The sequence below is a fragment of the Numida meleagris genome, chromosome 6, assembly GCF_002078875.1.
Source record: "Numida meleagris isolate 19003 breed g44 Domestic line chromosome 6, NumMel1.0, whole genome shotgun sequence".
Taxonomy (NCBI): Eukaryota; Metazoa; Chordata; class Aves; order Galliformes; family Numididae; genus Numida; species Numida meleagris.
The window spans coordinates 18,870,873-18,942,961 of record NC_034414.1 but is presented as its reverse complement, the minus strand read 5'-3'; the positions used below and the strand labels follow the sequence as shown (position 1 = coordinate 18,942,961).

The following is a 72,089-nucleotide window of genomic DNA, read 5'->3' as shown; positions in this document are numbered from 1 at the left end:
GGTATTAATTGACGGAGATTGAACGGAAACAACCTCAGGACAAGGGGAAGAGCACCATCTGGTGGAGAACAAGCCCAAACTGAAAGCAGTGATTCTGCTCTTCACAGTCACCGTCTTGCAAAGAATGAAGGAACACTATAGTTCTCCCACTCCAACTTCGCACACCCGAGTTATTCTTCACAGAATCAGATCTGTCTCACTTGGCATATGCTATCTGCAAGACCCATCACGTAAGGATCACACTGATGAAAATGAGTCTGGGAAGCTCAGAGGATAAGGATGGTTTGGGTTTAAATTCCCAGTCAGAATCAGGTCCAAGCGTGGCATGCCTCCAAAAATAAATCATTGAGGTTTTACCTTAATTTCAAAAATCCAAGTTAACTAGACTCAATCTGTTGCTGGTCTATACCAGCCTGTACACATGCACTGTTTCCTGTCACAAATGCATCCCCAAGACTGTCTTCATAAGGCTTTTAGCATTCTTCCTCTCCCTAGTCAGAGAAGTCCCATCTTCATTTGGGAAAGCAATGAATTTCTTGAAAAGGGGAAGTCAGGAGTATCTTCATAAGGAGCAAGACCAAGAAATCCTTGCCTGACCATATCCATAGAACCTCTGGTGTCCTTAGAACTGCTGTTTTAGCATCAAATTTAGTTAAAATTGGCTGATAGCTTCAGAATACATGAGAAGACAGGCGGGAGTGATATACATGCATTTTACATGTGCACATGCATTTGAGGAAACAAGGCTGAAAAGAAATGCCAAACGTGCATTAATTCATATGATTGCTTCACAATGAATGTATCTCAGTCCAGTGTTTGCAGAGTGCTTTTACAACAACAGCATAACAGCAGAAACAGGCCAAGCATCTGAGCTTGTGTGGTACGCAATTAATTCTTCTTAATTCTAATGAATTAAGTGTGACATTCAGAATGAACCTGATGAATTACAGCTCAGGTCCAGAGTCAATTCCAATAATTCTGTAATTTGGAATTGAGATCTCTTAGAATTTAAGAATATTAGGTCAGCAAGCATCATTTAATGTTTCTGTAGTAGGCAAGATCCAGGAGACACCTGAAGAGAAACTCCAGAATCAGCAGCTGTGGGAATGACATTAGAATTAGTCTGTGCTGAGCCTTTTTTTTTTTCCCCCCCTTAAAATGGGGTCACAAGTTCTTTTCCTCTATCTGATCTGAACAGTATTTCACTACCTTGCACTAATGGAGCATATAAGATGTCAAGCACAGAATTGTGTAATTTAGTGGGAGACAATTCAAGTTTGTGTAAAGTGGTTTCTTCCATGCAATTTTATTTTTGCTCGCCTTGCTAATGAATTAAGATACAAGTTACTCAGGGGAGACCAGGAAATAGCAATCACTCCTATAGCCCTTGCAAACCAGCTGGAAGGAGAGGATTAATACTCTTCTGGGAATAATCAAATGTCACATAGAAAATACATGGGCAAATAGAGTTTATTATGTTTGTCTTTGATGAGATGACTACTGCTGCTACCCCCGTTGAATGTGATGATAAATGTTAAGGATATCCAAGACTGGACATACAGTATCACATCTTTGTGCAAATGCAGTCATCAAAATTGCATTGACAGCTGAAATAAATAACTGCTTGGGTGAGCTATCTCACTGCCTTGCCTCTACTGTTTACCACACTGGAAACCGCTTACACAATAGCAGCAATTGCACAAGGAAACAGATGTGTGCACACCATTCAGACAACAGATATCTGCATTCTTTTAAAGTCTGCCCTTCAATCCATTGTAGGGAAGTTTCTTCTGCACTTGCGTATTCCTTCAGTACTGAATCAAAATGTTTGCTTTTTTTTTTTTTAAACTGACAGAACATGCAAATCACTTCATTGGATGGAATACTTTCCTAACTTGAGTGCTACCCAGGACACTGTTTGTCCCTGGAGACATTCAAGAACTATGTAGATGTGGCACTGAGGGACATGGTTTAGTGGTACGGTGGTGATGGGTTGATGGCTGGACTAGACGATCTTAGTTGTCTTTTCCAGTCTTAATGATTCTATGATTGTTTGCTTTAAGAAGTGTATATGCATCTCAGTATTGTCACATAGTTTTGAGCTTCACACACTTGAACCAAGCAGTTCCTTACTGTCTGATTTGATCAAGAATGTCATTTCCAGTAATATATATTCAACGTAGTAAATGTCTTCTCAAAAAATATTCAAGTTTTTTTTTAAACAAAAGGGAGATTTCTGGTGGAAAAAATGCTGCTCTGGCAGATTCCTCACCAGCGCTGCATGCAAATGCTTATCAGAAAATGCAGTGCCTAGTATCTGAAAAAAATCTCCTAACCTCTGCCTACGAACTTGGATCTTGCTTCTTAAAGAGGAGCCATAAAGAGGGAGTTTAGCCCATAAGCCACATTCCTCACTGACAGCTCCTACCTGCTTGGAAAGGCAATGTATACCTGCCCACGTAGCCTCCACTTTGTCCACCAAACAGCAAGTGCAGACTCTGCAGAGAAGATTCCAGCTTGAGTTGTGAACTGAGGCCTGGACTCACTATGAAGGGAAGCATGGACTTGCAGGGCCTAACTGTTTTATCAGTCCAACCTGCTCATTGTTTCAGCCTGGTCCCCAGGCCTGCCACACACCCACTTGAAGTGAACCAATTATTTCCCTTGACAAGAAAACCTGAGTGTAAAATAAAAGCACAGTTCACTATAAAATCCATGTCTGACAGATGTTATGGAAGTAAGCCACCCCATACCACTTGCCTAGCGATCAGGGTACCAATAAGAACTGGGGTGAGCTCAGATGATGAGAGATTCTCTGGTACATATGCCACAAGAGAGGAAGTAATCTTTACTCAACATTACAGTGACTGAGAGGTACGTTTAGTGTATGCATCTTGTTCCCTCAAACACCACTGTGAGTTCCAGAAATTCCTGTGTCCTTCAAGACTTTTCTTTCCCCCTTCTGTATTTTGGTTTGTATTCATGGAATTAGACTTTAAACAACACTTCCCCCCCCCGCCCCCCACACACACACACTCTGCTGTCACACAAAAAGGTTTCATAAGTTAAAGATCAATTATGACCTGGTTTAAAACTACAAAGACTGTGAGATTTGTATGTAACCATTGTATGGTCTAGGGACTACTTGGTAGTTGCATACCTTATTGAAAGTTTTCTGCTTGAAGTGAGTTGGAGGCTTTTCAGTGACTGATGACATAATTCCTTCCTTGATCATGCTTTTTTTTTGTTTTCTTGGTTGCTTTCCTAATGAGCTAACAAGAGGGATGATTGCAAAATGATTGTATGTCTCCTATATAAGGTTACTGAAGGCAGCCAACTGATGCTGTAAGTGATTGATACAGATGTGTAGCAAATTTCAGAACAGAGTTTCACTTTATGAAGTACTCAATGCAAATATATAAATTCTGAACAGAAATTCAGTGGAAACATATTCAAACTGTGAAAGATATACAGCAGTTCCTGGGGCTCTAGAACACTTCACAGGAGCTTGAATGAGCATAAAATGGCTTCACCATTGAAAAGTTTCCTCCATCTTTTATTCTTGTTTTAAGTGATACTATTAACCCATGCAAGCAAACTGTACTACCCAAACATGGTTTATGCTGAGGTTTCTCATCATTCACCTCTAAATATCATTGCATATGGGTTGCTCCTGTATCCCTTCCAGAATACTATTGTGATGAGATGAAACACCTAGATGCTACCTACCTTCTTCTAATTAACCATGCATGTGTCTTAAAGGTTTTAATTTATCTTAATGGAAATTACACTTGAAAATTTACTTCATCAGGTGCCATGGTGAGGAAGGACTGCTATCAGCTTCGGCACTGAAGACTTCTTCCAGGGAAACTAAATTAATAAAGGGACCATTCCTCTTTGAAAACTGAAGTGACTATTAAAAATCCATACAATGCTGGAGATTCCTCTCAAAGAGACAATGTTTACAGGTTTACATGAAAAAAAGAAATAGCACAAAGAATTATATGAAAAACTGATTAAACAATGAAGCAAGAAGAATGAATGGTCCTTGTGGCTGTAAAGCTTCCATTACTGACCACAGAAAAAGCACTCTCTGATAACAAGTGTATCCTCATCCCAAAAGAGGTGTCCAACCTACAGGACCTCTAATGATGTTCTGAGGCAGGCTCAGAGATGAAACAAAGTTGAAGCTTTGAAAACAACACTCCAAACTTCAACAGGAAAGGTGAACAAAGACACCTTCCTCATTTTCTATGCACACAGAGGAAATCAATTCTCCTTTGCTCCCTGTGTCTGCCCTCCCCAGCCACCTCACCTGCAGCTCCTCCTTCACAGAAATGTGATAGAAACACATTACAAGCAAATGTTCTCAAAGCATGACAACTGATTACTATCTGACTTGGCCTTGGTACAGCCCAAGCATGTTAAGACCTGAAAATATTTCAGTGTTGTAAATGGAACTGATATGAAGTAAGGACGTGCCTTCTAAACTTCTCTGCTAAAAGTTGCTTTGGAAGAGACCTGTAAGCCAACGTAAGGGAAAACTAACAGGAGTAATCACAGGAGGTGTATACTATGTCATGATCCTAGCTGAGGCCCATACATACAGAAAAACATAGCAGTGATTACAGAAACTAACATGAGATTTCCTAGCTCACAGTTCAGCTCCCCAGCTTCCTTAGACTGGGATCTACCTATCCAGGAAAGTGGAAGTGAATCAGTTAAGTGTGTGAAGTCAAAGTATATGCACTAAAGTATGTTAGACTTCTAATTCAGTGCTATCATGTAGCCCTAAATCACTATAGCTTAATCCCAAAGAGCCTGTAAGAAGATTATGTTTAACTTTCCTACTCGCAAAAACAGTCTGTACTACTCTACCTTTCAATTCATCTTCCATCATATTTTTGCAGTGCTGTAGTCACATAGTTGTGTTCTGATCCTTACAGATCTGTTAAACAAGACCAAATCAAATCTGGTGACTAACTGGACATGAGATGGCCAAACATGTGATTGCTGTTGGCAAACACTGACCCAGCACTGGGATAGACCTGCAATGCCTGGGGTTTCTAGGCAGATCTTACTGTGTCTCCTGTCACTTTTCCCTCTGCCCATGTATGGTTCTATACCTGTGCTTCTCCACAGACCCTGCTCCCTTTCTTATCCTCCCACTCTGCTCTTTGACCAGAAACACAGTTCCCAGGCTCCATTTCTAAGGATGATGTCCTCATTAGCAAGCAATGCCTCACACACTGAGCTAATTTGATTTTCTCAATTATTCCTCAGTCCTAAAATGGTGTGATAGCAACCTTCACTTCTTGCCCTCATCTCCAGTGGAGTTCTGTGACAGTAAGCATTTCCTATATCTCACAGAATAGCTAGCTAAGTCTCACCAAAACAATCCCTTAAATACATTAAAATTTCAAAGTACTTGGACAGAGAAAAACAATAGAAAAAAAAAACACCAATCGGTTCTTAAACAACTTCTTTAAAGTAGCTTTACATGGAAAAAATGGTTTGATGCGGTAGGATTAAAAAACTAAGCCTGCAGATCTTCCAGTGTAGAACACTACAAAAAGGTAAACTAATGGTTTCCTTGAAGAACAGAAATATGCTGCTGAAAGAGAGAGAAAGGTCATTATTATAAATCATAGATTTCCTAACAAAAATTTACTGCCCAGCCCCTAAGCTAAGGCAAGGGCTGGCTTCTCTGCTGCCTTTGCAAAATCCTGAGCAGCACCACAGTGCTAATCTTTCAAGGATGTTTATCTGGTTGCAGTAGTTGCCAGAAAGCCAGTTTCCCACCTGCCCATTGTAAAGTGGAACACAAACTCAGCAAGTTAACACTTCCTCTGATCCACTCCCTGTCATGCACACAAAGCTTTGCAGCATGCCTAGTCCTGCAGTCCTTTCTCCAGTACTCAATTACTTAAGAAAATGTAGTGGGAAAACTGTAGATGTTAAGTTCAAATGTAAATATAAACTTGTAATGATGACAGGAAGTCCAGATATCCCCTCCCCAACATCTCTTCTCTGTCCATCCCAATAAGGCACATGCATTTTGAGAAGTGTGAAGGGTTAAAGATTATTCTTCATACACAACAATGTGCCATTTATTCACTAATCCTTCGAGCCTAATTCCTGAAATGTCAAAAGCATTTTTCAAGCCAACAACATTGGCAGCATTAAGCTTTCTGTTCTGCCCAAAGTGCCTGAAAAACAGACAGAAGTTTTCATTTCTTTCTGGAAACCGCCTAGGTAAGGCTTAATTTCATCTGGCTGTGGCACTGAGAGCTTACAAGGTCATTTGAAGGATAAAGTCAACATGGTGAAGCACTAGGAGAGGATCAGATGGTCCTTGCATATCGTGATAGAAACATACTGCACTCCTGTACAGAAGGACATACTGCTATACCTGTTTTCAGGACTGAACTGAAACTAAAGTCCAGGTGTGCATATTTCTCCAAGGAAATCCATGGCAGGACAGGAAGTCAAGCCGAGGTCCCTGTCGCTGCTTCCTTTAGTCCCTGGGCTATGCTTCAAGCCCCTCTTCGCTTTGACCCATGGAACCTCAGTACCCCACTAATATTACAGACCATGGTTTGAAAGGACTATTGAAGCAATGCTCTCTTCTAAGAAACCAGTGTGTAATATTAATGGTATAACAATTTAGAGAGAAGAAACTCTTCCCATGGAAAGAGGCCTGCCTCTCTGACCCACCACCTAGAAAAGCTCATTTGAGCAGAAGCAGCATTACTCTGTTCCCATCCATATGCTCCGAACACTTCAATCAAGAAGATTGAACACTTTATGTACCACTGAAGATAACAAATTTATAAAAACCCAACTTGTTACTTGGTTAGTCCTATCCACTTACATGTCTCCATGGCAGCATGGCATCTTGCAGGATTCAATCATTCTCACAACCACATTTTCCAGCTAAAGTTATCATGAGTACTTCTTTTTTATGATTCATGTGCCTGTCGTCACCAACAACTCTTCATAAGGTTAGACTGGTATCAAGGGAATTTGTCCTTCTCTTACACAGAAAAGAGTTCATTTAGCTGGAACTGTGTACAGCTATTTTGTTGAGAGATGCCCACTTTTGCAAAAAATCTAAGCATGCTGCCTTTGCAGGCAGTGACAAAGGCACGCACAGGTGTGTAGCAAGAGGTTACTTTAATGTGCCTTTGAGTTTCAAGGATTAAGAAACAGGCTCAAACACTTTTTGAAGTTTCATCTTTCATTGAATCCCTTAATCCCTCCAAGCTTGGCACCATTTCTCACTCATTTGTTTATATTTTAATCTAAAGTTTCTCACTTGAGAACCACATTGACCTTTTGGTTAAACCTGAGGCTGTGAGTGATAGTGCAGCTGGGAGTTTTTTTTTTTTTTACAGCTCTTCCAGCTGCTTCTCATGACTTGCAAAGAGAGCAGGGAGCTTGCACACCAGCACTGTGCAAGGCTGATCACATCCATGGCAGCTGATTTTAGCTTTGCAGGTTGTGTCACTGGACCTGAATGCTCATGAGCAAAGTAGTCATAGAAAATGAAGGATCTGACACTAAAGGAGCAATACCTGAGCAAACGCTGTTCATTCTTGTGGGTTAAACAACCACTACATTGGATTGCCATGCTTGGAGGCAACAGCAGGAGGTTAGGGCCTGACACACAAGAGCTCTATAAGAGGCTCTATTACTCAGTGGGCTTCAGTGAGGAGTAGAGGGGGAAAACACACAGGGGTGGAAAAGGCTCAGCTTCACTGCTGCTACATTAATAGGATATTGCCTTCAAGATGTATCTTAAAAATGAGGATGATCAACAGTGATCCCTAAAAAGAAGGGTTACGGCTTTCAGTGGAATTTGCTGCTGCAGGAGGTTGTCACAATGCTAAAGGAGCAGCTGGGCTTCAGCAGCTGCAGCAGCATGATGAGCTACTGCAGTTATGCAAAGAAAGACAGCAGTAAGTGTTTTTGAACCTTATGGCTTATAGCATCAGCTGATTGCTTGTAAGAGTGAAGAGGGGAATTTATTTTTCACAACACTCAGGATTGTCTGGGTGCTTTCTGCAGGGCTTCCCCTTCATAAGATATATCTGCTGCCCTTTCCCCTGCTTTGTTCTGCCTTGGTAGATTCAGGATAAGAGATGTGGCCTGCGCCAGGCTCTCCATCCTTGTACTTGCCTTTAAAAGCTACTCATAATTTGATCATACAGCACCTTCCATTCAGAATCTTTGTGAAGTGACTACCATAAAATCATATAATGCTGCCCAGAAGAGAAGAGCTCAGATGTTACTAAAAATATATCCGAAATCCTCATTTTGGATGACTATACTTTCCAGCTACCAAAATGCCAGGCTCCCAGTACAACACTTAGCCTCAATAGGAATTAGGGATCCACCCTTCCTCACCCACCATGCTGGAGGCATCGACACACACCAACATCTCCAGAGCATGGCTCAGATAAGACTTCAGCCAAGCCTGCTGCAGGGCAAACTGCCTTTCAGTCCTGTGAGTACAGCGCTCATCCAGGACACAGAATCTGACATTCTCTGTCTGCCCAAGAACCCCATGTCTCTCATTGCTTACGAGTCAGCCATGCTGTACCTCACTGTTCATTTATTCAGTCTGAGGAGATTTTAAACTGCACGCACTAATTCATTAAGCTGCAATAATTCCCTGAGCCAAAGCATAAGGATTGCTTTACAGCCCTATACTTAGGGCACTGACCTTCAATAAAAGGAGACACCTCAAGCTATCAAAGCTGCAGATTATACAAGGTGTGAAGACAGGTATAACTTTTCACATTTACTTAAAGCACAATTTCTGTGAATGAGGTTCTTTTAGGCTCTTGTGAATAGGAAAGGAAAGTTGACCCCACCTTAGAAATGATTAAATATATTGTCCAAAGACACAGATATTTGTTAAAAAAGGAATCTAGTGTGTATGTGCATGCCTTCAAAACAACCTTCCTTACTTCCTACAGCTTTCAGTTAAAGATGAAAAAAACATTTCAGGGAGCACTAAATAAGGAATATATAGGTGATAGTTTCCAGATCAGAAAAAATTTGAGATCCTAAGGCATGATCACTTCCATACAAATCTGGAAGTCTCTTGCATAGACCTCTACATGAACATTAACTACTTAGGCTTCTCAGAGAAACAGACATTTCTTTCTTACCTTGTAGAGGTTTTTACAGGCCCTGTCAACAAATGGAAGGTTTTTTTTTCCCTTAAAGGGTGATCATTTTTATAGTGCTGATTTGATCACTGCTATTGCTTTCCAACCCCTAAGCTGTCTCTGATCAGTACCATTGTTCCTTAACTCCCCTGAGTTAAGTCTGTAGGGGGAATTCCCATCATATTTTAAAGGTTAGAGACACACCCCTGGCTTTTCTTCCCTTAAAAAAAAAGGGCAGAAAATTGTGTAAGCATTCTGACCCTTACTTCTGTGGATATGAGAAAATGACTCATTCTTTCATTTATTTCCTATTCCACATCTTGTTGTTAAATGGAGCAGCTGCCCATTCATAGTATCTAAAACTGGGAGGCGGTTGAGTGGTTAAGCCATTAGAATAAGAATGGGGGCTAAAAGTAGAAAAGTTTCCTCATCCTGGTAAGATGGATTGCGACCTAGGAGACCAATGCCTACAGGAAGTCCATGGCCCTACTTCCTTTCTGTCAAGCAAGAGGGGCCAACAGGCAGAAGAAAAAGCAACAAGTTCTCCTCTAGTGTGGTACACCCTAGTGCAGGAATTAAAACATATGCAAAGCCTCTTCTCCACCAAAATGAATCCAGCAAAGCAGACTTCACTACAGAGAGGTCAAAATCATGCAGCTGTACCAGCTAAAGAACCAATACTTCCTTTCTAAAGTATCTACAACTGTGAGCATCAACACCTATTGCTAGATTCAAGCTCAAAAAGCCTGAGTGCTGCCCAGTCTTCACCACCAAGGCTCTAGTCTTTGTTTTTCCTCAATATTTCTTTATGCCATCAGTTTTGATTCCAACGTTAAAACATTCAACCTCTCACAAAAAACTTTTAGAGTCAAAGATGTGCAGCATGCAGATATTTAACATGCAATGATCATTCCACCTAATGCCAAACAGACTGTCGGTATTTCCATTGATCTGCAACCCTACCATGTTTGGTGGAGCAAGTCTCTAGGATATAGTGGAGTTTCCAGATAGACATCCCAGAAATTTCTGCACATTCCATGAAATGTCAGAGCAGCCTTGCTTAAACATGTTATTAATTGTATCATCACTAACGGACTCTAGTCAGTAGTACCCGCCCTAGGATTACTGAGACAAGAATATGGACAACCCATACCTTCTTAACAGACTGAAAACCAGCTACAGCTCAGCATATGCTATTGTAGTGCCATAACACAATGGAAAGCACAGCAATAACAGCAGAGTAGCAAAATCCTAGGCTACAGCAAGTGAAAAGATACTCAAATACAGCAGCCATAGACACAGAAATGAAGGAAAAAAAAAATCCACTTACCTTGAGAAGGCCTCAGGTATACAAGCATCTCCAGCAAGATACCTTTGCTTCCACTGCCAACCCTTAAATGAGGTCTGGGAAGGGGTGGGTCCTGGCTCCAGCCCTTCCGGTCATTCAGATGCATCGCATGCACCTGAGCTCCCCTGGGTTGGCCCTGCCTTCCCACCAGGTGCTCAATCAGTGGTTCAAGCCATGACTTAGCATTTCCACTACGGCTATAAAACGCACAAAAAACTAGCTCATGCATCTGGTTGGTGCTGAGAACTGTCGTGCTATTAGCAATGAGATGGTCTGTGCATGTGCACATATAGTTGGATCACACTTCAGTTGTAGTGCTGTAAAGGGTAGGCCTATTGACTCACTGTCAGGATCACTGATCAGCAGATCACTGCAGGAAGACATTGAGACTTGAAGTACATTTAGAAATGCAGGAATCCCTCTTGCTGGAAAAAGCCTGGGAGTGTCCTCTGCTCTTGCTGTGAACTGCCCTCCCCAGTAGTGGCCATGGAACACACTCACTGTCATATCAAGTGTCTGAATACTACTGTGTCAGCTCAGGTGCCTAAGAAATTCTGTACACAACCACATCGGAGTAATATCTCAGGCTAGTTAAATACCTAGACTTCCTGAGCAATGTTTCTTACACTCACTGCAGATGTCAGCATAAGATCCCTGATGGCAGCGCACAGCAGGGTCGCACTCTTGAAGATGCAGTGATGCAATATTTGCTGAATGTATTTCATGTGTGTTACATAGCCTCCAGATGTTTGTTCCTTTTACAGTTCTTCAGAAGTGTATCTGGATCTGCGGAGGGATCTCTGTGAAAGAAAGAATGTTTTAATGAATATAGCCAGTCCATCATTTTGTTAAGGAGGATGTCTTTTTCCAATAAATATATTTTCAGATAGATGTCCCAGAAATTTCTGCATATTCCAGGGAAAGTGTCATGATTCTTGCCTGGAGAATCTACATGTCCTGTAATAAAGATGTGATATATTGAGTTGTTTGGTGTCAGTCAGTTCTGAATAGAGAAAACAGAGTTAATAATCAGTTTTTCTGCTACTGTAGCTGGAAGAAGAAAACAAGTTGCATGTACTTTACGTATTATCCCTTGAAAATAGTCCTCAGAGCTGTTCCATTGTGTGCATTAGTTATAAATGTATACTTAATGCTTATCTTTCATTTTAGAGACTGGTTGTGATTGTTTTTTTTTCCTAGTGTATTCTATGTTATATTGTCACATAACCTTAATGCTACCTCTTTTCTTAAAAGGCTGTTAGAGGCCCTTCCTCTTGCCTTGCCCATTTAGTGCTCTGTAGAAAAAGACACTCAGATTAGTTTTGTATCAGGATGGAAGAAAACATGAGGACGTGATGGTCTCGGACATGCTGAGATCTCACTGATGAGGGCCTTTCCACTGACATCTGGCATTTCACTGGTACTTGATGCTTCCACTGACATTTTGACTGGTGTTCTGAAGGGAAAACCAGTGAAGGGAAATCTCCCTTTTCTACAGGCAATGCAGAGCTCACTGGAATGGGATGTGTCTGGGAGATGCATTGCCCAAGATACACACAATTAGGCCATATTGCACAGGATTGTATTCACTGCGCCCTCTGTTATGGCAGGGCAGCTAGTCGGCGTTGTTTGGTGTTCATTAATTCAGAGTAGAGGAAATTGAGTTATTTGAGTTTCTACTGCTGTAGCTGAAATAAAAAAAACCTAGATTAGTATTCACTGTAAGTATTATTAACCTGGTTTCACCTGCACACTCTCCAGGCCATATAATACAAGTCAAAGTCTCTTTGCAGCCACTCAGGTGATTACAAGAGATAAAAAATAATAATGGGCCATAAACTGAGGGAATATGAGACAAACTCCACTTAATAGACTGTGAACAAAGTTCATTGTAGCCAGTGGAAATCTGAGCTGCATTTGAATCAGAACCGACTCACTGTGGAAATCCCTAGTGTCCATTTGCACTTGTCAGCAACGCTTCTCTGATCTGCCTGCAAAGCTCTGTGAGTGGCACTTTTATTAAAAATTGTGAAAGATGATGTCACGGGCTAATCCAGTAATAACTTCTTCCTGCTGCTCTCAGGAGCCCAGTCAATCTTCTTTAAACCTGCAGAGTCTTTGTTCATGCATTGAGCACCGAGGCTCAGGAGGTGCACGTGGCACAGGCTGGTGCTGCCCTGGGAATTCTGCAGTGCAGAGCAATGTTCCTGTGTAGCTGAAGGCAATGAGCCTCAGGTGCAGCGTGCCCCTGGGTGGCCCCGTTACAGCCCCATGAGGCATGAGCCTGGGCATGGACCTGCTGTGCTGGGGAGATGGTGATGCTCCTGCATCTGCACAACGCTGCAGAGCCTGGCTTCAATCACTGCTCCACAGGGTCACACTGTGCTGCACTGTGAGATGCACACAGGAGAGGAGGTTCTCTGACACCACAGTAATGGGGCAAGTAAATGCCTCCACTTGGAGCAAGAGCTTACAAGAAAAGCAGAAAACTAAGCCAAAGTGATCCTGCAAGCAAATGGCTCTGTGTTAGCCTCATTTAATATCTCCCACTCCTCCCTGAACGACAATTCCAGCCGTGGAATTTCTGAAGACAGGAATACCTTAGTCCAAAGCCTGCCTGAAACATATAAAGGACAAGGTATCCTCATCATTAGAAACAGCACCTCTCTGGAGAACTGAGGTGTCATACGTGCCCAAGTCTTTAACTCGTGCTATTTACTCAGGCATCCTTCAGAGACTACTAATTAGCGTGGAGCTCTGGGGCACAAAAATATTTTGATCTAGGCTGACCAAAGCTCCTCTTCATTTATATTAAGAACTGTTCTTTTGTATTAGATGTGCTCATTTCATTTTCCAATTCATTCTCTCCACTGCCGGTTTCTCTGATCTGTTGCTTCTAATGATGCCAAGCATCATCCTCATGAAAATTCAGATCATTTGGCAGTCACTTACAACATAAAGGCAGCTGCATCTGGGCTACAACCTGGCAAGTCTGGGGGACCTCAGGCTCTGTGAGATACAAAAAATTTTTGACAAATTTCTTCTCAGAAAGGGTGGTGATGCATTGGCACAGACTGCCCAGGGGGGTGGTGGAGTCACCATCCCTGGAGGTGTTCAAGAAATATGGAGATGTGGCACTGAGGGACATGGTCAGCAGGCATGGTGGGGATGGGCTGGGGTTGGACTGGATGATGTTAGTGCTCTTTTCCAACCTTAACGATTCTACATGCGGAGCAAAGATGTCACTTGAAATCAGGTGAGCACTGTCCTTTCTCCCACGCTGTCAGTGGTTTGCTCCATGCTTTTCACCAGTCGCTTTCCTGAATCTTGGTCTTTGTCAGAAGTGGTGAGAATGCCACTTCTCTGGGCTTTGAGGTCTCTGAATATAATGCAGTAACCGTTCTTACGTGCTAAGGTTGTAAAAGAAAGAGTGAAAATACCACCTCAGTTCAAGTGCTTAAACACACCGGGTTTGCCTAAGGTGGTCCAAGAGTCAGGCTTACATAAATCAACACTTTTTAGAGGAGGAGAAGAAAACAATGCAAGATAAAGGTAAACTTTCTGCACTTGAGAATGTTTCTCCCCCGTTCCCTGGGCTGTGTTATACTATATATTATCACTGTCATCAAAAGGGGTGTGTGTAAGAACTTGAAAAACCAAACGAACCTGTCTGCAAGGTGTTCCGTATATCACAGTCCCACAGGTGGCTTTATTTCCAAGCACTGGGCTGCGCTGCTGCTGACGCCTCCTGCTCCCCCTGGCTCTCAAGACTGCTTCTGGATTTAGCTGCTGCATCAGGAGTGAGCGCCTGCCTGCAAGTAAGCTCCATTTCTTTCTTGAAGTCACTGTTTTCAAAAGAGCTGTCAGCTGCCAAGGTGCTTTAGCTGTGATGATTTATCAGGCACCCCGCTGATGTGCTGCCTGCCACTCTTATTGCGCATCACCTCCTTTCTTAATGATAAACAATTGATTTTGATTTAATGGATTAATAGAGGAGACATGCGTGAACCTCAACAAATGCTTTTTAATAAATTAACAATCTAGGCCTGTCTCATTAAATCAGAAGGGAATGTTTGCAGTGTGACAGCTAATTAATTGCTTCTTCCAACCAGCCACGAGCTGGGATAAAGCCCACATTGTAAAGCTCTCCTTTTGTTTAAACAAGTGACTGCCTATTCCCCTTTCTGTTTCCCAAAAGTGGATCGAAGCGGATACCCATGTGTGTATCTAAGCAGCACCAGCTAACAGTGAAATGCCATTTGACGTGACCCAAACCAACATCCTGTTTGCATAACGTATTTGAAAAGAGATTACCTTTGTTAATGATATTAAGAATTAACATTATTTTCTGGAGCATACATAGCTCTGTATAGGAGCAATGGTATAAGCTGTGTATGGGTAAAACAGGATTGTTCCTTCCTAAATGGCTTTTGCTGCCTGTCACAGCACATGGTCAAGCTGTTTGATGTGAGGCTGGCAGCTCTGCCCCACAGCCAGGAGCCCAGGCCCAGTCCTCAGTGGGGGCTGAAGCTGCCCTTCCTCTCACAGAATTAACTTCCCAGCTTGGATAAATAATTTTCCTTACAGTGAACTATGAAATCAAGCATGTGCCTCATTCAGAACTTTTCTAAATCCATTAGCTTTGGCTCTGTTTCCGACCATACTTTGCTCGCTCTAGTTCATCCATCATCCCAGGTATCATTCCACCTTGTGCAAATCTATTTTCCATCTTGGAAAAATCATCATGAAAATTCACAAGCAAGGCACTAAATCTGCTTATCTGTCATTACCGTTTGGATAGCAATGATGAAAACAATAACAACTTCATCCTTCTCTAGTTAAGTCTTACCCAGATGGATAAATGATTATAGTCTTCAAATGTAACATATTCTTTTGTCTAAGCCATTACCATTTTCAACTATTTTTTTTCTACTAAAAGCACTAGCCTGAAAAAATTCAATCAAGAAATGGTTTTTACTGCAAAGAGGATGTGTCAGTCTCACCTTCCTCCCACATTTTTTCATTTGGATTTCAACCAAACTTGTGAAACTGTCAGATAGAAATTATTTTCTGCTGAAAAGCAATAGAAATATACAGTGGAAATCTGTCCTTGATGAATTTTAGGGGAAAACTGTCCTGAGAAGGACTGGGATTTCATTTCAGACATTTCTGTCTCTGAGTGAAATCTTCTTTATGGGCAGGCAGCTGTAGAGGGTGGGGGAGATGCTTTACCAGCTTAGCTTAGCAATCATTCTTAAAGCACATTTCTCCAATTACCTGCAGAGATATTCTATTCACTTTTCCAAAAATTGAGTTGGCTTTGGGGGGTTTCTTTCTGCCTGTTGGGTTGGTACCAGAGTGTATTCACAGCCAGATGATCATCGTTCCATTTGGAGATGACTGTCATAGGAATATAGGGTGTGCTGGCTGCCAAGGGAATGGTTGGGAACATCACTGCCACTGCACATGTCCTGGAGGCCCCTATCTTTCCTATATTTCCTATATTTCCAGTTTAGCAGTGCTCAGCTGGAGTCACCTCCTGCACAGATGGAGGTACATCTCTAGTACTGTCCTGTCATTACTGCAGTGAGTTATCAGTGACTTGTAGTTCTCCCTGCCTTCTTCCCTGTTCCATGAGCTCCTATCCAGCTCTTCTGCGTGTGCCTGTCCTGCCACCCCTTGGTGATAAAAGAGCAGTGAAATTCTGCTGAAGTTTACAAAAAAAATATCCCATTGATTTCAAGAGCCTCAGAATTGTTTTCTCTGTTGTGGCAAACAGTAACTTCCTTTTGCATAGGTAGTAAGCATGAAGAAGTCTCGAATTCTTCAAATTTAGAGGTCTCGACTCGTTTTTCAGAGAGACATTTGTGCCAGTACGCTTGCACCATTGTACAGAATGGTTGAGTTCATTCTATCTGACACTGTGAATTTCGGAATTCTTTGTATGGTAAGCCGGCATCATCTTATTCCAATAATGGAATTAAACATAAAAGCAATTGCATAAACAACTGAGTAAGCATTTTGTGCTCGTTTTTGTTTGCATTATGTTGCGCAGCAACTCATAACAGATTAAAAAAAGCCACTGTTTTGACATTCTAAATGCTTTGTAAACAGATATGACATTAGGGACCACTCAGAGAAACAAAAGAGTCCTATTGTGACCATCACAGTAACATTAAATTCTGGTAATTCTGTTATATCTGAGACAAGGCAGGGTTGGCTTATATGGATCACTCTGCATGAATTCTGTAAAATTCTGTATTCTCACTGAATATAAGGAGTTCATCCAAAACCACAATTACACATGGATACACGCGTGAGGTGTTCCACACTAAATCCTTTGGCAGAGATGCACAGAGAATAGATTCTTTGAATATACTCACTAAAACAATTAATGGTTTACATTTTTGTGTGTTTATTCCCAGTGGTATGATGAAGTGGAAATGTGTTATTTTTGAAATGTTACCTTGCCCTACATCTTAATTTCTGTATATCAAAGGATTTCAGAAGCCTCACAAATGTTTCTGCATTCCGTATCTCATCACTACTATCATCTACAGTAAGATTGGACTTGTCTTTCAATTTTGTCATTTATCCTTGAAAGCTTCTGAATCCTTCATATTTTCTCAGAATATACAGCTCTTGGACAACTTTTGATTTTGTAATAATTTTAGATTAAACATTCATCTCTAAGACTGTATTATGCTGTTAACTAACTCATGTGACTACTGCTAGAAATTACCCAGGCTGGAACAAGTTCTGAAAGGCAGAAGCAGCTTAGGTCTAAAGAAAAGGAGTAAACTGCCTTGAGCAGTTTTTTTCTGAAGTCTGAAAGGCAAGAGCCCAAAACAAATCCTTTTTTTGTCTTCAAAGCAGTTAGTCCACAGAACAATTCCTGTCTTTCCCAAAGAGGAAACTAGGACATAAAGCACTGTGGTTTTAAACTCCACTTCATTCTTTCCTTCAAGCCTTCCAAACCATCACCTTTCCTACTGCATGTGGGAAGGTGCCGGGGTTTGGGCATCATCAGTCTTGGCTGTGAAGAACAGCAAATTGCATACGTGTGTACTCATGTGTGTGAGTATGTGTACGTGACACAAGCAGAAAGGAGAGGGATGAACCACAAATTCTCTGTGCCATCTTTAGTTCCTGTCATCGATCATGTTTTCACCAACCACTGCTCTTTCACTGAAATATCAGCAGTTCTCAGCTACTTTATACTGCAGTCATCTCATTTTTGGTGCAATCCTCTTCCCTGAAGCATGAAACCTCTGAAATAGTTTCCTAGTTTTCCACATAAATTCTCAGTTTCTGATCTTCTTTCCAAACGTACATCTTTCTCAGACTTTGTTAATCTGTTAATCTCCTCACACTTTAGCCTGGCTGACATTTGTGGCAGTGTCTTATAGACACAGTGAACACCCTTATGGCCAGAATTATGTTTTCTTATATGTTTGTGTGGGGACTTTTTTACTGCCAATCTCATATAATCAGTGTCGAACTCATCTACGTGTTTCTAATTATTTTGTGGTTTATTTAATGGTTTACTTGTCACTTTTATTTTTGTACACATACATTGCATTTTCAAATCTCTAGGAATGTGTCATTCCAATCATTTTGACTGCAAATCTACCTATGGTGTTTTCATCAGCTGCATTGCTCCTAAATGTCTTACTTCACTGCAGTTTTCAGAAGATGATCGTTCATCTTCAGCTGAAGTTCATCTGTTGGCCATTGGTACATCATAAATCTATACATTCACAGCAAGGAAATAATTACACTCTTAATATTACCGCGATACTCATCTTCAACTAATGTATTGCTGTCTCAAGGTGATGCTGGATTCAGTAACCCACAGCACATTTCTGTCAAACACGATGGTTTGTGATCCCCTGATGTCTTGGACAGAGATATTTGGGACAACTGAAGATGACTATCCCACCTGTGACCATCAGACAGGTATGTAGATAGAAACTGAAATTGAAAAGAATGTGCATTTTCAAAAAGTCAAGGCTGATTTGAATTTAATTTAGTTCAAGACAAATTGAGCAGCAAACAGGCTGAGCCCACTGTTGTCCCCATTGTTTTTTCTAGTCCAGTTAACTTTCTTAAGCATACTGCTAGCTTGTGAAAGATCAAGGCACACAGAAAGAATAGTGTTTTGTGTTTAAGTGACAGTTTCCCCTCATTTGGCAAGGTGATACACATAATGCAAGAAGAAACTCCTGAAGGAAAGTGCAGTTAACAAAGAGAGGAAGACAGCTATAGCCTCAGGTTCTTGACTCCTTATTTATCCCATCTGCCTAGAATGCAGAATTTGTCACTGAGATCACTCCCACCGTAAAGAACTTCAACCACATAGCAGGCCAGTTATTTGTGATGAATATCAGTGACCAGATCAATGCACGTGTAGCTGGCAATAACTGGGATTTCAGAAGCCACTGGAGAACTGTGTAGAAACACATCAAAGTCTAGAAACACATCAAATTCTCCTCCTTAGAATTTGCTAATGTTAAGTGTGCAATTCTCTGACTGTGAATATGAAAACCCCGCACATCACCAGGCCACACACCTCACGTGGTCAGCCCAACTCTGTGCGAAAGAATTCTTTCTAAATCTTCTCCCTTCAAAACAGTCGGTGTAAATTCCTGAACAGTCCTTCTCTCTCTGAATCATTCAACAGTTCTGTAAAGAAAGGTAGCACAACCCAGTCACAATGCTGAGCCAAACTTGTGGTGAGAACTGGGGAAGATGTATGGTTTTATGCGGTATTTTTCTCTTACAAAGCTATTTTTGTCCTCTTAAATGAGAACACTGTTGGCCTTGTGGAAAAGCACTTTCCTGTAAGGCACAGTTTGAGTAGTAAAGAGCAAAACTTTCCACACAGCTTCTGTTGGTGCTAATCCATGGCCATTGAGGACATTTTTGTTTCTATATTGCTGAATTTGTCCATTCAACGTCTTCATGATATATGAGGTAGAATATAAGTCTTCTTGCTTCAAATAAATGGCTGTTCTTTAAAGCCCTGCAGGAATTAAATTTTTAGTTATATATATATTGTTTCAATATTAGTTTTCATTCCAACTTAGAATGAAATTCTAAAGTTCATGACATTACAGAAATCATAGAAAGTATTCTGCTTTAAAATTCAAGTATGCATTTTAAAAAGTCTGATATTATTCAATTTAAAGTTAATTTTGGATCAGTCACAATTTTGCCTTGGTTTTTATTATAGATTTGCCTTTTGGTATAGATTGGCTTTTTGTTTTTTTTTTGTTTTTTTTTTTTTTTGTTTGTTTGTTTAAAAAAATAAAAATCCACCAAACAGATGAAATTGAAATGATCCCAAGGGCTGCCCAGGGAGGTGGTGGAGTCACCGTCCCTGGAGGTTTTCAAGAAATGTGTAGATGTGGTAGTGAGGGACATGATTTATTGGGCAGTATTGGTGGTAGGTGGATGGTTGGGCTGGATGATCTTAGAGGTCTTTTGCAACGTCCATGCTTCTATGATTCTATGAAGTAGTTCTGCTATCAGCAGATCAGCATTTGCTGAAGGCAGAGCAGCCCTTCTGTGGCATCCTGACAATTCCTATCATTACAGAGCCATCTGTTCCTTGTTATCAGTGCGAGCTCTGCTACTCAACAGTTGCATGGCTCTGAGCTCACCCAGGTGGACAGCAGTGCAGCAGTGATGTTGAATCAAACTCTGCTTGCAGCTAAATGCAAAGCTCTCTCTGCTCTAGAAGCAGAATTTTGGGCAGCAATCAGGTCAGACTCCCTCTTGCCAAGCAAAGCTGAGCAGAGGAAATCATTATCCTTTCCTGACTATAGTGGAAGCTACATTTCCTCCTTCACAAGTTTTTTATAGCTCAATTTCTGATGCGTTTTAGGCTTTTCATAAACTCCTCATGTTACAATCACTTCTTTCCTGAATCAAATTTAAACCAACCTTGTAGAACCTGTGAGTTCTTTTCCTATCTCCTTCGTTTCCTCCACAGTAGCTGAGAAGCACATTTAACATGTCTAGCACAGAAATAAAACCACTGCAGCAGTGCAGGAGCAGTCCTAGAGCGGCAATTCAAGGAGAACTTTGCTCTGAAGGCAGAGGAGAATGTAGGTCAGCAGAAGTGAACATGCGCTCCCTCCTGGTCACAACAAGAGGCTTCAGGGCTGTGATCCCAATGCCTTCTGAAAACTTGCTTTGTACTTGGTAGAAACAAAGTGTAAGGTCAAGTTCAAACACATTCCAGATGGAAATGTATATTAATATACGTAAATATATATAAAGCATATGTATATATTCAGATGAAGAATGGATGGCAAGTGCCTAGAAAGAGTCAGGTGAAGATCACTGATTTAAGGCTATTACTAGGCTCAGCTCCTCTGCCAGACAGGGCGTTAGGACATTAATATATGTACTAGTCCAAGTCCAATAGTTTCTCTGAAATTATGAAATTGTTCCTGTAAACCAGATCACAGACAGGAGCCCAGTTTAGCGGGGCTTTCGGTCTGGGGCAGAGCACCTATCCTCTTGTTCCTATGAGAACTGCAAGGTTAGTCTGCCTTTACAGTTTCCACATTAGTCATCTTCATGTTTTTACACTTTCACTCTCTGGCAGTCAGAACATACCAGGATTTACATTTTGGAGAAATCTCTTTTTTTTTACATACACGAAGTGGAGGAAGCTAAGGTCTGTTACACTAAAATATTGCGTCTTTTTCATTTCTTGTCCTCATTTTCCATCACTGAGTGCTGGAAAATAACACCAAAGTATTAATACTGGGAAAATAATACAGAAAATGTATGGAAATTCTGTCTCTAAAAAACAAAATATTATGTTTAAATGAAATATATCTTTTCCAACTGACAAAAAGGTGGGCCAAAAGGTACAGGCATGCTCTGTCTGCCCTGTATTACAGCTGGACTATACGTAAGCAGGCTCATCCACCCAGATTTGTTGTGGCTGATAAAAGTATTTTCACCAACTGTAAGCACATGTGCAATGTTGGCTTGCCATTGCCATACAGAAACCACTGCATCCCAGGAAAACCTGGACAGCTCTTTTCTTGGCCTGCATTACTGAATCTACCTGGGACTTCACGTCTTCCTCAGCTTTGCTTGTCACTACAGATAAAACTGCATCTCCTGCAAGGCAGGAGACTCATTTTCACAGCACAGCATTAGCTGGAGGACATGAACCAGGCCTATTGACTGAAATAATGGTTATAGCCCAGTGGGATTATGCCTTCAAATGCCATTTCCCAAGGGCTGGGTACTGGCCAGCATAAAAGGGTTAAAATATTCAGGTTTCAGGAGAGGCCTGGCAAGACAATCAGTGCAATGGAATGGGTGGTGGAAAACATCTAAAACCAGTGGAAAAGGCAAGGTCTGAATTGAGGCTCTCTTCTCCACTCTCAGCTGCCCACCGCCCTCCTCCCAGCTGCACTGTTCGTTGCTTGAGGCACACTGCTGCCCTGGCACAGGGAGCTACCTGCCCCCAGCACCTGCCAGGTGGCTTTTTCCCTTATGCTTTTGAAATGGTGGTATGAAATTCTACCTGGCCATTTCTTTTTCTTTAAAAGAAGACCTGAAATTCTTTTGGAGAGGCTTTGTCTTCAACTGATCATTTCTTCCAGCAGCATGTTCAAAGTGGCACAATACCTCAGTCACGTCTGTCACCTGGAAGAAGGGGAAGCTCCCCTGCATGTCTAACCCAGATATAAGAACTAAAAGGCAAGAGCACATGCAAATGCTACACCTTGGTGTCAGCACATTTTGTACATTCATCATGTACATTATCATGGGGCCTCGGAATATTCCAAAAAAAAAAATCTGAGTCTTTCCAAAGCCAAAGCAAACAAGGAAACTAGACCGGATGAGTGCTGGTCCATGAAAGAAACATGCTGTGGCATTTGTACTGCCAGCAAAGCTGATATTTATCACTGTCAAGTCAAATTTTCAAGACCAGTGGCCAAAACACTGTGAGACAATTCACTGTACCCATGGAAGGGCAGAGAGCTCACAGGGCAGCTCAGGAAACACAGGGCTGGATGTGTGCCCAGTCCCACGGAACGGCCCCTCCGCAGTCAGTCTGTCTAGCTGGGGACCTGGGGACGCTCCAGCTTTCCTAAGGGGACTGGAGGCTCTTGGCACAGGATTAAATAAAAATAGTCTGCCTGGTCCAAAAGGGATCGATTCAGCCTTCTGCTTTTCTTGAACAGCCTCTAAAGTTGAGATTCCTGTAGAGCTCAAGCCTAGTATTAAAGCAATTTTATTTTTTTCCTGGCAGAAGCCCTGTGAGCCCAGTGCTTCCAGCACTCCCATTCCACCCAAGGAAACCTCCAGACTCTGACATAGCCAGGTGTATGCCATCTGCAGGGCTTAGAGCAGCCAACCTGATGTCAGGCTCACCAGATTTCCCTTTTAAATCAGGAGCTGAATAAAATCTCAGATTCAAATATCCTTGAGCAATGGGCCCCAAAAGCCAGACCCAGATCTTCTGCCCACCTCTTTGCTTTACGGCGATGTCACAGCAGAGGTTCGGTATTACATTAATTCCATATGTGCATACAGATGATTATATTTATAGCCTGGGAATGATTCATGAAAGCAACCACAAATTCCCCTGTAAACTTTTAGGACTTCTAATTAGAAGTATTAATTATTTAACAGAAGCCCACGTAGGATGCAAGATCCATGTTTCAGTTATTCTGTCACAATTTCAAACCCTTGTAATTCATTTTACCTTGGAAACTCATCCAGCCTATTTGCATCATTTTGCACTCTGAACTGGTTGTCTAGACAAATGACAGCTACAATTCACTTTGCTCGCAGTGCTATCATAACCTAATTTGAATTGCCATTTCATATAAGCAGTACCTAAAATCAGATGTTCAGGATCCATTTGAAAATAAAATAATAACAAATGGATGACCAGACGGAGACAGTGGGAAACGTAAGTCAAGAATACGATGCTGTTAGATGTGAAAATAAACGAAATCATTTCTGATTACATTATACTACTCTCATTCACATGCTATTTGGTTGCCCTCCTGTTGTTATTTACTCTTTAGCGACTCCAGGAGTACAATAAATGATACAGATAGATAATCAAAGCCAATGAATAGGTGTATTAAAAGTAATGCATTTTTCAGTTTCTAACATAACAAAAAGTAATCCCACCTATAGCATTAATATCATTTTAGCTGAAAATTAATGGCATTTACCCAACTGCCATGGATATTACTGAAGGAGAATATGTCAGGTTATTTCAGCCCAGGAATGCATCACTCATTGTTATCACACACTGCTAAGTTCTCACAAATTCTCTACTCTAATTTTCTTATACCTTTTATTTATTTATTTTAGAGAGAGAGAGATCCTTTGTACATGTAAGCAGTTTCTCTCAGTAGGTCTAAGACAATTAACATGCATATTTGCGTGGCAACAGCAGTAACTAAAATGCACAAGGCAGGCCCTGGTATTTTCTAAAAGAATAAGGAAGGAAGTCTGCAGCCATAACAGAAGAAAGAAGGGGGATCAGTTTTGCTTGGAGCATGGTTATTAAAATGGAGAGCACAATCAGTTTTGCATTGCAATGTTCCTCTTTCTTGCCAAATGTGTTACAGATTCTGATTCTTTCTGGACATCCATCCACCCGGAGCACTGGAGTAAGCACAACGTCTGTGAATGGCTGCAGTTCTGCTGTGACCAGTACAAGCTAGATGCCAACTGCATTTCCTTTTCCCATTTTAATATCAGTGGCTTACAGCTGTGCAACATGACTCAGGAAGAGTTCCTGGATGCTGCAGGCATTTGTGGTGAATACTTGTATTTCATCTTACAGAACATCAGGATGCACGGTGAGCGTTCCAGAAACCAAATGCAAAACAGAAAGCAGTGCTTTTTGTGTGAATTTCTTGCTAGCAGAAAACGTGGGATTCACGCTGAATCAAGTAAAACATGAGAGCCGCTTAGGTACTGCCCTACAGAAGGACACAGCCACAGCTGGCACTCTTGGTGTAGTCGTGGGCTCAGCCACATGAGCACCAGGCTCCTCCCTGGACCACAGAAACCTTTGTGCAGGCTCCAGCGCTGCTCCACCCTTGACCTTTCTGCTGAAACTGCTCAACCCGCATAATCCCAGGGTACATCCAGATGGGATACAGGGGGTCATAACACGCAGTTATTCCTGTAATCCAACAGAGTGAAGGCTGCTCTCTTTCTCAGAAAGTAGACCAGTTGTGTTTGATGGGATTATGAGAGCTGACACTGAACAGCCGAGTGTAGATTAAATACAACAGACCATGCCCATCCGCCGTATGCATTGCCCAAGGCCTGTGAGGAAAGGCAGTACACAGTCCTGTAACGAGACTGCCACAGCATAGCAGGCAATGCACACAGCTGCTCCTCTACAAGCAAGCCTAAGTCTATCATTTTCTTATTTTGTGTGCCGGACTTCTCAGCATGGTTTAAGTTCCCTGAACGCAGCTTGGTATGTTCAAAGCATTCATTTACATGCTGGGAATGTAATGACTCCTTTACCAAGGTGACACTAACCTGCTAACACAGACAGTTCCAGCCATGTGCACATCTGGTTTCCAGCAATAGAGGTGATCGTTAGGTAGGGGAAGGACGCAGGAGTAGTTTTAAAGAGACCGAATGAAGAATGAGTGATCTAAGCAGAAAAGAAGCTGCAAGTGAGTTTCGGAGAGAGGAGAAGAGACACATGAGTAGATGTGATGCAAAGGGTAAGGAAAATGGAGGATAAAAACAGATCAAGAAGTAGAAATGACAAATCATTTTAGCAGTGGAGAAGCTGAAAACTTATTTCATTGATTTCAGTAGTTACTCTTCTGAAGAAAAGCACTGAACACTGGGTTATGTTTTTCCCTGACAGGCACTTCATTTTTTACTGATGTAGAAGAAACAAAATTATCCAACAAGGACTGTAAGTAAACTTGCTCATACACACTAAGTTGCATTCAATGGAAAACACACTATCCACAGAAGTTCCCCTATTTTGTAACTTTTATCCCACTACGATTTATCCCATGAAATGAATTTGTAGGTCTTCACTGTTAATTGCTTTCACGAGGTTTCACCAATACCCCTTCTCACTAGATGCGTACTCAGCAGATACACATTTTTTGTAGTCACTAGACTATGTACTGCTTTTCCTAGCAGACTTTAATAATTCTTCCCACTGGGGTCAATAATACCCTCTTCTAATTGCTCTCTCATTATTGCAGTATTGAGACAGAAATTCTGAAGTGTTGATTCAAGTGCTGATCACCCCTATAAGCATGCTGGCAAATACTGTAGTTGCCTACTGAGGCAGTTTTGACCTCCCAGAACCACTGCAAAGCGTAAAGCCAAGAAACTTTCACCCCCACACACCAGGCACCCAATTCCGTAAACCTACAGAATCCAAGCATTTTGAATAGAGCACTGACAAAAATTTCATGTATTTTTTTTTGTGCTGCAAGCCACACAGTTGTGTTAATTATTCACTTGTGCTTACCTTCGTGCTAGAGTTTTATTAAAGAGATAAAGTTGCAGCTCACATACCCTCTTTGACTTAATGTTGCATGGCGTTTGCATAGGTGACCTTTTGACCAAGTTGCCACCAGACTCAGGAGTTCCTTCTTCACTTCTCACGTTATTCTGTAGTTCAGTCCCGGTGCGTGATAAGGCATGCATGAGGGCAGGTGGCATCAGCGGCCAAGAATGTCACAGTCATGGTAGAACAAGTAAGTACATATCAGAAACTCAAAATTCAAGATTACACAGCCCACGTTGTTCTAACTCTCCAGCTCCATGTGGTTATCAAAAGAAACCCTAATGATACCGCAAATAAATAAAATTTCACTGAGGTTTGGCTTTTAAGCACTGCCAGCTCTCATGATTTTATCATGAGTCTTGAGGTACTTGGTATTTTTCTTAAAGCCACGTTTCTTTTTCTATTTACATGTTTAAAGTGCTTCTAGCCATCGAGTTGCAGAATGACTGGAAAACAATCTGAAAATAACAAAGATTGTAAATGCAGAAAACCAAATAAGAAACTTCAGATATTATTATGACATTCATTATTCTTATGTTGCTCTCAGGACTTTGTTGGGGGCTGACTCATTATTTTTAAATGCTTGGGTCAGTGTTGAGATCCAACATGCATTCATACGTCAGTTAATTGGCACCCAATTAATTGGATATTAGGAAAAATTTATTCTCTGAGTGGTCAGGCACTGGAACAGGCTGCCCAGGGGGATGGTTGAGTCACCAACCCATGAGCTGTTCAAGAAAAGCTTAGATTTTGTAGAAAGGGATATGGTTTAGTGGGGAAATATTGGTGGATGGTTGGACTGGACTATCTCAGAGATGTTTTCCAACCTTGGTGATTCTGTGATTCCATGCGTCTAATCTGAAGCTAAGACAATAGCTACACCTGCCTCTTCCCTTCCCTTCCCTTCTCTCCTCTCCTCTTCTTTTTAAGCTAGAGTCCCATTATTTGTGGCACACCTGATGCACAAACACGTCTCTGAGCTAGGTGAAACAATAGGAAAAGGAACTGTCTATCCATGCTGGGAAACTGGCACTTTATCTCATTTTTAGCCAACCCAATCTTTGTTACAATTTTTCTCTTGAAACGCTTGACATGAACATTAAAAATTCTTCAAAAGCACCAGTTTAAACCCTGTGCTAAAGTTGTCAACGGTAAGTGGAACAGAACCAGTGAATGACATAACTAAAACTGTGCTACAGTAAAATTCCTGGAGTAGAAAACAGATTCTAGCACCATAGGTATTTGTAAAGCCCTTCACTGATATTTTCTGGAGTGCTTTTCTTTTTCCTGATTCCATTTATAGAGAGGCAATACACTAACACTTTGAAAGCTAAATTGAAATCAGTGCGAACAGACAGCAAGAATAACTAGCTGGTGACAAAATGCACTGTAAATATAATTCTGCCTGAGTAAGAAAACATCTACTGAATAACTGTCCTCTTCCTTTTCAAGACCTGCAGAGTTCTCATTTGTGGGAATTTGTAAGAGACCTCCTCCTTTCTCCTGAAGAAAATAGTGGCATTCTGGAATGGGAGGACAGGGGACAAGGCATTTTTCGGGTTGTTAAATCAGAAGCTCTGGCAAAGATGTGGGGACAAAGGAAGAAAAATGACAGAATGACATACGAAAAATTGAGCAGAGCTCTTCGGTGAGTTAACTGGTGGAAGGGTCCCTCACCTCACTTGACTTCTGGCTCAACATCCATTTCTCGTTACTATCCTGAAAACTTATGTTGGGCAGATGCGGGTTGGTACTTCCTGTTTATTCGATAGGTCCTGAGAGAGCACCCAGTCTCCTTTGTTACAAACAGGATCACAGGGCTAAATGCAGAGTGGTAGAGTGGGGCAATCAACTCCATTGATTGCAACAAAGCTATCACTTAACTATAACGTAACTGAGCTGAGAATTTAGACTATATTTGCAAAATGACCTTTTTTACTCTAGAAGTAACATTCGCAGTTTCTGCTGAATTGTGGTAATCTTACGTAAAAATATGACTAGCTAACAAAAACACTTTGTATTCCTTGTAATTTTCAAGCAGTGGAAGGTATAATCCAAGGCACCTGGGAAAACTTAAAGCTCTTTAAAGTCACAACATAGCAATTTAATGGAAAGGAAGACTGGAAAGAGCACATTGACTCCCATTCTATTCTCAGGCTGTGATGTCTATGTAAAAAACTCCCATAATCTGAGTTCTACTACTATTTTCTCCATTGCTTTTTTGTTTGCTTTCCCTGCAGATACTATTATAAAACAGGCATTTTGGAACGAGTGGACAGAAGGCTGGTGTACAAGTTTGGGAAGAATGCCCACGGATGGCAGGAGAGCAAGATATGAACTGCTCAGTGCTTCCACACATGCTCGGCACAAAAGACACCATAATCTGGATGGTCCAGCTGCAGTGGACACTTGAGAGAGAGGTTTTCCTCTCCCTCTCTCCTCTCAGCCCGTCTGGACGAATTCATTGCAGTCTGCTTCAGGAGACAGGCTACAACATCAAAAAGAGCACTTGAATTTTGGAGTCATTTTTGCCTTTGTGTTTTCTGCCAAGCACTGTCTGCTAGCAAGCCTTTAGGAATATTTTTACCTGCTGCTCAAGTGACAACTAAAACCTGCCTGTCTCCCCTGTCTCAGCCGGCATGGTCACTGACCAGCACGAAATTCCTCCCTGTTCTGCTGCCATTTAAAGCAGAATATTTAGAGACATTTCCCAGTTATGTTACAGTATTTCTAAAGAATGTAGAAAAGCTTCTTTTCCATTTGATGAGAAAAACACTCTTCTGATCCATTCCACTCCAAATAATTGCATTTCTCAGATATGCCACAAACCCATGTGTTGTTTAAAACATGCAGTCCACTCTCCTCTATGTGCCTGGATTTAATATGTCCAGTCAACCTAGTTAACAAAAAAAAAAATCAAATTCAATTCTGAAATATATACATCAAGTAGTCACCACCTTTAGCTACTAATTCCATCTGTGCAAAGATATAGAACAACACACACTTGATGTATTTGGTTTTTTTTTTTCATGAAGGTGAATTTAAGTCACTTCCACATTTGGAAGAAGCAGTTCTGGATAGAGTACAAGAATTTGCTGAAGTAGATTAGTTTTAAAATGTAAATGAATATTTGTGGAGACGTTTCTAAAGAGCCTTTGCCCACATCTGTACAGACATCAGTTGAACAGAGCAGCTTATGACACAGTGTTGTACATATACCAATAAAATTAATGTGTGGTGCATGCCCTCAGCTGCTCCATAGATCAACCCAACAATAAGCAAATTTTTTAGAATGAAAGGCGGTATATGAGAATTCATCTGCGGTTTTTGGAAGTAACATAATTATTCTGTAGTTTTACAGGGATTGCTTCTTCAACATAATAAATTTAAGCTACAGCTGTAAATCCGTAACTGCTTTAGGCTTACCCCAAGTGGCATTCAGGGAGGTTCAATGGGGTTCTAACTTTGCTTACCAATGGACAGCTCTGCACCCATTACTCTGCATAACCTCAGTTCACTGAGGTGTTCCTTAACCCTAAAAGCCTTTTTCTTGCAATTCAGAAAACGATGGTATTATTTGCAATAGGAATTATCTTTCAAGGCAAGTGACTGTTTTAAGAATTGGGATTATCAAACTAAGCACTGCTGCAGCAACCCTATTCCAGGTACCTCACTACATGGGATGAGTGGGCAACAGCTGGGATGGAGGACAGTGGTTCCTGACTTTAGAACCTAGATAATGCCCCAGCTCTACCAACAGCCTGCAAAATTCACACTAGAGATGACTACCAACGAGGTTTCTTCCAGAAACTACGCATATTTGTTTGGAAAGACTCATCTTTCTCCTATTTCTCATCCTTTTGTTTGTTTTTATCTGCAGAACAGCTACAGATATTCTTTCTGGGAAATAAATCCCTTAGGGATAAAACACAGCATAAGGGGCATGCTGTGAAAAATGCTCAAAAGTTTGTTGCAGCTGCCTATTTCATAATATGGGAAAACAACTTGGCTGAAGGAAACATCGTCAGTCACAACCAAAACAAGGGCACTAATCTTGACATAGAAACATATGTCAGTCAATGACAAGACGTAGAACTGAGGGATGTAGATTTTCAAATATATCTAGCATCTGTGTAATTTAGGTAGTAAAATATAGTACAAATATTCTGGTTAGGCTGCTAATAAAAAAAAAAATCAAGCCTTCACACTCTTGAAAACTAGCAGGAATTACCAACGTTCCAGGACCATCACACACAAAACACAGCCAGGCAGTCCTCCTGTGCCACGTCCAAAGCAGATCAACAAGCCTCTAGGTCCCAGTCCAGTTATGAAGATTTACTGTAGAGATGTGCTTAAAATGTGAACAACTGTAAAGTACCTCCTCTTAGATTTGTATAGTTTTCTGCCCACTGCAACTTGTTAACAACACGAATGAAGGTGCATGCCTTTCTTCCATTCATGTCTCCCTAACTCATACCAAGGGTACACAGAACCACTCCCTGGAGGCAGGACCTTGTAGCCTGGGCCTGTCCACGTGTGGGCCAGGGCAGAGCCAGGCACCTCCCTGGGGGCCAGGCCCAGGGTGACACCCAGGCCTGATGGCTGTGAGGGCAGGGACAGCTGGGACTGGGCAGTCAATGGGGCCTTGGTCAGGGCCACCGTGGGGGGAGGTCAGGCAGGGTCAGTCAGCTCAAGAACATATAACTGACTCTAGTTCTGCCATAGGAATGGAAGTGCAGAAGATAAGATGATGCTAATCAGAACAGATTTCACTAAATTTAATCCATTAGTTCAATCTCTTCCTTGAGCAGCTAATCCAGGCAGTGCAGATATAGAAAACACAGCAAAAAGCTATTTCAGATATTGTTAACCACAAGTCTGAGCACACAGTGGAGAATGCTTTGGAAGGGAGTGGCCTGTTTAGGCACAGTTTAGAAATAATCTGATAAAAATCTGAAAGTCTTAAAAAGGGTCAACTACTGTAAACTGTTAGTGTTGTAACTCTAGTGGCACTGAGATAACCTGTTATCCAACCGAGTCTGCAGGTGACTTCAGCCAGGAAAAAAAGGTTGCCCAGCTATTCCCTCACGCTCACGAATGCAGTATACAAACAACAAGGCAATTTAATACACTTCTCCCAAGGCCGATAACACATCTATTTCTAAAACTAAAGCAGGGCAGAGAAATGTACATTATTTTTCATACACTGCCTTCCTGTGCCACTGAAGGCATCAATGGGCAACAGAATCGAGATCCTAAATGACTACACGTGGAAACTGTTCACTTATTGACATTTACAGCACCAATTCAAACGTTCATTTTTCAAATCTCCAAAGAGACTGCAAAAGCCATTTTATTCAGAAAGAATTAAATCCAGCATCATTAATAAGGCTCTCTGCCAAAAAATACACTACCTTTTACATCCTGATGCCTACCTAGTACCATCCTAAGCTGCTGAAAAGCACCAGCATCTCCAAGGGAGGCACAAGCGTTACACAGGATCATGGTGTCTTCAGAAAGCATGTAATTCTGCACACCATCTTTGTCATTTGGGATTACCTTGCAAAGCACCATTTAAGATGAATCACAGCTTTTCAAGAAAAATCCTATCTGCATAACAGGACAGAATTGGTCACTCCCCAGTGACATCTGGGCTTGACCTGCACTCTGCCAAGTCTGAAGCAAAAAGCAAACTCAGATGTCAGCCCTTCCATGTGACAGAAAAGCATCTTAGCCTGTTTCAGCAATAAATGATATACATTTTACTAATTGCAGCAAGGATTTCAGGCTGATTACGCCTCTAGACATCACATAAATAAAGGAGTTCATTTCCACCATTTAGGCATGATGACTCCCACCTCCACCTGCTTCTAGCACAGTGGAAATGCAGAGGCCAAGGACTTTGTTATGAACCACAGCACCCACCAGTACAAATTGGAAGAGCCTTAGCTCTCACAGTCTGTTCTTTAAAAATCCTGCCAAATCTTAACCAAATGGAGGCCTGGTTGTAACTCAGCTACTTTCTGTCACAAATTGAACTATATGCATTGCATATTACTGCCTCAAGCTTGGAAAAAAATTAGATTTCTAAGCAGTCGTGTCTTTGAAGATTCACTCTACAAGTTCAGAAGGCAGCAAGTTTGAGCAGTTTGAAGAATGTGCTTTGCAAGGTTTAAGCTTGTCCCGGAGGCACAAAGTGCACGATGTGAATATGCTCTAGTTTTTATCGTAAGATCCAGTTAAATCATCATCAAACTGAGCTACAGAAAAATTAGGAAGGATTGCGTGGAACATTTCTTACTACATTTTCCACAATACACAAGTTCTCATTAAATAAGAAAGGAAATTAAACACCTAAACTATTATTCATAATTATTGGTTTTTTCTTCCAATCTACTATTAGTAAGCAAGGATATAACCTAATTATAGTACTGTGAATACGTGCTGACACTTCTCAGAATCAATATTTTTAAGCAAGATTTAATTCAGACTGAATATTGAAGTTGGAGTGACATTCTCATACTGACAATTTTCCACATACTTAGTTCTTCTTATTTAAAGAAAGCATTAAAGTCACTAAAGGGGAAAGCCTCAGAACAAAGTTGGCTATTTATCAAGTGAAAATCCTGTAAGGGAGGATTTCCATTCACCCTGAGGTGGCCTCTTCAGCACTATTTATTCCAAAGAGCTTGCATACAGGTTCTGTTGCCAGGCAAATATTAGGAGAATTGTCATCTGAAATGCTAAGTCAAAACAGCATGGGAACAGGAAGAAATTTCTTTTATCAGCTCCACACACATTCTTGGTTGTTCTTCTATCCCAAGCCTTCTAAGCTATAGGGTAGGACATAAAAAGAAAGGGGTGATGAACTTCATGCTGGTCCTGCTGGCCAGAATATCAGACCAAGAACAAGTTTTAGACTTGGCTTTACATCTTTGAGGGCCATATGTTGATTTTAGCAAACCAAGCTGACATTTGCATAGAAGAGAGAAGGAAGATGAAGATGTGCCTCATTCTTCTCAGCAGTGTGCTCACTAGTAATCACAGCTGCTGTTCTCTTCACCCAGGTGGATTTTTTGGCTTCACCCAGCCAATTATTCTCTCATCCATAGGAAAGCAGGAACACAGAAGAACAGCAGTACGGAAGAGTACCTACATCTTACCTTCAAACATGCAGCACCTACGAATTCCTTTGGAGACCTCCAGGACATTCAATGCATTTCCAGTCCTATGAAGAAGCTATTTCCATCTGCATCCATTGGGAAAAAAAATAAGGGACCAAGTGTTTCTTTATCACATTCTGCAGAAAAAAGTGCAGCTCCTAGACTAGACGTGTGAGCAAGGCAATGTTTGATAGACAGCACAAAATCAGAAACAAAGAATTATTCCTTGTGTAAAACTGAAACGAGGCAGAATAATCATTTTTTGAGTTGTCTTGCATGATACTGAACACTCCTTATATTAGGAGGATGCAGACATCCATCTTATATTTAATTTACTCTCGTATTCCAGTAGGACCACTTGTTCCCATAAGAAGTGCAATTCTGCATTTCAAATTCTTAACAGCTACTTAAAAACCAGCTGACTTGCAATGCCAGAATTCTCCATCAGAGGCCACAGTTGAGCTAAAACAGCCTGTGCTGCGGCCTCAGCCAGAACTCCAGCGCTCTGGACGCTCCCATTTTCACACCCGCTCCGTTTCTCTTGGAATTATTTCCTCCTCCACTTTGAAAGACTGTTATGTGCCACAAATAAATTGTAATTAAAGGAAACAAAGTCAAGTAAGACTTGTTAAATCTTACAGTTAGGAAAACTTTTTCATGAGTTGCTTTTCAGAATGGCTTTTTCTTATAAATAATGCCTCACAAGTTATCTAGTGCATTTTGCAAAGTACCTCTGAACAACTGTAAATAGTAGGAGCACTGGATGGAGTTTTTGCAGCAGTTTCACTTTCCTACCCGTTGCACAGGATAGTTCTCTCCACACCAGCTGTGAAAAGACAACTTATGAGCAGATGGTGATTATACAATAACTATATCAGCATGTAAAAAGACCCCATCTTGCCTATCACAACCAGGTCCATGTCCATAATGGTTTGTATCTCACCACCACTGTATGTGCAACATTACCACTGATGAAAAATGATAAGTTTAAGGCTGACGCTTCTTTGCATTTTGTATGTTCAAAAATCTTACAACTATCAGTAGAATGGATGTTGCTATTTACCTTTTGATTTAAACCACCTAAACCAATAAGTCTTCTACTGTTGACATTTAATAATCTCTGATTCTTGAACAGCTCTGGATATAAACCCGAGAGTTTGGACTGAAAATAAAATCAGGTGAGAGGAGAAGAACAAGAAGGCAGGTAAAAGTGTAAAGTTTTGTCATTGTTTATACAAGTTTGGTTTGCTTGCAGGAACGACCATCACATGAACTTGTGATGACACAGAGTTTCTCTTGCTCATGAATATATCCTAGTTACTTTTTAAATTGGCTTCAAACAAGGTTGAGTGCCAGCCATTTGGTCTTAAGCACTGACCATGGAGAATAAGGGAACAGAAGCACGGGGTCCAGACTCAAGGTTTAAAGTGAGCTACAGACTTGTCTCAACATCAAGATGAAGGCAGCTTCAAGAACTCCAAGTGAACTTTAATTATCTCAGAGGACTTGGACTTTGGCTCTGCCAGTCAGAAAGCAAAGCAGAGAAAGGGGCTAATCTACTTTGAATCACTGTTGAGAGGAGCCAGTGTCTTCATGAATTAGTAAGAGTGCACATCCATTGTGAGTGGATCCTCAGATCCTGAAATAAAAGGGTAACTTTTGCAAAAGTGACTTTGAGAACAAGAAAAAATAATTTAAATATCAGCAGTTAAGACTGCTTGCTTATAACAATGACTGCGAAGAGGTTAATAAATGGAAAACTCACCTGGAAAAAAAATATACAAGAAAGCCTCTGATTAGATAATGAGTGGACTTTGTATTGCTTGTACAATGATTGCCTGAATTACTTACTTCCAAATACTCAGCCCTGACTTTTTAAATAAAAACCTTTAACCTGGTATGATCATCCAGAGCATAAGAGATTTGTTATTAATTAAACTATTTTCTGCAATCATGTTTAGAGGTTAACAGTACAAAGTGCTATTCCAGAACCGTGGGAGTAAAAGAAGTGATTCTTGCAAACTGTGGAAGAAAAGGAGAGGAGCAGAACTCAGTGCTGTCACTTTTCTCCATTGTTGACTAACATTTACCCAGAGAATCATATCGTTGAGGTACAAAGTGATGTTAGTGTTCCTACGCAAGTCGCTACTTCTAACAGCCTTTTTGAATTACTTGAAGTACTCTCTTAAAATAACTTCTGATTTTGAAGAACTGCAAAATCAGGATCTTGGACATTATTGGGCTCCTAGCGTGACTTACAGTCAACTCCCTAGTAAGTGAAGCTGCAATAAAAAACAATGAGCTGCAAATGTTTCTATTTGTTGAAGACCATTTGCACAGAACAGCATGAAAGAAGGTTGAGCAACATTGTTATGGAGGGCTGTGGATAACTGTGGAAGAAAGACTTAGCAATATGGATCAGTGCCAGAGCAAACAGGAGAAGCTGCCAAACTCTTCCGCAGCTATCTTCTGTCATCTTATCAGTACTTTTAAATGATAGGTAGCATAGGTTTGGAAAAAAAGGCTGCCTCTATTACCTCAGCAAAATATTTAATAGCTTGGTGAGATTTTACACACAAGATAATCACGGCAAGGGCCAAACAATAAAACAAGTACAAATTACAGTTAGGCAACTCACAGAAAGACATGAAAAATGACTCTTACGTCATGAAGTTATGGTACATGAAAAAAACGGAGTGAAGTAAAATTAGCATCACCACGAGATCATCTTTTCTAAATATCTGGAGAACAAAGGAAGCACAATAAAGTCAACAGACATTCTAAAATATGGTCTTTATTCCAACTAGCCTAAAATTTTTATTTTCTTCCAGAGGTCATATCCTGAAATGGGGAGTCCAGGAAAATTTCCATTATAAGTGACTTTGGAAATCTGAACTAAGATTTTTTCTTCCTATAAGTTTTCTCTGAAAAACAATGTGTTTTAAGAAATACCACTGTTGAAATCAAACTTACTTTATAAATGGTGCCTCAGATCAATAACTAGAAATTAATGAATTAAACACGTTCAGTGTCTTGTAATGTTGAATGTTAAATAATAGAAAACCATAATATTTGAATGTTTCCTTTGAAGCAGCAAGCTGTATCTATTAGAGTACTGACAAATCTTAGCCAAAGTTAAGAGTGTAACTGTACTTCTATTTTATAGGTGTTGAAGCTACTCCTTATCCTGCATTCTTTAGAAACTTATACATATACACCTGTCAGAGGGAGAACCATAAAAAAAGCTTGTAATTTGTTTCAGACCTCAAGAAAGATGAGCCTCAGAGGAAATCACTGTGCCCAAAGTACCTCTGATTGCACAATAACATGCAATAAGTAAAGCAGGCAAAATGGCTATACATTTCTTCATTCTCTTTCCCAGCTTCCCTCCACAACACTTGGAACACCGTCAAAAAACCTGTATACGATGTGAGAGCAATTAGGTAGAGGTATGCTGCTGTGTGGTTTCTTAATTTCTTAATATGTGCCAATTTGGATTTTTACCTCAACTCAGGCTACCATCTTATTTAACCAGGCTTAACCCCTTATTTAACTGCATTTAACAGAAAAATCACAGAGGAAAAAATGCAAGCAAGACAAAATATGTTAGACTTTAGTCGAAGGTTACACCTTTAGTCAGAGCAATGGTTGCATAATTTGAAGCAGTGCTGGTTTGGCCAGCTTACTTGCCAGAGCCAAGCACCTGCTACTTCAGCAGAGCCAGCAGGGAACAGGTCGTACAGACCTCTGCACAGACCGAGGGTTAGTCATTGCCACATCTGGGCAGACTTTCACTAAAGCAGCCAAACAAAAGATGTTTGGTCAGGCAGCCAATTACTGTGCTTCATTTCCTTTGATCTATTATGTAAAGACAACATCAGGGTGAAGAAACAAAACGTTTCAGTGAGCTATTTGATGTAGGTGAGGAGGAACAACAAAAAAGTCTGGATATGATCTAGAAGGGTGAAGTAATTGCGATGGACTGAATAAAGCAAGCTGAGGGGAAGTGGAAGATTAGTGGTTGGGTTCTGACCACCAGGAGACTCATCTCCTAGACAATGCTGTACCATCTCGCACAACAGTGCCATCTGAACATAGACAGTGATATGTCAGCTTCCACAAGAGCTCAGCTATCCTCTTATTCACACATTTTCAGTGGCCATGCCTGATAGCCACTACCCTATCAGAATCTGCAGCTGAGAGATGGATGGATTTCAAGCTAAAAACTTGCACGCCATCCACCCCTAGCACTGAGCCAGAGAAAGCTGCCTTAAGCATTTTATATTTCCATTCTGTTCGGGAGTGTTGCAACTTAGTTTGTTAACACTCTCTTCCATCATTCTTATTCTTCAGTAATTCTTAGAAAATATTTGCACAAAGTCAAACAGGTTCTTGAGATCTAAGTGGAGAGAACAGAAAAGAAACAATTCTTCGCCAGCCATTCATGTATAGACAAACACTAAATTCTGTTAATGCTGAAACAATAATCTCATTGTTATACAAAGGCTTACTGCATCAAAAAAAGGTATTGAAATAAATATAAAAAACCAGAATTCTCAGCATGAACAAAAGTCATTCAAAAAATGAACAAAAGTTTAAAAATGGTAACAAGTGAGAGGAATAATGAAAGAATAAGCACTGATGTTAACAGCCACAGCAAGTCTGTACTGAACATTTTTTATCATATACTATCAAACAGGATGTGCAGTTTTGCTTCTGTCTTGTTTCATTACAGTTTTACAATATTTGAGTTGAACTGAAACAAGATTGAGGTGAGTGTTTCAAGGTTTTCAAGAAATTATCAGAATAGTGTGCCCACGTTCCTCTGAAGAAAAGGTTGAAGTAACCTGCATCTAATGTTTTCTTTCAAGGTAAACTATCATCACTTAACAAAACAGGTCAGGCTGTAATTTCTAGGCTTGGGGAGAAAAAAAAAATACAGTTATTCTGCTCTGGTAAGCAGGATGTAAAAAAAAATAATAATAAAAACACCTGAAAATAAGCTTCAGCACAGCTCCTGAAGGCCTGTTTTCTCTCAGAAAGCAATGAAGTGAGACCTCCAATTGTACTAGAGTTGAAGTTCAACTTTGGGTGGAACTTCACCATGACATAGTTCAAGCTTTTATTGTACTACTAAGTCACATCAGCTCTATACAGCAATCCAGGCTGTAAAAATATCACCACCAGTGAATCTGATATCAAGCTATTTCACTTGCTCCTTTTACACCAGTGTCTCATTGTTTAGCCTCAATTAGCTGTCAGATTACGGAAAGAGGCAAACTTTGCACACACAGGGCATTTTTGGGAATCTTCAGTCTATGTGATCCATCCCCACAACTGAAATCATCTTGAACAAGAAAAGGACCTCTGAACTTCTCATGTGAAAAATTTTCCTAAGAAAAGTATAGTGGTACTTTACTAACGGGACAAAAGAGAGAGGGAATGTGACACAGACTTTGCTAGTACCTTTAATGGTTACTTGGGAGATGGTGGTTGAGCACAGATTATAAAGGTCTTTATCTCTGATACCAGATCAAAGATTTAAATGGGAATCTAGCCGTTACTGAGTCAAACCACAGATTTGGCAAACTTGCTTTAGTTACATTTGCAATCTCCAAAATGGAGCATTGTATCTTCTTTCAGTTCTGCCCAAACCAGCTTTGTGCAATTGCCCATTACATCCTCAGTGTCAGCTGGATCAAGTGCTCAAATTCAGCTTTGTATGTCATACCCTGGGTCATCTCAACACAACTATGAGGTCAAGTCTTAGTTCCAACTAAATTCTAGAATACTGCCTATGAAGGAAGGCCAAGCTTTACCATGGACTGTGTATCTTGACATAATCCAGCAACAACAAAAGATAGAACATGCACTGTATCTCTGTATTGATCCATTTCTGCAATATTGTGTTGAAGCCTCAAACTCCGCGACAAGAAATACCCCAAGTACAGAACGGTTTGGCTTGAGGTTAGCATATGAGTGCCTTTAAAACCTCCAGCTGGAAGGCTAAATTATGAGTTTTCCTTATTTGAACTGGCTTTCTGTGATGCAGATTATATGGTACATGTGTGCATGTCCATTCAAGACAGGACCCTTCAGTTCCTGTTCACTTTGCACTGAGAAATACAGTCAAAGGGCACATATCTGTCTTCTTCCTCTTAGACAGAAGGAGGGAAATGAAGGCCACAAGACAGCCCAGAAGCAGAATGAGGACTGAATAATTAGGAGGAAAAGAGGGGCAAAAAGAAGGGTTCAAGAGTAAAATTATTTTGCATTAAAAATAATTTAAAATATTACAGGCAAACAAGAATACTACTTTTCTTTCTAAAATGTTGGAGCCTCCTTCTCTGGAAATATTCAAAACTGACCTGAACACTTTCCTGTTTAACCTACTCTAGGGAACCTGCTTTAGCAGAGGGTTGGATCAGATGATCTCCAGAGGTGTCTTTCAACCCCCACAGTTGTGATTCTGTGCAAAGCTTATTATCAGTGGAAAAAAAAAAAATCAGTTGCACCTTTTTCCCCTCCTCTCAGCACCCAAGCAAAGTAGGCTATGAAGGCCTGTTGTAACAGTGAACACATTTTTTCATGTCTAAACATTCATTGTCTGGAATTCCTATCTATGATGTTAAAAAACAGCTCTTAACACACCTAAAAATACATTTTGCAAGAAGGTCTAGTCGAACTATATGCATCTTTGAAGATGTTTTCCTCATGCAGACTTCTAGATTAAGGTCTCAAAATTAGTATTAACTCTTCATACAGCCTGTTACTTAACTTTGAAATACAGCAAACAGAAAACAGATAGATATGTGGAAGTTCATCTCTAGTCAACAGCTTCATTGCTTACAGCCAATAAAATATTTTCTTAGCATCACAAACTGATGCCCATAATATTTAGTAAGAAAGTAGATATTTCTTCACATTCACTCACCCAATTAACTTTTAACTTGCAGATAATGATGAAACAGTTTTAAAAAGGAGGATTAATGGAGTTCCAACTCAGAGGCTCTCACAGGTGAAATGCAGATTCAACCCACAATAACTATTTCCTCCTGTGGCATCTCATAAGAGAAGACTCTTGCTTAGATGTAATTTTATGAGAAACAGTGGCTTGCATGCCTGTCAGCTCATGCATCAGCTCTCCAGAAGAACAAGTACACAGCCATTTTCCCTAAAATGAGCAGATTATAAAATTATTTCGCAAATCAGCAAGACTGATTTTATGGATGCTAAGTCATAGATACCTAAAGCAAGCTTAGCAGATGGTTCTCATGAGTGGCTTCCACCAAACAATTCACTAGTTGGTTCAAGAAAGGAATTCAGGACTTACTTTCTGTAATATACATGAAGCAATAACTATCTAACCCTAATCTACCTCACCCTTTCCCCAGAGAAGATGAAGCAATTCCATATACTAAGTCACCTCTTGTTATAGCTCTCTTCAACAAACATCCACTGCAATACTAGAATCTGCTACTTTGTTTTCCTTTCCTTAGGTGTTAGCACTCTCCAATCTAGCAACAAAACGAAAAGATCCTGGAGAAGCTTTAGGTTTTAAAACTCTCTAACTCATTTCTCATTCTATTGTTACCAATGAACGTCTGAAAAACTATGAAGAAATTGAGTAAGTCTTAACGCAACCAAAAACTGTATTGCAATAACCTACAAAGCAAATATTTAATTTCATTTGAGCAGAACACAAAGTCAAAATGCAAGATTGTGTCATGTCACATAAACTGTCTTAGTTTTCACAGTACATAGTCATAAATTGATTTGTCACCTGGATTACTTGTACAAATAGGCAACACTTACTGAACAATAATGCTATCTCCTAATTCCCCACTCCTGTGCCTTTTAAAAAAAAGCAGGTTTTTCTTTGTAAAGGCAGGTTTGTAACACCTGTCATTGTTAACTTAGTAGCACAGAACAGTGGTCAGTCTTAAGCACAACTATCCTAAGTTAAAATAAAACATATCTGCAACTGTTAGCTATCTAGTCCATTCTACTACTGCACAACATGTTTCTTTAGTCTTCCTCATGACCCAGAGTTTAGTTCTACTCTGACTTGACAGCATTAAAGTTTCAGCTTAACCTCTACTCTTAACTAGCATGATTTACAGCATAAGTTATAAACTACAATCATTTGTTCAGACTGACTTTATCTGGCCGTGCCAGTGAAGCTAAGGAACAGCTGTTTGTGTTAAACAATCTATTAAAACATCCAGGAGTGCTGTGTCATAATGCCCTTTCCAACTCATGATCAAAAGATGCGCTTATGCACTATTTTGTAAAGGTTATCTTACAATACGCACGAGGTAACAGTTCATGGAATCACAGGGGTTGGAAAGGACAATAGATCATCGAGTCCAACTCCCTCCCCCCATTAAGCTAAAGCAGGTACCCTACAATAGTTCACACAGGTAGGCCTCCAGATGGGTCTTGAGTATCTCCACAGAAGGAGGCTCCACAATCTCTCTAGGCAACCTGTTCATGTACTCTGTCACCGTTACCATGAAGTTCTTCTGCTTGTTAATACAGAACTTTCATTGTTCAAGTTTGGGGCCATTTCTCTTGATAACCTTATCTTCCAATTGCTTGGAGATGGCATCCAGAACAAGTTGTTCCATCACCTTTCCACAGACAAGGGTGAGGCTGACTGGCCTGTAGTTTCCCAGATCCTCCTTCTTGCCCTTTTTGAAGACTGGCGTGACATTGGCTATCCCTCAGTCTTCAGGCACCTCTCCCACTTGCCAGGACCTTTCAGAGATGATAGAGTGGTTCAGCAATCTCTTCCACCAGTTCTCTCAGCACATGTGGGTGCATCTCATTAGGGCCCATGGATTTGTGTACATTGATTTTGGCTAGATGCTCTCTGAGCAGATCCACCTTGATCAATGGAAAGTCTTCCTTTATCTACACTTGCTCTCTTACCTCCAGGATCTGGAATGCCAGAGGGCTAGTCTTGGCAATAAAGACTGAAGCAAAAAAAAGGCATTCAGAATCTCTGCTTTCTCAGTGTCCCCTATTACAAAAGCACCCACCTCATTTAGTAGGGGACCCACACTTCCCCTAGTCTTCCTTTTACTATTGACATACTTAAAAACAAACACCACCTTTCTCGTTATTGTTTATCTCCTTCACAAGCTTTAATTCCAAGAGGGCCTTAGCCTTCCTCCTTGCCTCCCTACAGGCCCTGACAACATTTCTATATTCCTCCCAGGTGGACAGGCCCTTTTTCCACATTTCATGGACTTTCTTCTTTCTTTTCAGTTTATCCAGGAGTTCCTTGCTCATCCAGCAGGCCTCTAGCCACCTTTCCCTAATTACTTACTCTTAGGGATGCACTGATCTTGAGCTTGGAAGAAGTGGTGTTTAAGTGCCAACTAGCTCTCCTGGCCCCCCTTACCTTCTAATGCTCAAGCCCATGGGATACCTCCAAGTAGGTCTTTGAAGAAAAGTTGAGTCTTCTGAAGTCCAGGGTAGCAATTCTACTTACTGCTTTGCTTCTCCCACACAAAATCTGGAACTCCACGATCTTGTGATCACTGCATCCCAAGCTTCCCCCAACCACCACATCACTGACCAGCCCTTCCTTGTTAGTAAGAACAAGGTCAAGGAGCACACCCCTTCTCATCAGCTCCTCCACCACCTGCATCAGAAAGTTATCATCAACATATTGCAGGAACCACCTAGAGCTGGTGTGCCTGGCCAGGTTGCTTATCCAACATGAGGATGGTTGAAGTCCACCACAAGAACCATTGCCAGGGATTGACTGTGAGGCTACTTCTAGCTGTTTGTAAAAGGCCTCATCCACTTCCCTCCTCCTGATCAGGTTGCTTGTAGGTGATACTGGTGTGTGCTATGTTAACCTGCCCCTTAATTCTTACCCACAAGTACTCCACTTGTTCCTCATTCCCCTCCAAGTGGAGCTCAATACATTCTAGTTGCTCTCTCACATAAAGAGAAACTCCACCACCTCACCAGCCCGTCTTTCCTAAAGAGGACATAGCCATAGATGACAGCACTCCAGTTGTGTGAGCTGTCCCACATGTTTCTGTTCCTTGCCCACAAACAAGTAGCAAGTGCAAGAAAAGAAAGGGAAGATGGAATGTTTGGGTAATATATATTGAAGAACAAGAATCTATGCTGACAGCCTTTTGAAAGGCTATATGGTAACACTGAGACATATTTCAAGTCTTTTATTTCAACTCCATATCCTTTGTTTATAGAATCCAATAGAATGAGTTAACTCTGATGCAAAACTGGATATTTATGATTATTCTGTAAATTGTAACTGAATACTTTAGATGAAAAATATCAAAAGGTTCTTTAGCATATAGAAGCTTAAGGAAGACTTCATCAATAAAAGCCACAGTGAAGTTCAAAAGCAATTTTTTCCCTTTCACAGGGTACATGGTCTCAGGCACTGCTGTACCACAGATTCAAGCAGCACTCTCTTTTCAGAAGGCTTTGCAGATTGAGAAGGTTCCGAACAGGTAGTTTGTCATATCAAAGCTAAACAGAATTTACTTGTTTGCACCCACACATGAATTTGAAGCGTCAATCCGAGTCTAAAGCCTTTGCTTATGCAGTCTTCATCAGAGCCTCTGCAGTCCAAGCAACTTGTGTTCTGAAATAGATACCAATTTCCCAGAACTTGAACAGCTTCTACACTATCTCAAAAAAAAAACAACCCTCAAAAAACCCCAATCAACAAGTCCATGCTTTCATTTTAAATAAACTAAGTGAATATATGCTCAAGAAAACGGCAACATATAGCTAAGAAATATGTAATTGTTTTATTTCAGAAATAAAAGAAAGGCAGCATAATCCATTTAGCAGAGATCATGAGAATTACAGATTAAGTCCCTCTTACTCTTTTTTCCCCAAGACTCATTACGATTCTGTGCCAGCAAGAAAAATTCCTACCCATTTATACAACTGTTCTTTTCCCACCAGCCCCCTCGTGCAAATATCCAGACAAATCCCAGGATAAAACAGACTGTCATTTAATATTATTTTACTTTATCACACAGCTGATTTTTCACAATAGGTTAGTACATAAATGAGTTGAAGTAGCTTTCTACAGTGTTTCTAGTTAATGGAACAGTACTTTATCAACTTTTTTTCTTTTAATCTATCTGCATCACTTCTCATAAAGCTAATTTGTGCTTGAAATCTAAATCAAGAAGTACACTTATTCAAAATACAATTCAAGGCAGAGCCTCAAAAGCACCAATTATTGAAACTGGTATAATATTTGCTTAAAAGCTAGTAGCTGGGCTCTGAAATCTTTTATTATCATTCATGCTTTTTCCAATCCAAATGCTAGTGAAACAATATTGCAGACAAACAAGGAAAGGATATATTTCAAATTGAGGGTAATGTTGTGTAACTAAGATCTGGACTGATTACATATATGCACTGATCTTTCTCTTCACCAAGGGAGGAGGGAAAGTAACAGGCAGAATAATTATTAACACTTGCTAGAATTTTAGATGCATGGCAAATTGCCTATTGAGCACAGTTAGAAAACATTTTTTACTCTGTTACAAATAGTTTCAATGTGTAACAGGCATGATAAATTTTTATTCTAAATTCCAGCAGCCAATTTGAGCACTAGTTACCCCATAACTGGGTGACACTTTCAAATTAAATAATTAAGAAAAATATTAGTTGGGATTTTGGCCTCTGTAACAAAATAGATTTAGTCATGGCTTTGTTGTATGAACATACTGTGAAACATTCAGGTGCTAACTGTACTTTCTTAGGCCAACACCATACACATTCAAGTAAGACAAGACCAGAAATTCCATAATTATCGTAGTACTTAATGTCTCAGAATATAGTTAAAACATAAGCACATTCATTGTGTCTCAGTTCATAAGATATTACTAAAGATTATACTCCGTAACTGTAGATAAAATATCAATATGCCAAAGAAACTCTTGGACTATCAGAAAAATGAACACTTTTCAATCCAAAGGGTGCCTTTTTTTGGACTGATTAACTAAATTGCAAACAGTGTGCAACATTCCAATATGTCTAAAATCAGTAGCTATCCCTTTCATCCCTATATAGATGCATGCACATTCATACACGCATACCATTTCAATTAAAGTCAAATTCTGAAAACCATCTCTGGGTTAAGCAATAGATAGCAACATCAGATTACAGCAGTCAAATAACTTCAGGAGTGACTGGGAATAGTTTAAGGCATCTAAGCTTGTAAGTCATGTATTTGGAGGTTAATATTCCACACATTTGGAAAACCAATGTTTTTCAATTTAAATTCTTGTAAACCAGAAGAAACATTCCCCCCCCCCCCCCACGGACTTCTAAGATGTAATCACTTCGGTTGTGAAGTGTATGCTATTAGGAAATAACTGATCTATGGGAGATGGTGGGGACAGATATCTCCAACACAGCATTAATAAGTAGAAATTTGTTACCATAAATGTGTGTTCAGAATGAAACTTACATATGAGATTAGCTTCCTATTCAGCTTCATTTTTGACAACAGATATCAGAAATAACCAATATTTAACTAAAACTACTGCATAGGTATTGCTTTAATTCTGGAAGACAAAACAAATTCAAAAGGAAGCATCTACAAATACATACAAGTAACTATTCTACTAGAAATACTAAGTAATATCAGCTTTTTAACATGAAAAAGTTTATCCGTAAGGATAATCACAGTATCATTATTTAAGTTTTATTGTGCAATTTAGCCAGAGAAATTTTTAAATTTAAAAAAATGGAAGAGAACATGGTTTCCTCTTAGAAATGAAAAGTTTTTAATTAGTTTCCTTGAAAACACCATGTTTTCAGCAAGCAGTAAAGCACTAGTGTTGAAAGGCACTAGAATTGTTAGCTTGTGTTACTTACTGTTTCCAGTACAGATACAGGCACTTGAAAGCTTATAAATCAAGCCTGTAAAACACTGCTATACTTGTGAAGAAGTCAGCTACATTCAATAACATTTTCAACAGGTTGTCCTGCAGTTATATGGATGCAAATTCATATGGTAATTCTCTGTAGCTTTACAAGTTGGATCTTTCTTTGGCAGACACACGAGAAGTGGCTTGTGTGTATGTCCTAATCACATCCTAAAAAGTGATATAAAAGAAATATTCAGAGCAAGTTCCATTAAAGCAGTCACAGAAATTTCAGAAAGGAATCGAGCACTTTAAGCAACAATTTGTTATTCTGTGTAGCCAGAAAAGTCCTATTTCTTTTTTTTAACCACTACAGAAAGTAGATAATCATTTGGTATGAAGAATTAACCTGAACACCTTGCAAAGTATTTACACTCAATTTCCAAACCTTTGAAAAGCAATTAACACAAAATTACTGGTTAATCAACATTTAATTTAGTTAGAGTGGCGTTCCCTCATTTTGTAATTTCACATGCACTGACTTCTCCCATTTAAATCAAACGGGAGTTAAAACTGATTCTTCATTCTGGTGTATATATGAATAAAACTAATATACTTGGCTCAACAAAGTTCAACAACACAAGTTATTAGCACACCTTTTTCCCAGTTTCAGCATTGTATTTGTCCAGCAGTGTCTGAATACGTGCACCATAGTCAGGATGAACATCAGTGAAGTTTTTCACCTAAACAGGAAGACAACATAAAAAAAGCAAGAACTTCATTTCTCCATTTGACATTTCCCCTATTCTGTGTTCTATAATCAGTATATAGAAGAAAGAACAGAGGGATGAAAACACTCTAGACCCTCCCTGACTAGACTCTTCCTTAACTAGAGGAAAACATTACATTAGCAGTCATCTGATTTTTGAAATGTCAACGTAAACATAACAACATCCCCGACGATCAACATCCTTCTAATTTTTCTCATTAGGAACAAGTCATTTTAACGTATTCTACATTATTTATACCATGTAGATATCCACACATCTAGATGTTCTGTATTTGCAATTCCTGCATAAGAAAGAAAAGTCTGCAAGTTATCTAAAGTAGAATTCCTTATCTTCTTCTCCATAAGCACATTGCTGCTTTGACAAAGTTGCTAGACTGCCTAGAAACCTGGAAAAAAAAGAGCAAAGACTAAAAACAAATACACTACTTACAGCTCTCTTTTGAATGAAAAGTTGAGCATCTTTAAGATGATCAGCAATATTTTTACACAGCCTTTGTCGTTCATCTTCTTTCAACACTTTGATATAGAAGTCTCGCACCTTATAGTAAGAAAAAAGTTTATTTTGAAAATTCCAAATGCAAGTCATTCTACCAGCAGCAGTCCATTATACTTAGAAATCAAAGAAATAACAGCTATCATTAGTCAGGCAACATTTAAATTCAACTCCAAAGGCAACCAATTTCTGCCGTCCTCTCCCCCCTCCCCCAGCAAACCTGCTAACAACCCTTTTCATTTCTAGCTTAAAATCACTAATGCTTACCTAGTCAATGAAAATAAGTACGTGCTGTTGCACTCCAAATTAAAGAACTGGAGCTCACTACATTGCATGCATATTCTGCTGTTGGTATCTGCATAGAGCATTGCAGCAAAACTGAAAACCACTAACTCTAAAAACAAGTGCTCAGAATGCAGATGTCAGAGGTCTGTGAGAATTCATTAACGGTCCCGTCACCAACAATTCAGTTATTGACCATTATTAAGCTGTATAGAGATCTTTCAATTTTTTATGAGCTGAATTTCAGGTTAGCCCAGATGCAACAAAGACATTCACATTTGATTGATCCTTATTAATATCTTTTATACAGCCTATACACTAATCTTCTCTAGTAAGCAGTGTAGAGCCCCTTCCTGCATCATACCTGAGACACATTATCTTCATTTGCACTATTGAAACGCTGCACATCTCCCGAAACAGACATGCGGCTCTCCTTCAGAACAGGCTGATCTTCTGGACCAGTAAAACTATTCGGGTAGTAGTTTGGGGCACCACCTGAAGAGGGAACACAAAAAAATTAAAATAAATAAATAGAAATAATCTAAAAACCAGTTACCCAATTTTGATTCACCTCATTAAAAGCAGCTATCGATACATAGTTATCAACGGGAGCAGTCTTCTAGACAGCATTTAAAAAGCACTTACTAGAAATAGAATTTACATAGATCTCAGGGTAAAAAAAAAAGCTGCTTGACTTCAGAAATAAGGAGGCCTGGCTACTTCCTCTACACCATTGCTCAGAATTTTAGAAAGTCATGGAAATCATTCAAGATTACAGTCCAAAGGCAATGAAAACATACTTCCGTCTGCTCATTTGAAATCTTGTTGAATTTGACCCTTACACAGGGTATTTTAAACACAATGAACTTACAAAGCTTCATAAATCCTTTTTTAGAATCTGCTCTTGAACAGCAGTAGCTGCTTTCAAGTTCCTGTTTTCCAAACATTTCCACTTCCTCCTTCATGAAGTTTTATTCATAGCCCAGAGGAATACATGGTTTTACCATGAAACACAGCTCAAGTATATACTTGCTTATGTTTAGATACAAGTCAGTCAATACTGGGCAAACACTGACAGAATGTATCATGCAACAGAGGTGAATTTAAAATTCTAGTCTCAGGATTTACATTCCTGCCTTTCAGTTTCTTGGAAAGTGGAAAAATAAAATGCAAATATGGACTCCTAAAAAGATATAGGCTCTAATTTTTAGAGCAGGCTTTCACCTGTAAGTACAAACAATTCACAAGCGATTAACTTGTGAAACCATTTCTCAGGCATATTTAATATTAAATAATTAGTATTTTAGATCTTTTCAATTCAAACTCTTTTAACAAGTATACAAACTGTATATATATAGATTCACAACATATGTGCACTCAGATTGCAAATGAATTTTTTTGCAAGTGACAATTTTATGTATAAAATTGAAAACCCAATTTGGAACTATCAACTTCTTGATACAAGCTACGTACTTTTAATCCGTTGTGAAAATAAAAAGCTGTAGAAAGTTGAAAAATAGTATGTTTTAAAGGATTTCTGTTAATACCTTGGTTGTCAGAGACACACATTGGTCCGTCCCTCTGATAATTGGCCACACGAGCTCTGTAGGGGCAGTTCACAGGAATCTGTAGGTAGTTTGGTCCCAGACGATGTCTATGCGTGTCAGGATATGCAAAAAGACGACCCTGAAACAGGCATCACAAACATTAATAGAATCTCTTTCAGCAAGCGGCAGTTACGCGGTGTACCCCAATTAAAGGCATTATATGCTAAATAGTAAAAGGCAGAAGACTGTTTCTCTTGCATATTTATACATTCCTGACATAATTTAAAGCACAAAGGGACACAGACGCAAACTGACTTCACAAAAATACCTGTGAAGAACAGCACGTAGAGCTGTATTTGCACAACTTGGTATTTCCTACCAGTATCAAATAAGATTTGTTTCAGAATACTAACCCTATCCTGATGCAGGAGAAGGGTCTAGAAATGAAAAAGATCACAACAGTGCTAAATATCAAGGAATAATATCAGTATTTTCCAACTTGTAAGCAATTTTTAAATTTAAGTTTGAGAATATCTGAAATATGGTAGCCCCTTAATTGTTTATGTAATTCAATCTGAAGCTGTCGTTCTGGTGACACCTGGATGCCAAAGACATACCGAGTCTGACTGCCACTACACAGTTTGTGGGAGCAAAGAGAGAGAAAAACGTGCTCACAGTAAAAAGTCTATCCATTTAAGAGTGTTAAACACTTTTCCCCCCACCATGTATCACTTGAAATTTCATGATCTGAAAAGGCATATGCAAACATCCACAACTCTGCAGACAGTAAAGACCACTGCAGACAGACTTGAGACTATTTCTACCTGTAAGAAAGCTACAACATTACTTCTGAAGAGCAGTCTTGTTATTTTATACTGGCGATTAGTTCTATCTGTATTTCAGAGCATCTGAAGTCCACTTCTCACACTCAAGTGTTCTTAATTCTCAAATATTCTATAAAAGTATAAATACATAAGCATTGCTGCTATGGTCTTATATAATACTTCCTGTCAGACCAAGAGATTTCTTAGCAAGAAGTTATGGCAGATTCCCTCTAAATTCCAGATTTTCTATTCCTTTAGTTGTTTCCATTCTCTTAATATTTAAACGTTGGTTAAGCACATCAACAAACCGCGATCATTTAAAGACAAACAAATTCAGCTGCTTTCCATCTGTCAAGTTACACAAAGCGATTGCAATGCTTTCATAAACAAAACATGGAGATTTCACCCAAGGAGTATTACATAGACAGCAGTTTACCTGCAGCATTTTATCAGGGCTAGGTTCAATACCAGGTGGCATGTTGCTAGGATCATACGCCATCTGTTCTACCTCTATGAAGTAATTCACAGGATTTCTGTTCAAGACAATCTTGCCCACTGGAATGAGAGGGTAGTCACCATGTGGCCAAATCTATATGACAAAATACATACATAAAAATCAACATGATCAGTAATATACAGCTTAAATAACAAAACAGGAAAGTGCTTTTTAATAAAAAGTCTCAACTGAGAGAGAATACATTACTGAAGTGATTTCCACTTTGCTAACAAACATTCTGAGGAATGTCTGAGTCTTTCGAAATTTATACGAAGCATTTGTGCAAATAATTTCATCATGGCATAATCCCAGCACTTGACTACTTAAATGAAATACCCACAGGCACTTGAAGAGATGCCTAGGAATGCAGTATTGTATGTGGAACTGGGAGCATGATTGTTTTCAGCTGCTAAAAAATGCAACCAGATAAACTAGCTTTTCTTTTGTCATGCTGCAGTTTCAAGGTCAGATGTATTTAGATGTTTTGGGGGAGCAATATTAGAGAAAAAAATACAAGCTTATGTTACTACCTTCCAACGTGCCATTCTTTGGAACAGCAACTGGAAGTCTGATGCAGGACCAATATCAGAAACTACACGATCAGGAACACTTAAAAGTAGCTAGCTCAGGGTATTACTGAACTGAGATCAGACTTCTAAAACACATTGCAGCTGTTTCAGCAAGGAAGAGGAACAGAGATACCTTAGTCAAATCAAAAGGATTAAATGGGAACCTCTCTGCTTCTTCAAAAGTCATAACTTGAATGTAGAAAGACCAGGAAGGATAGTTTCCATTGGCTATGGCATTGTAAAGATCACGTATTCCATAATCAGGATCAGTAGCAGCCAGTCTTCCTGCTTCTTCAACAGAAAGATTTTTGATGCCCTGATCAGTCTAAAAGCAATGAAAGCAGTAGAACCAGGTATTACATGCTGAAACTACAAAAAAGTAATAACAATTTGTTTTAACAAGATTCGAGAACTAAGAGCATGACTGTCCATCTCCCAGTCTACAATAATATCAGTTTGAGTAGCAATACATCCAACAACTGGCTTCCAGATAAAACTAGTTCTCTATAAAACAGAAATGAATGTAATGCTATACCACACAAAAACAAACATGAAAATATGATCTCTACAGCATGTAAAGTGAAGATGTTCCTCCTTTCCCCTCACAGGATGGAGTGCTCCTTTACTGCACCATCATCTCACCTCTTCCCACAGACCACATGTCAAAATAAACTGATAGAAGAGTAGCAGCCCTCAATTCTGAAAGTCTAAAGATTCATATAAAATCTATCTTTTTAGATATCCTTTTGAAATTTCTTTCCTCTCAATTTTTCTGACATCTTTAACACTAACTACAGAATCATTTTAATAAGCTTCTGACAACTCGAAGACTAAAAGCTGCTATGCAATCCTTCTTAGTTTAGAATAATGGTTTCTCAAGACTTGCTTCAAGGGTAAGCATCCAGGGTCCACTAGTTGAAGTCTAACAAGTTAAGCAGCTCCACTGTCTTTAAAACCAAAGGGAAGTTGTTTCCAAGTGAGATGTGCTATTGAGTTACTTCCTGACAAAAATAGGAAAGCTCTATGAGCTTCAGTCACAGAAGCTCTCAGGAAGGGGATTATATTCTTTGACTTCACATACATCAATGTAGTTGTTCTAAGGAACATCTTCTCTATACGTTAAATGCATGCAACTGATTTGGAAACACATACACAATATGCGTTGAGTATATGTACTTAGTAAGTTTCTTCCAAATTAAACTAGAGTTAAATACAGAGCATTCAGACAATCTTCAAGTTCTTTTTTAATTCAATATAAAGTCTACTTCCAATAGATAACTGGGAAAAAAGCACACCTTAACATGGAATTTGCAGTAAACTGCTCCCCCACTAGCATTAACAAGTTTAAAAGTATGAGATCCATATCCATTCATATGGCGATATCCATCAGGAATACCACGATCGCTGTACAAGAAAGACACCTAAAGAGAAGAATCCAACAATATTAGCTCATTCATCAGTTTAATTAAGCAGCCACTTGAGACTAAGGTCACTTACTATATCGTATGCATCACTGTAGATCATCTTTAATAATACAACATCCTAGAGAAATTTAAGTTTCTATGATTTAATAAACTAAGACTGCTTAGCTTTTGCACATGCAACAAGGATGTGAAGCATTATGCCCATAAAAATATTTATTAAATGAAAAACACATTAGTCTAGTGATGATGTTATGATTTTCTCTATAAGCACAGAGCAGGAAAGTAAAGATACTTAAATATAAGATTTTCTATAAAATAAAGAGAATCTGAAATTTTAAGTCCTGAATAACTAATCCTCAGTGTCTTTAGGCAATAAACATATCGAAGTTATTCAGAATGCTGCTTTTCTACAGGTTTACAATCAGAAACGATGCTTGTTGTATCTCTACTCCCAAGCAGTAGTAGCTGGAGAACTCCTATATCAATCTGTCTCGTTTTAAAAAAACACAACTGCATTTCAATTTTCTTTAGCTTTTCATATAGCATCCTTCTCTACATGCTAACATTAATATACAGTTTGTTGTTAATCAGCTCTCCCACGGCTTTAGTATCAAGGAAACCTATTAACTTCCTTTCCATCTCTATGTAAAATACAATCACAAAAATGGGAGAAACCTAGCTTTTTCATAGTCTTTAAAAGAAAAAAGACAAAGCTAGAAAGAAGTACAAATAGCCCTAGAAGGTATCAAAGGTATTAAAGATATTATAGGCCTTTGACCTTTACTGTTCCTAAAAAATTATGTAGTCTTCCAGACAAAACAGTTCCAGTTAAAAACATACTGTCCTAGCATGAAACTCAAGAAGAGAAACTTACTTGATGCAAAGACTCAGGGCGAAGACTCAAGAAGTCCCATACCATATCTGGATCCTTCAAATGAGTCTGAGGGTTCCTCTTTTGGCTATGGATGAAGGATGGAAACTAATTTGTCCGGGGAGGAAAGGGAAGAGAGGAAAAAAAGTTTTATTTCATATCCCCAAATACACACGGGATATAATGAGCAAAACCTTGTACAAAACAACATTAACAGTTTTATTCAGTACGTTTTTAGCTATGAAAGAAACAAAACATAGGAAGATTAGAAAGCTTTAAGAAAAATCTTCTATTGTCATTCACTTCCTGCAACCAAGTTTGTTACTCTAATTTTTACTGATTTGACTATGAAAGCAAAATTTTCACCATTAGGATCAACAGGATGTTCAAAGCCAGAGAAAGCTTTCAACTTGTGTCCAATAAAATGAGAGGCAAATGCTCTTCAGTTGTCATATAAACACTAGTGAAGCTGATCAAACCGGAAGTTTAAAACCACTGTGTATTTACTAGCTGGCTGTTATCCTGTAGCATGTGCTCTAGCAAATAACTAGGCACGCGTGGTAAAAATAATCAAGTATTAGTTCCTAATTTTTAGAATCCCCTTTTCAAGTCAAAACCAGTTGGAACACCTAATGGATAGAGTTTAAGAGTGTGTCAAAACAACTTTTGCTTCTCAATAAAGCAGGAACAAGGTGTGAAGAAAACTTTTGGTCTCTTTCACAAAATACCATCATCTTCAGTGCTTACTCACCAACATTGCGTCCCGAACAAAGAAGATAGGAGTATTATTTCCCACAAGATCCCAGTTACCTTCTTCTGTATAGAATTTCATTGCAAAGCCTCGAGGGTCACGAACTGTATCAGCTGACCCAGACTCTCCAGCTTGAAGAAACATATACACATAGAAGTGTTATGATAAGAAACCAAAGTATAAAACTATGAAACCTGAGAACATCCTGTAAGATTCTAAGAGAATGACTTTTTCTGTTTTTTGTTTCTAATTAAAATCTTGGCACAATAATACAAGAATTTTCTGCATAGTTGCAACAATACTTCAGGGAGCGTCTGAAGTAGACGAATTACCTAAAAGTACATTACTTTATGTGCATCAAATCCCATTGTGAAAGCTCTCATTTGGAAAACAGCAATCTAAGTAGCGTACCCAATGAAAATGCAACTTCTTACAAAAGAATTGCAACATTTAATTAAGCCCTTGCTTTACCCAAAGTAATCTTTTCAGCAGGTAAATTTATACAACAGCAAAAGTATTCCCCACCATACCTCAGCAAGTGTTCTGGAGGCATTCAGGAATTATTAATGTTAGTCATCATCATGAAATAACTAGGACACCCATTACCTCTTGTAAAATGGTTTTGTCTGCTACAAAATAGCTCGGAAGAAACATGTTCAAAGACAGCAGGAAAAGGAAAGGTAACACTGCAACTCCCCACTTTAGCACAATCCACATATCAAGCTCAGCTACATGCCTTTTTGCTCCCACAGAACATTCCACAAACCCTTAACCTTTAGTGACAGAGGAAGGCCAGTAAGCCAAAAACTACAGCTCCTTGAGATTTTTCTGGCTTTTTCCTTTTCTTTTCCAGTGCTACTTCCAGAACTAAATATTCATTAGAATTTATTTTAAATATAAATATATATAAATATAAACTTGAATAGTAATACACACCTTTCAAAAAGATCTTTTTTCTATCAGGTATACCATATTGCTTTATAATGCATGTTTAACATAGCCAGTTCATGCATTCACTTCTTTAGGAAAAGAAACAAAATTTTGTTTAGAATATTGACTATTCCTACTTGCCTAGAATATACTAGCAGCACTCCTCTCCAGAGCATTCCTACAGCATAAGAGATTTCAGGTCTTCAAATTTCAAAGAGTAAAACTTCAGTTTGCAAATGTTGATCAGGATCCCCCCAGAAACAAAGTAAGCTTTCCATCAGGACCAAAAATAGTACAGACTACCCTTTCTTTCACATTCGAGTGGAAAAAGCATCTACAGCAGACTGGTGCCACAAGATGTGGAACTAGTTTAATATTGTTTAAGGTCTTAAAAATTAAATGAAATTCACAAAGGAAGAATTAGGTACCAAAACATCTAAAAATATCTTACTGACAATGTTAAGTGCTCTGCAACACAAACACTGATACCAGTGTTAACTATGGCACAAATCTATGAAGATACACAACAATTTTAGAGCCTTACCAACAGTGGAGAACCGTATAGCAATAGGAGTTCTTTTTCCAATGTGTTCAAACACTTTTGCCTTGCAATACTTGGTAATATCATGAGTAACTTCAAAATAGCCAAAGGCACCTGAAAAAATATAATTTCAAAACCATCAGATCTACATACTTTTCTTCCACTCATAGCACACATTATTCAAAGATGGTCAAAAACACAACATTAAGACAAAAAAAACCAACATGAAAATACACTAGTTTAAATCCACGCACTAAACCACCAATTTGTTTTTACAGAACATAATTTAAATTACACAGAATCTAGCTTTTGCACAGTCCTCCCCTACCCCCATCTTAACAGTTAACAGCTCCTGGCAGCAATACATATCTCACTTCTACTCTACAAAATAATAAACAGTAACCCTTTGGGTGCTCTTCTGCCAAGATTTTATACATTGACCTCAGAGCAAGATAAGTATTTCTTTGATCTTGTAAAGCGTTGCAGAATTGCTGGTCCATCTTTAAAGCAGACAAAACAACACAGTTCTCCCCACCCTACAAAGAGGACTTTTTCCACATAGACTTATTACAATAAGATTCAGTGCCATATTTTATTGTTTTAGAGCAAAGTTTAACAAAAAAAAAAGTGGTGCTAGTTCTACATGATTTTTTTTTTTTTTTAAGATCATCTTTCTTTGGCAGAAAGATACATCAGGTATTAAAGACTGAAGTTTTTAATCAAACAACACAGAAACAAATATTAAAACACACATGGTTAAGACTTTCTTTCAGAGAAAAGGGGTAGTATGAAGCAACAGATGGATGAAGCAGAGAGTATAGTGAATAGTACAACATTTAAAATAAATTAAAGGGCTGTAATTATATTCCTGGATTTTTTTTTTAAATAGCTTCAGTCCTTTAAATTTCAGCTTTGACCCTCGGCATAAAGACTGGTATAAACTTAATCAAGAACTGCAGATTTATAGCACATTAACTGTTTATTATAATTGAACTATAACATGTATTTTTCATGGTGGTTTTTTTGTGGTTTCTTTTTTTTTTTAATTTCACACACTTGATCCATTTACCTTTGGATCAATATATTATATATATAATATATTTGCATAGATTTTCTAAACCAGGCCTTACCTGCTGCTCTCACTGTTCATTAAATTATAGTTTATAATGTAATTCAATCCAACTGTACTGATATGTCAACTCAAAAGCTTCTTAAAACCTGATTCTACAGGGAGAAAAATTTATAAAACATACCTGCTCCTTTTGCATGCACAACTCTTTCAGGAATCCTCTCTCTGTCAAAATGAGCCATCTCATCAGTGAAAACAACATCTTGAACAAGAAGAGGTCCACGTGGCCCAACTGTCATAACATTAAGTTTATCCCCTACTGGATTCCCAGCACCAGTGGTCAAGACATCTGGCTTCTGAAAGTAAGAAAATCAGTATCAAGACTAGAAATTGAAAGCCCTCTATCTAAACCACATAATGCATGAATCTGTTCAACTGTTCTGTCAGAAGACATACAAAAAAAGTGTCATTTTCAGCTGAGATAGTTTTCTTCATAGGGGCTTACAAGCAGTGGTGATAGCAGGCTGATGTCTCTACTGTTGCACAGCAGCGCTTACACAGAGCAAGTTTGGTTTTTTTCCTAAAAAAACTTGCCATGCTGCTCTGCCAGCAGGCGGAGGTGCACAAGGAGCTGGGAAGGGACACAACCAGCACAGCTGATCCAGACTGACCAAGGAAGGAGACATTCATACCATACAGCATTATGCTCCGCAATACAAGCCAGGGTAAAAGTGGAAGTGAAGGCATTTGTCCTCCCAGTGAACTATTAGGCACAATGAGCTCTGCTTTCCTAAAGCAGCTAATATCTGCTTGCCAACGGGAAGCAGCAAATGAATTCCCTGTTTTGCTTTGCTCACACACATGGCTTTTGCTTTATCTGGCAAAGTGACAACACACAAGTTCTCGGATTTACCTTTCCAGTTTCCTCTCCCATCCCACCCAGAAAGTGGCTCTGTTGTGCAGAGCTGCCACCTGTGACACACCATAACTCTATCTTTTCTGCTACCCAAAGGGTTCAAGACGATGACAGATTTGATATGAGTGGGGACTGCGCTACAACCAGATATATAGATGTTTCAGCTGTTTAGCTGCTAATTGGCACACTCCTATATTCGTCATAGGGCTGACTAGACTTATCCCATCTTAAGAGTTCGGTGCTTGTTAGTGGCTGCTTTTATTTCTGCCATTTGCTCTACTCCTTATCAGCTTGTTTTGCTGTGCCTGGGAACATTCTGATAACAGGCACAGCCTGGGACTCCAGACTGAGCTCTAGTCAGAGGGACTGTGACCTGCAGATGAGCCCACATGAGAGCACATACAACCCAAAGTATCTGTGGCCATAGCAAAGTCCGTGCTACAGCAAGTAGGCCTTGCAGTGTCTGGGGATAAGGCGATGTGAAAGTAACTCAGCGCATCTGTGGATAGGACCACAACACAGCAGGTGTGTCAGAAGTGACACCTGAAGGGACTGTGTCCCACAGAAAAGGCCAGACCAGAGCAGGTACACCTCAAAGCGACTGTGGATAAGTCCATTCATGCCACAGGATGTATACTCCTGAAGAGGCTATATCCTGTTAATAAGCTCACACCAGAACAGGTAGACCTCAAAGCATCTATGGCCACAGATGTCTACAACATAGCAGACAGACGTCTGTAGGGATTGTGGCTTATGGTAAGGCCAGGTGAAAGCAGGTACACCTCTAAGGGATTATGGCCAACAGGCAAGCACGGGCTGGAGCAGGGGCAAGGAGAAGAGCTCATTGCAAAGTTAAACCCTATAGCCTGGTTTGAAAGGACCAAAAGTAGAGACTGTAACAGACACGGCTTTTAACTGTTGTAATCTACCAGCTGAGTTGCATGTTACAGTTAAGTCCTACAGCAGGAATCACTCAAACCAGAGGACCAGCCTCCTAAGTACTTCAAGTGCAACAGTGACCCAAGCAGAGCTGCCTTTGGCATACAGCAACTCCACACAACATCACCCCTCCTATCCTGAGAGCTACTGTAACAGATAGAAGGTAAGTCACAGACATTCCACTGGGGCGGTCCACAGACTAAAGGAATGATATCTTTGTGTTATCAAAGGGTGGTCATTAATGAGGATGTATTAGAAAAAAGCATGGGAGGACTTGAGCATGGTATGGAATAAGGGGTGGTTAAGTCATGGTTTTGACTGGGATAGAATTTATTTTCTATGTAGCTATTCACATGATACCAATATTTGGATTTTTGATGAAAACAGTGGTGACAGCACATTCACTTTTCAGTTGTTGCAGAGCTGTGCTTGGACAGAGCCATACACTTTCCTACTTCTCATGTTGCCCTAACAGCAAGGAGCTGGGGAGACACAGCCAGGACATTTGACCCACTCTGACCAAAAGGATGTCACACACCATCTGCTTGCCAATGGGAAGCTAAGGAATGAATTCCTTGCTTTGCTTTGCTTGCACATGCAGCTTCTGCTTTAGCCAGTAAGCTGTCTTTATGCCAACCCATGAGTTCTTGCACTTTTACCTTTCAGATTCTCTCTCCCATACCACCTGCAGAGTGGTTGCATGGTGCTGAGCTGCCTGCCAGGTTTAAGCCACAAATATATGCAAGAAAACTGCGTAAGATTCTGGAACTAGTTACAGAAATCATAGGGGTGTAAATATCAACAACACCACACCAAAGACCACTTAAGAATGGGAGTTAAAGCCATATATAATGACAGAATGTTTTGTATGTTTCAGAAGTATTTATTATGATTTCACCTTTCTTCAAGTAAAACATGATAAGATGATTTTAAAATGTAAGTTTCATTTTGACCCTCCTGCTCCCCCCTGAGAGGAGGGGATAAGGGAGGGAAAGCATAAAAGAGAGTAACTACTGAATAGTAGTAAGGGAAAAAGGGCAGAGGAAGAAGGGGAAAGTACCATCAATACAGTGATGAAGTCAAAAGGAAAGATTTGTAGTCACAAAAGACCAGAAGGTACTCAAGACTGCCTTTTCTTGCCTGAAAGAGCTTTGCTAATAACATAAGCAAGAATAAATCCAAGGAATGATCACCCTAGACTCATAAGCCACTGAAGGACTAGGACTACTAGAAACAATGCTGTCAATAAATGTCCTGTCAAAAGGATAGGAAACTGGAACATTTTGCCTCTTTAAATAAATTGCCTGAAATAGACCATATTTCTCCTCTTTCCCCCCTTCCTTCCATACCATTCTTGTAGCCTACTCCAAAGTGCTGCTTGTTTGTACAGTAGGAGAGACCACGTACCAGGGGAGAAAAAAACAGCCACTCTGAGATAACTTCAAGAAACATCTGCTGGAATTCTATAGCACTATTCAGTCTATACTTCCACCTTCCTAAAAAAAAAAAAGCACACCAGTAGAAAAAAGCTTATCTGCACTACGTATTAATATGCTACTCCAAGGTTGACAGTGCTATTTTGCTGAGTACTGCATAAAACACAACAAGAAGAGGAACATAAAGTCAAAGGAATAGATGCTTTAATTAAAACATTATCTCTAGTTTGTCAAGGGAAAAATGGAAAAGCAGAAACTGTTCTCAATATTATTTCTTCTGCTTCTATGTCACATACTTCCTACCTTACATTTTGCTCAGTTTTAAATCAAATAAAGTGATTTTCCTGTTCAAGAATTCACCTAGTCAAACTGCACAGGAAGTTCTCCCATCCTGACTTATTCTAACAGTTTAGTTTATTAATGTGATATTCTAATATGCAGACCCCATTCAATTCAGCACCCCTAAAAACATACAGGGTAAAGCATAATTAAGCAATTTATAATTTAAGATGATAGTTTAAATTGTCATTACAGTTGTTTTTTTTTTTTAACTACAGTGTTAATATACTGAAGTAAGTAGAAGGACACTACCATATTCAAGGATCTTTAGGAAAAACTCACTCATCTATTCAATTCATTCAGCCTAGCAAATGTAAAATACTCTGCTTTAAGATATTCAACTTGCACAAGTTAGCACAATTAGATTTTTCAGATTTTTCAGCTCATTATCCTGAGCTGTTCTCCATACTAGGGTATGAAAGCTTCAAGCACCCATTTTGAAATCCATTCTAAGCCTCAGCTTTGAAAAGCCCTTTCTCAGAACATGGAATGGTCTGCAGACACGACTATAAAATGCTCGTACACCTTGATGTTTTTAAATGAGTTTTTTGGTCAGTAAAATTTCAGTTTGCATAGGGAAAACCTTTTTCTTCCTTGGGAAACCTGCACTGTTTTTCCTTTGATTTTCAGTCATTTTCTCAATTGAGAGTTTCACATTTCTCAAAAGTTGGGTTTTCCTAAGCTTGAATTCATCGATTTTTTTTCATATTGATGACTATAAAACTCATTTAAGACAGGAAAAGCCTGTAATGTGATAAAAAGAAATCTCAATAAGTTCCACTCAGTCCATCAAGGCACAGAGAAGTCACACTGACATAAGAGCCCTGCTTATCCTTTCAAAATTGACTACAAATTCTAAGCCCAGCAGTAGGACTATAACCCGTGTATCTACAACCTTCTGCTCTACAATGCCCTTGCAAGACCCTGGTAATGGTCATTAAGGATATGTACATGACGACTTTTTTTCCCCAGCCTTAAAAAGAAATTTTTGATTCATCTATGGTTTTATAATACCTTCAGAACAACTACCCGCAAGGGTGAAAACTGCACGTCAGTTGGAAGCTATGTATGCAGTAAAATACAAAAGGTTTGTAGAGATAGTACAGCCCTTTTCAAATGGACAGGTTATTCAGTTGTCTGTTTCTTCCACAATGCAAAGATAAGACTACTAGGAAGAGCTAGAAATACATCTTCCTAAAACAAAGCATATTAAAAAAATCTAAGAGTTTTGTGGCTGTAAAGTCCTTTTGTGTACGCAAACTTTGTGAGAGGTTCTTTTCAATACTGACATTAAAAGTACCAACGCTTTTCCAACTGGCCATATATATATAGTCGCCTTAGTTTCAGGATAATGGCATGCAGGGTACACAAAACAACTTCCATCTCTGTGAAGGGGAGAGAAGGAAAACCAAGTTAGTTTTAAGAAAACTCCCCGACTACTTTTGGAGTTGAGTTTGATGCCTATATTGATGCCTATATTTTCAAATAGTTGGGAACTGCATACAGTCAAAGCCCTAAAAGATAAACACACAGATTTGTTCTACACTGTCGTGGAAAGGAAGGAAACAAAGCCAGGAGGATTTTAGTCACAGCTATTGTAAACACCATACATCAAAGTGCATACTCCCAGGCATTACTGATACTTTGCACCTTATATATATGTCACTTTAAAATTCTAATAAGTCATCCCTACTTTCTCTCTTAAGGTCTCATGACTCCTTATGAAACACAGACTCTGTGTTACCTCCCAAACTTCACATTAACCTTGGCCTACATTTAAATGCTGTTTCATTACAGAAAAGCTGGCACCAATACGAACAGTATTAGCTGCAGTACACGAAAATACTATAAAACATGGTGGAATACGATGAAGCTACAACTGACCATCGGAACACTGCCTACATAGAGCACCTTTTAGAACAGAAAGAAGTCGAGAAGATAACTACGAACAGTGGGAACTATGGCAGCCACTTGTGTTTTGTAAGACTGCCGTTCTATTTAAACAGTAGAAGTAGAGCTTAGTACCATAGACATATTTTCGTCAGAAGATACCGCCCAACGAACTGGCACAGTGGTTCGCCAAAAAAGAATGGCAGCCAACTGGTGCAGCATTTACACCCTTTGCCAAGCACTCTGGCATACACTCCGTCGTTGGAAGGCAGCGTCCCATAATGTTGTTTACGTTCTCGTCGTTCCAACCCACCTCTCACCCCAATACAGCCTAGTAAACAGATCTCCACGCACCGCTGAGTGCTCCTCACGGTCTATATCGTTCCCCAATCCGATTTTCACCGAGCTCTACCACTGCGACAGCAACACACCCGATCCGAGCCCGACCCCCGCGGAGGCAGAGGCCCCCAGCCCATTGCCGCAGCAGGCCGACCCGCCCGGGCACGGACCAGCCCCAGCCCCAGCCCTGCCCAGCAGAGGCGGCCAACGCTGGGCCGCGAGGTGCCCGCTCCAGCAGCACCGGCGCCCGGCTATGGCAGCCTCCCCCCCTGGACGAGGGCACCGTGCCCTCGCTGTGCCCTCGCGGAGCGGTTCGGGCTGGCTGGCAGCTCTACACCGGCGGCGAACCGCCCGAAAGCCGCGCTCCGCCGCCCTGCTCGCTCCCGTCGCAGACCCCGGCGGTACCTGCGAGCCCCGCTGGCTTTGCCACCGCTTCAGCTGCTCCGAGGCGACGTCCCGTCCGTCAGCCATTTTGCAAGCTCAGGAGACCCCCAGGCAGGAAGGGCGCTGAGGACAGAGAGAGAAGCACGCGCAGAGTGGGCTACTAAGGCTAGACTCGCTACCAGCAGCTCCGTAGAGCCAACCGCACCAAACACCGCTGCACCAGCAAGTAGCGGGAGCGACCGCACCCACGGCACCTACCCCGGCGCTGCGCCCACCCCCTCACCCCCTTCGACCAATAGCCCCGCGCCCAGCGGGCAGCGCGAGCTCTGAATGGCTGAGAGGAGTGTCAGTCGGGGGAGAGGGACCCCCCCGCCCCCCGGGTGAGGCGCTGGGAGAGGCCTTCAGTGCTGCGCGGGGACGCCAGCGGCGCCCTGCGACTCAGGCTGGGGGGCGGCGGGGGTCACGTGCCTCCTTCCCGTGGGCTGCGAAGTGCTGCCTCGTTAGTTAGAGATTGAGCGCGTGTAATTAGCCGTGTGTAGCTGAGCTTTTGTTACGTGTTTTTAATCTTTAATCTTTTAATCTGAGGTCCCCCAGTTCTGTAGAGTCAACGTCCCTGGAAAGAAAAGGCAAATGTAGCACTGAGGGCGTGGTTTAGAGCCGCCACAGGCATGGGCTAACAGTTGGACTAGATGATCTTAGTGGTCCTTCCAACCTTAATGATTCTGTGACATGGGGAAAATGCTTATCTGCACGGTTTTACTTATTTTTTTTTCCCTCTTCTTAACATATGTAAGAAATAGTCTAGCTCATTATTTCAATCAGAAAATTCTTCATCAGGCATCTAGTTATTTAAGGCCCCCAGCTGCAGATCTGGGTAATTCCTAGGGATTATCACTAATGGTTTTTCCTTTTCTCAGTGGTGAGAACCACAAACTGTTTTCTTCTTCAGTCTCACTTGGGATGGTTTTTGTTGCTATCTCTGGATCTCATAATCCTTTCTGCCTCAACATGAAACTCAGCATCATGAAGAGCGAGAAAGGTCATCCACGTTTCTAATATTTTTTTGTTCTCGGTATACATCAGACTACTGCATCTTCTGTCCAAGTACTGATCAACTGCATGCGTTGAATATATTTGGTAAAGCTAAACAGAAATAAATCCATAAATATTTAAGAAATCCCTGTACAGAGCAAAAAATCCCCTACAATATCAACCCAAAAAAAATAAAATTCCAAGCTTCAGAACAAGGTCTTAATCCACGGTAAACATTATTTTCAAGATTTTAGGTCTCATTCTGCACCTACATTTGTAGGCCTCACCATGAGCCATTTCTGAGAACATACGGTGATCATTTCAGGTACTCATTCAGACTTAAGTACTATTCTTCTACCCATCTTTTATGTTTTTAAGATGACTTCTTCCTATTAAAAAGAGGTATTTTTATAGAGACTTAATATTAGGAGTTCATCTGTTCATATGTTAAAATCAAGAAACTTAAATATGATTTTGCTTAACCAGCAAAATGAGGGAAATGTGGATTTCATTAAAAGCTTTTGTTTGCTTTTCCTTTAAAGTTTAACATTTCCTATCAACAAATGTGTGTACATAAACTCATTTGATACAAATTTGTTTCAAAATAAGATTAACTTTAAAAAAAATTCTCCTCTCTCCAATAAACCCTTCTTGTTATCATTGTAATGCTAGAGAAAAACATATGTATGTATGCATATATGTATGTGCACAAAAAGAACAAGGGGAGATTAATTATTGGCTAGTAACATATGCCAAAAAAAAAAAAAAAAAAAAAAGGAGAAAGCAGGTAGTAACATCAGTGGCACGCATTTTCAGAAATGCTTGTTCTTTAGTTCTATTAAAACCAACTAAATGCATTTGATAAGAAAGGTTATATCCAAGACTAAGTTAAATGTAAAGCAAATACTTTTATCTCACCTCATGTTATGAAAAAACAATGTGTTTTCAGTAAAGAAAGCGGTGAATACGGGTTTAAATTCCACAGGTATCTTTCTGTGGATATGTTAATTTATTTCCTCCCCCCTTCTATTATGATATTTGATTCCTGAGGCATTTCATTTGTCTGGGAAAGCCTCCTGTTATATATGCATTATGTAAACAAACTTCAAACAATTCCAAATTAATCATCTGTATTTACCCGGGGAGACTGGTTCTCTGTTGTTGCATGTCCTTCTGAGGCATAATCCAAACCACGCTTCATCCTTAATTAAGATTTTCTGAGATTAAGTCATAATTGTTAACATTTGTATTTTTTCTATATTTAAAGTGAGTTTAAGCATGAGCTACAAGGTCAATTTCATGCAGGTGCACATATGCAGTCTTACAGAATGTAACCAATTTGTAGTGCAGTTCTTCACACTAAAGAGAATGATCTAGGGTTAGTTTCATAGAATCATAGAATGGTTGGAGTTAGAAGAGCAAAAAGTCAATAGTATCGGTTGATTTCCTAATTAAGTTACGTAAGTTTCTGAAGTTTTCATTTCACAAATAACATCCACCTTGAATGACTGAGTTGGCGCCTACCTCCTACTTGAATTTTAATCAGATTCACAAATGTTTCTATGTTCTGTACTTCTTCTGAGTAGGTATACTCAGAGTACCTCTGCTGCATGGGCAAAGCATTTAACTTCAACACAAACACGGGGGCCATTCAGACTTTTATTCTAGAAACACAGAAAAGTGCAGGACAAGATTTCTGTTTTTTAATGCTTATTTTTAACAAAAGTGATTATTATCTAGTACACTTATCAGATACTTAATTTCTTCCCCCTTCTACTAATGATATTCAAACTTACTATCTTCTAGGGTATCCAAACCATCATCTAGAGTTGAGGCTTGATTTTGTTTTCCACCTGAACTTATTTCACATATCTTTGTGTTTTGGAGTTTCTTGATTTGCATAAGCAGCACTTCTGATCATCATTGTCAAGAAATTGTTCCATATTCAGTGATGAAAAGAGAGCTGCAATATAGTTCTTGACATAAAGTCAATTATAGAATAAGAAATTCAGCCCTTTTCACATGGTGAGGCACTCAAACATTTATTTCAGTATCTTAGTTTTATATTTTTATTCCTATAAACTTAATAAAATTTAGTATTAAAATTAGTATTTTATTAATAAAATTATTTAACACCATATAAATATATTTTTTCTCTATTAATGCACTCTTTTATTTTCTTCTGAGTTAGAGCACCAAAGAGTAAGCTTTTAAATATTTGCCTCCATTCTTTCTCTGTATTGTTAGCAACACTGTATTTAGCTAATTGCAATGCAACACATATCTTGAAACTTGCTTTTGTCCATTGATATTTCATTCTGCATAAGAAAAGATTTAAAGCTAGATACAGTAATGATTTTTACTATTGTTAAAATCAGAGGCTCTTAAGCTTTTAAATGGGTCACCCATCCAGAATGACTTGTGCTTTGAATTAGTCAAATGCGTAATTGGTTTGCTGGATGTTTGCAGGTATTAATACAGGTGCTTGATGTAAGAGATACCTTGATACAATAGTAATTTTACATGATGGTCTAATTCTGTAGCAAGAAGAGGATTTTTTGTACCAGGAATAATACTACACCTGCTAGCAAGTGAAAATAAAAGAGTAGGCCAAAACCAAAGAATGTCATCATTTTACAGCAGGAATGAAATAAATTAAGTATGACTCATGGAAGTTTTGAGAAACTCAGGTAATTGTATGTATTTACTAACTGTACTTCTAAAACTGAATAATTCTGGTTAAGATACTAAACCTGAAATATTGTTATACAAGTATAGTTATTTACTACAGAAAATGGTTATAATGTTTTAAAAGCCTTAGTTATCTACCTTTATTGTACAACTCAGAGTACTGCTGTGCAAAAGGTATTTACATGTATACCATTACTTAATTAAATTCATCATATGTGTTATTTAACTAGTAAGCTCCTCTGAGTTAATAATCATATAATTCTCTCCAGGTGACTGTAATTAGAAATTATCAACAAATAAGTTCTGGGTGAGCTAGCAGTATATAATTTAATTTTACAAAAACAGCCTAGAGACCATGTAAGTAGTACTACCCAAATCTTAGCTTCAGGAGATAAAATTGAAATATTATCATTAAATTCTCCATCGTAGTATTAGCAGTTAGCACATAAGGTATTCTATTGTTATCGTGCAGCTAACACACTATGCCTTTTGTCTATGCTACCTATTCCTTTTTAGGTTTTCAAACTCTAAGTCTAATGTTGCTTTACAAAATTTTGTGAAATTAAACTAAGATACTGAAGAGAGAAATAAAATGAAGGAATGGAGAGAGAGAGAGAGAGAGAGAGAGTCTAAGAGAGGCTGGTTTAACAATGAGGAATTTATTTTCAAATTTCTGTGTATACTTTTGCTGGTTAGTTCAGTGTTATCCATCCTAATCTGAGGACTGATGATGATCCAAAGGACATTAAAAGTGTCTGTAAAATGACTGCAAAAATCAAACTAACAAGTCATATTTGTACATTCTTATGTGTAAAAGTAAGCAAATAACCTGGAGGAAATAAAAGCGGATGCTGAATCTTTGGCCTTGTTTGGTTGTTACATTGCATAAAATGGCCCAGTGATCTTTTCCTGCCAATGAAAACTAGATAAATGACTGTGGAAAATTTTGGATATACGTCAGTGGCTAAATTCATCAGTAGAGCCCTATATTGATATACAGGAATTATGTGTACAATTCATTAATGTACCAAAGAGTCAAACTGAAGCTTCTACTTGGATATATGAACAGAGTTTTTGTGCCATTATATGTTGTATTCTATAAGATGCAAGCTGCAGAAATAATAATTTGACGGTGTGCTGAAAAATATCAGTATAATATTTGCACATTGCAAGTGGGAAGGTGTACGTGATGCAGTTTGAGTTTACATATGTGTGTGCATAGTTTTATAAAACTATAGTTTTATATACATATATGTAGATATAAAAATATATATTTATGTATACTTACATATATGTATTTATACAGATATTTGTATAAATATATACAGAATGTGAACTGAATGAAAGAAGCTCCATATATACCTAATAATATCAACATTACTTTTTTTGATTGAGCGTTCTATTTTGAAAGAAAAACCCACAGTAATGGTTTTCTGAGTGACTGATGTTTAGGTTGTGAGGTGAATAATGCCAGTAATGAAGGCTGTAGGCATAGTTAATATGTCAGTTTTCAGTTAATTTTGGTACTAAAACAGTGTTAAAGTTTGTCATTTAGTCACATCTAACTCTTGACAGTGATTTCTGAAATTTTCTGTGAATAGTCGTAACTATGACTGGAAGAAACAACACTGTGATCACATGAAGTTTGTAGGGAAAAAAAGGGTAAATAAACCAGCCAGTGGGATGCCAACAAATGATTGAGATTTGCTGTACCGGCATCAACACTGGAAAACAAGAGGTGACTGAGAGGAAGATACACACAACTTATAAGGTATGAATGAGAAAATGTGACTGTCTTTAAAACCAATAGGCAAGTAGCTAGAAATTATATCTGATCTAGTCACCAAGTCAAAATTGTTACACCTCAGGGATCTATGACACCTAAATAGCATTTAGGTGTCTAAATAAAGTCTGGATTTGTTGTTTTTTTTTTTTCTTTAAGCAAGCTGTGAAAGTTGTGAGTCTCTGTGAGCTGGGATACATCAGAAGATTTCCATTGCACGTGACAAACACAATAGGTATATGGGATTTGTTTGCTGGAGTATCGTGTAAGCATTTTACGTATGTAATAATCTAATGCGCTGACTTGATGGCTCTGTTTCTCATGGAATCACCTGGAGGTAATTGTTGCAAATTTCTAGAGCAGAGAGTACCTGTCATGATTCCCTTACAGATAATTTTAATGTGCATATAATCCACTTGTAGTTTTCTTTCAACTTTTTGTCCTAAAAATACAAATACTCTTAAAGATATTTCATGGAAGCTAGCTGGTCGCTCATTGATTCATTTTCAGTGTCTTTAAAGTAGCTCATCAGTAGATGATGAGCAGAACTCATTTTTGAAGGTAATTTCAGTGAATTGTGGAATAAATGCAGTTTTTAAAATCTGCTTTATAGGGAAGGAATTTGTGGCTATCTCTTTAGTTGCCCTATTTAAAAGAGCTAACAGCAATAACGTAAGATTGTGAGGTTTGCCCCTTGAGGTTGTTGCAAATAAGAACCAAGGGAATAATTAATCCTAGGGTACTAACACACTAATTAGTATTCTTTGAATTGATAGGAGTTCTATGTTCTCAGTTCCTTTGAAAATCTGTTTTTATTTTGGTGTGAATTCTTTAGTCTTTTTTTCCCATCTTAAGTAGCTGTCATTCTCAGTATATTTTGCATCATAATAGGAAGAAGCTAAGGATGGAACACTGGAAAAAAGTCTGCATACCATCTGCTTACATATCTTAATTTTGACAATAAAATAGAATACTAAAATATTACAGGGTTCTTAGGAGACTCAAAGAAGCAAGACACACAGTCAGAGCAAAACACAGCAGTGTTAGTAGCATATTAGATAAAAATAAAATGGCTCCTCTAGCCTGGAATAATTGGTTCGTCACAGTGTCTGCCATATGGCCAGCAGCTTGCTGATACCCTTTGCTCCAGCTGTCTTGTGTAAAGGCAACATTTGAGTCTTCCTTATAAAACCAGCTTTTCATATTGACTAGTTACGTATCATTATGAGTTGCAAAGATAGCCTTTTGTTGTTGTTGTTTAAGACTTAAACAATTGCCAGGGGCTACTTCTGATATCTGCTGAAGTAGAATAAGAGGCTTAATAAAAGTAGAATAAAAGACTTGACTGTTTAGACTACAGATAAATGCATACAAAATAATCAGAGGTGGTTGTTTGTTTGACCTGAGTTAACTATCGTTTTCTGTAGTTTGCTATAAAGAAAATTCATTGCCCAAAATAGGTAAGTTGAATTACAGAAGCAACTAATAGACTAAAAAAGGAATATGCTCCCATAACTATAGTAGTCTTTACAGCATTTGTTTAGAATCCTCATAGAATCATAGAAATCATAGAATCATAGTTTAAGCATCATGATCAACTTTAGATATCCAAAAAAATTTCAGGTTTTGAAATGTACGGACAGTTATGTTTTTAAAGCATGTTCCTGTTTTATAAAAGTTATTAGAAGGTAAAATAATTTCTTTCACATGTAAGCACAGAACTTGATTGTTTCATGACATTCAAGAAGTGGTGGAAAGTACCTTGTAATTATAATAAATAATTAGAGGGGCTGTGTTTCTTGTTCCCCCCTGGTGGTTGACTCTAAGATACCAGTTTGATTATACTGATATGTTTCTAGTTACCAATTCTCTCAACACACCATGGAAAGACATTTAGAAGATATTTAAAAAAGGTTTATAAGCCATTTACATTACCAGGAAAATTACCATGCAGGGATAAAAATGAAATAGACATTAACTGTTGTTACAAACCGTTGTTTGTTTTGTCACAGCATTAACTGGAGAAAGATTTCAATTTTAAAAGGCTGAAATAAAATTTCAAATTGTGCTACCTAAATTAATTTTCACATTCAAAGGAAAGTTTCTTAAGAAAACATCAGCTAAATAAGCTTGTGTCTAGTTATAGCAAAAGGGATGTATTATCTCCAAATCAAACACTCAAAAGTTACAAAAAGGAAAAAAAAGCAACACTGGGGATGCACGTGCAACATCTATTCAGTGCTTTGTATGTATTATAGTAGTAATTATATGTGATAATAACATACATATGTGTTACGTACATACATATATGTATATATACATTATGTATGTTGTATAGTCATCATTAATTATATGATCTCATCTCTCTTTCTCCTGTTATATTGAAAACTTGAGAGAGAAATTCTCCCCTCGTCAGTTCTGACATGTCTTGCCAGAGTAGAGCCTGCTGGAGGAATTCCAGTTTAAACTATTTACCCATAGCATCCCTCAGATCATACGTTTTCTGAAAAGCCAGTCTTTCAGGACTGAATTTACCAAGTATTGGCTTCTAAACACAAGCTGGAAACTAAAAGATTCCAAAGAAGTCAAAGGACTGATAATACATGATGAACTATTTAATACAGCAAATGAATTACAGTAACGTAGCACGCACACACACACAGAATGTGAATTATCCTATTTATGGTTTTAACAGAAAGAAGGACATCTTAGTACTGTGAATGGATAAGGTGTAAGGTAATAAACACCAGTGGGTAGCTAGCATGCTGATAATAAATCTCATCCAAGGTTCAGATTATAAAATTGCAAAGACACTGATATTTTATAGGACTAGGAGCACTGGCACAATGTCATGAATTGTCAGAGATGCCACATCAGGGAATATCTCTATTACCTAATTTCTGTTAGATGTAATGTAACTATACTAAATAGAGGTACATAACTTTTCATTCTAATTCTCTTGTGCTACAGTACAAGAACCCATTTGGCGTTCTGACACTAGCACTAGATATTACTGCTGAATTTCACCATTTCTATTGCTACTAGTACTGTTTTTTCCCCTCTTGACCTTTCCTTCTGGCTTAACATAACATAAATGACAAACCGTCAAATCTACAAACACCCTAAGACTGTCTAAAAGATCTACTGTGGTCTATCAGCATTCCTATCCAGCTACAACTCTAAGCATTTCCTATTTCTATGTGGGCTAAGAGCAATTTATAATCTGTGCTTAAACAGCATGATGGAATACACATTTTTCTCTGAATATGTTGCTTTCATTTATTTAAAGAGTTAAAATCTAGAAGTGTTTGATTAAATTTCATAGTTGAAAGAAAGATGACTACAGGATAGCAACTGTGCAAATTCAGCCAGGCTTTGTCTACTGACTACTTTCAATTCACTAACAGGGAAAATGCTGTTTTTCAACAGTCATTTTATTATCTGGCTGAGGAGATAAGCGTTCTTTTCTTTTGTTGATATTATGGTTGGGTGTTGTTTCTTTGTTTTTATTATGTACTAATGTTTCTTCTGTTCGTTATTGTTTTACTGAAAACTTGAAGTAGGCTTCAAGATACAGAAGGCTGAAGTATCTTAATTTTCTGTCTGTATGGCAGGTT

At 39.2% G+C, this 72,089-nt stretch overlaps 2 protein-coding genes and 2 long non-coding RNA genes across 4 annotated transcripts in view; 2 read left to right on the top strand and 2 right to left on the bottom strand.

The window, feature by feature from the left end:
- LOC110402125 overlaps positions 1-10,581 on the bottom strand; it is a 10,934-nt gene extending 353 nt beyond the window's left edge. Inside the window, exons 1-2 of the long non-coding RNA XR_002440915.1 lie at positions 10,510-10,581; positions 1-746 (exon numbers count right to left, since the gene is read on the bottom strand). The exon at positions 1-746 is cut by the window's left edge and continues 353 nt beyond it. This is a non-coding gene — a long non-coding RNA (uncharacterized LOC110402125). The remainder of the gene's footprint in view (positions 747-10,509) is intronic.
- ELF5 (E74 like ETS transcription factor 5) lies at positions 14,224-31,060 on the top strand. Its single transcript, XM_021403696.1, has 7 exons — positions 14,224-14,345; positions 18,360-18,486; positions 24,156-24,389; positions 25,427-25,477; positions 26,133-26,279; positions 27,542-27,737; positions 28,330-31,060. Exons 2-7 carry the CDS (start codon positions 18,363-18,365, stop codon positions 28,424-28,426), a joined length of 849 nt encoding a protein of 282 aa, XP_021259371.1. The 5' UTR covers positions 14,224-14,345; positions 18,360-18,362; the 3' UTR covers positions 28,427-31,060.
- Positions 34,867-43,751, top strand: LOC110401388. Its single transcript, XR_002440364.1, has 2 exons — positions 34,867-39,219; positions 43,664-43,751. It is a non-coding gene; the product is annotated as an uncharacterized LOC110401388 (long non-coding RNA).
- CAT (catalase) lies at positions 44,032-63,231 on the bottom strand. Its single transcript, XM_021402449.1, has 13 exons — positions 62,988-63,231; positions 56,908-57,079; positions 55,658-55,768; positions 54,184-54,314; positions 53,436-53,540; positions 52,433-52,558; positions 51,271-51,462; positions 50,509-50,661; positions 49,249-49,387; positions 48,066-48,196; positions 47,357-47,464; positions 46,793-46,879; positions 44,032-46,367 (listed from the first exon to the last, which is right to left on the bottom strand). The coding sequence occupies exons 1-13, from the start codon at positions 63,051-63,053 to the stop codon at positions 46,302-46,304; spliced, it is 1,587 nt and encodes a 528-aa protein (XP_021258124.1). The 5' UTR covers positions 63,054-63,231; the 3' UTR covers positions 44,032-46,301.

Excerpts from the sequence above, each read along its gene's own strand:
- ELF5 (XM_021403696.1), top strand. The coding sequence starts at position 18,363 with ATGCTGGATTCAGTAACCCACAGCACATTTCTGTCAAACACGATGGTT. Across the intron at positions 18,487-24,155 it reads CACCTGTGACCATCAGACAG|ATTCTGATTCTTTCTGGACA; the intron begins GTATGTAGATAG and ends AATGTGTTACAG. Across the intron at positions 24,390-25,426 it reads ACAGAACATCAGGATGCACG|GCACTTCATTTTTTACTGAT; the intron begins GTGAGCGTTCCA and ends TTTCCCTGACAG.
- CAT (XM_021402449.1), bottom strand. The coding sequence starts at position 63,053 with ATGGCTGACGGACGGGACGTCGCCTCGGAGCAGCTGAAGCGGTGGCAA. Across the intron at positions 55,769-56,907 it reads TGTGCATGCAAAAGGAGCAG|GTGCCTTTGGCTATTTTGAA; the intron begins GTATGTTTTATA and ends ATATTTTTTCAG. Across the intron at positions 48,197-49,248 it reads GTGTGTCTCTGACAACCAAG|GTGGTGCCCCAAACTACTAC; the intron begins GTATTAACAGAA and ends TTCCCTCTTCAG.